General features: G+C 45.0%; 1 long non-coding RNA gene across 4 annotated transcripts; it reads right to left on the bottom strand.

Annotated features, from left to right (window-relative positions):
- Positions 1-32,225: 32,225 nt before the first annotated feature.
- Positions 32,226-36,222, bottom strand: LOC119267748. Of its 4 annotated transcripts, none has more exons than XR_005132583.1 (6): positions 35,802-36,222; positions 35,412-35,544; positions 35,113-35,187; positions 33,990-34,161; positions 32,878-32,980; positions 32,226-32,774 (listed from the first exon to the last, which is right to left on the bottom strand). It is a non-coding gene; the product is annotated as an uncharacterized LOC119267748 (long non-coding RNA). The 4 variants fall into 4 exon arrangements; XR_005132581.1 differs by having other exon boundaries at positions 35,412-35,658; XR_005132580.1 differs by having other exon boundaries at positions 35,412-36,222.
- Positions 36,223-62,307: the final 26,085 nt, after the last annotated feature.

Genomic DNA, 62,307 nt, shown 5'->3' on the forward strand with positions numbered 1-62,307 from the left:
GCACGTTAAAGGGGGGGGGGGTGCTTGAGCATCACGACTCAGGGCTCCTACTGGCCCTCCAGCGCTCACCCTCTGGCCTTGTCCACGGCATCGCGACCTGGCATACCAGCGATGCTGAGACTCGCTCGAGGGCCGGGACCCGAGGATGTAGAGCAGAAAGGGGAGCAAAGGCGAGAGGGGAGGACACGCGAGGACCTCGCCGAGCAACCTCACGCCTGCCGATGCACGGACCCGGCGACACACCAGGGAGCGGTCCTTGATTCTCGAGATAAGTCACCACCCGAAAGCACCAGCTATCGTGGCACCATCCCCACACTTGATGCAATCCCGTGTTAGTGACGCCGCTCTCCTTTCTCACCGAACGACGGCTGCTTGGGTGCCAAAGGGGACCTCCTGAGCATCGCGACTCAGGGGCTCTTACCGGACCCCGGGTCGCTCACCTCCTGGCCTTGACCACGGCATCGCGACCTGGCATACCAGCGACGGCCGAAGCCGCCTTGGGACTGGGACCTGTCGGCTCAGAGCACCAAGCCCTCGTGAGGTTCGAAAGGGAGAACTGAGCTAAGACGGAATGAGCAGCTCACACAATTCTACGACAAGAGTTATAATAACAAACAGGATCACAGGCACCTTACAAGCCCCCATGGGACGCGCCTTTGAATCCTCGCAGGGAACAGATCCTAAAGGGACGCTAACTACACGCGCCCCTGCAAAAGACGCCATCATCAACAGTGGGTCGTCAAGCACCGGCGCCAACCCCATCTAGATCAGAGTCGGCGACGGCCTGACGAGCCCGCCCTGCTCCAGGAGCGGCGCCGGCTTGGGGGCTCGTAGCTGTCGTCGCTCGTCTCCGGAGTCACGAAGAGCTCGCCGGAGTCGCTGGATCCTCCGCCGCCTCCGCCGCCTGTGGAGCCGCCAAGGGAGCGGTCGGCGGGCCCAGTCCTCGCCGTGGCAGGGTCCCGACCACCTCTCCTGGGGCAGCACTCCAGCCGGCACCCGTTCGCGTCGAAGACCTTGAAGAACATCACCAAAGCACCGTCGTACTCTAAGTGGACCATGAAGGCGCCTCTTGTCCTGCAAACCCGAGCTATTTCGTCCCAGCCTCGAGTCATGAAGACCTCGCCCGGGGCAACGACCGCGACCTCTGCCTCGCGAGGGTGCTGCAGCCGGCGTGCTGCAGCCAAAGCTCCAGGAGTTCTCCCTGTGGGATGATGGAGGCGAAGAAGGAAGGAAGGCGAATCCAAGACTGAGGAAGCATGGTGGCGTGAAGCACGAACTCTCGGGAGGAGCCCTCGGTGTGGACCCCAGGGGGACGACCCACACCTTCGTGACCCGTCGGCGCCGACTGCGGCGCCGCCCGTGGCGATCGGCATCGACTCCTTCAGAGCCCTCGATGTGGGCGTACAAGGGAAGCAGGAACCCCGGCGGTGGCCGCTTGCACCAGGGCCTCGACACCACCTGATGGGCCCCCTCGTCCCGGCGGCAGAGGGCGAGCCGTTTCTTCGGCGGGAGCGGGTCTGGTTCCTCTTGGGGAGCCTTTCCCTTCTCTGCCACCGAGAACCGGCGGATCGGAGCCATCGCAGCAAGACGGAGCAAGGACCGGGAAGAAGGAGAAGCAAGAAGAGATGGATTGGAAGGGCGTGTGCCATTCCGTACTTATGGCCGGCGAAGGCCAACCGCCGACCTCCACGATCGCAGGTAATCATGACCCACTTTGCATGCAGGGACTTGTCCAATCCGCAGAGTTGCTGAGGCGTCGTGGGAAGTGAAGACGCCCACATCCAATCAACCGCCACACGGCGCCCAAGGCCGCAGGCTGTTAGGGCCCGCGGCGCTTCGCCCTTTCCCTTTCGCCTACCTGCACGGCCAAGTCCGGGCGCGCCTTGGGCCCGGGGGCTACTATCGGCGTTCTGGGAACGGGGGTCCCCAGACTTGCCTGCGTGCGGCCTGCGGCGTGGCTCAAAGGGGGGCCCAGCACGGCCCATCTTCATCAACTCAGACCCAAGACCCTCGCGAGGGGCCAAGCCTCGCGGGGCAGACGACACGGAGCTTCCTCAGGCACGGCCTCAACAGGCTGGCTCGCGAGGAGGCGGAGAGATCAAGGCGGGGCACCTCACGAGGTGCCCGTGACGCAAGCCATGACGACCAAGGGTGCCAGGCGGGCGCCAGCCCGCGCAGTGTCCTCCTTTCCTCTTTGGTGCAAAGGGAGCAAGCGCAGGCAAGAGCATCAAGCAAAGGCACCCGTTTCGGTGCAACGAGACCAAGACCAGCCCAACGGCAGGGAGGAAGTCATTGTGGAGCCCAAGCCAGCGTCACCACCAGAGCCTTTGGCAGGCGAGGACCAACTTTAGTCAGGATAAGTGTACCAGATGTTCCCCTTCAAAATGGCCGATTGTTGGCGCCCTTCCCGCTCAATATTTGGGAAGAGGCCCAGGGCCTTTTGCCTATAAATAGGACTAGCCACCCCCAGAGGGAGGAGAGACAGAGAGACCGAGTGAGAGTGAGACGAAGGGACTGAGCAGCCAGAGAGAGAGAGAGGGGTAACTGAACTCCTCCTAGCAGTTCATCGTCCCAGCCAAGAACAGACCCTCGCGAGGCTGTTCTTCCTTGTATTGCTCATCATCATCAGCCCAAGAGGCAATCCACCACACCACACACTGGAGTAGGGTATTACACCACAACGGTGGCCCAAACCAGTATAAACCCTGTGTCTCTTGTGCTGTTCTTTCCGTAGCTTAGATCTTAGCGTGGCGGTGGGGTGCAGGTAGGTAGAAGGCGAAATCTCCACACGCACCCCAGTGTTCGAACCTCAAGGGTCTACCAGAACCCGAAATCCGACATTTGGCGCGCCAGGTAGGGGTGCGCTAGAATTTGTCTTCCACCGCCCCGTTCTCCTCCGACCATCGCGTTCATGTCTCACGCTCGTCAGGCCCGCGCCGAGCGCCGGGCCGCTCTTGCTTCCCGCGTCGCCCAGACGGCTCCTGTCGACGGGCGTCCTCGCCGTTCCCCGTCACCTGCCGTCAATGCCGCCACCGGTCCGGCGGGGAACGAGCAGCAGGCGTCGTCTCAGCACCCGTCCGTGCGGCAAGACGGCCGCACCGCTACTCCCTCGCTCACCCCAGCTGGTTCTTCGTCCCGCGCGCTCCGCGCACCCATGGAGGCTCGAGCTGCGCTCATCGTGGCAAATGAGCTCCTGCGCTACCGTTCCGTCGACGACGTCTACGAAGAGTGGCTCGACTGCGTCGCCGAGCTCGTCCGTGCCGCAGGGGGCTCTCCTGCGCCGTCCGTTCCGCTACACCGCACCCCGCGTGCGCGGGCGACAAAGCTCCGGGGGCGCCCCAGCCGCCTCCTCCTCAAGAAGCTGCCCTGGCTCCAAGGCGCGTGGCCCCTTGGTGGAACCCGCTCCGTCAGGTGCCAGCGTGGCAAGAGCAGAGCTGCCAAGAAGTCCCTCGCCCGCAAGAAGCTGCCCGGGCGCTCCCTGCTCTAGCATGTCGCGACCATGCTCCTGCTCCCGCACGTCAAGACCTCGCGCTGCTCCCAGCTGCAGCGCATGGGGACCTGCAAGACCAAGCTCTCCGTCATCCAAGGCCTCCCGTGGCCACAGCGGGCTGCCGTGCCTTCACCACCGAGCTACGCAGCGTCGCGTGGCCCGGCAAGTTCAAGCCAGACCTGCCTCCTCGTTACGATGGCACGGCCGACCCTGCGGAGTTCCTCCAGCTCTATGAGCTGGGCATCGAAGCTGCCAACGGAGATGAGAAGGTCATGGCGAACTGGTTTCCCATGGCGCTCAAGGACGGGGCCCGCACCTCGCTCCTGAACCTGGCTCCAGGCACGATCTCCTCCTGGGACGAGATGCGCACCCGCTTCATCGCCAACTTCCAAGGTACTCGCGACCGGCCACCCGCCGTGAGCGACATGCGCCGCATCAAGCAACAACCCGGAGAGACCCTGCAAAAGTACATCCAGCGCTTCAACAACGCACGCCTCAAGATTCCCAAGGTGTCCGAGGAGGCCATCATCTCAGCCTTCTCCGACGGTGTGCGCGACGTCAAGATGAAGGAGGAGCTAGCGATGCATAAATAGGACTAGCCACCCCCAGAGGGAGGAGAGACAGAGAGACCGAGTGAGAGTGAAACGAAGGGACTGAGCAGCCAGAGAGAGAGAGAGAGGTAACTGAACTCCTCCTAGCAGTTCATCGCCCCAGCCAAGAAGAGACCCTCGCGAGGCTGTTCTTCCTTGTATTGCTCATCATCATCAGCCCAAGAGGCAATCCACCACACCACACACTGGAGTAGGGTATTACACCACAACGGTGGCCCGAACCAGTATAAACCCTGTGTCTCTTGTGTTGTTCTTTCCGTAGCTTAGATCTTAGCGTGGCGGTGGGGTGCAGGTAGGTAGAAGGCGAAATCTCCGCGCGCACCCCAATGTTCGAACCTCAAGGGTCTGCCGGAACCCGAAATCCGACATTGGGTTTATTTGTTTATGGTGCCTTTATGTAACTCTCATGTGTGCGAGACAACGAGAGACCGACTGCGTGCGTGCGCCTCTTCTCTCATATATGTACTCCACCGTTTGTCTGGCGTCCAAAAAATTATACAGTAGTAATAACTAGCAATGTGCCAACGTGTTGCCACACGATCAAAGTAGATTAATACATATTCACCGATTTGATAGAAAAAAGAGTCCAGTTTTGAAATACGTATATCACTAAAAATATGTTATATTTCACTCAAAATATATTCCTTTGGCGGTTTTGATGAGATAAGGGAGGAATGTGGTTGGTTTCAAGATTTGAGAAGTGGTATATCTCTAATCTCTACTCTTATAAAAAACAGAGTTGGTGATGATGGTGCGCCTGCCATCCTGCAATATAGGCCGTCCGATTTATATCTGACGGATAGGAAGGAAACTATGGCAGTTTTGCAAAAAGATACCCACACCCCTCTCCACGTTTGCAAATAAGGCCTTCCCTCTTTCATCCTTTTCTCCCACAAGATAAACTACTCATACAAATACATCTTGATGTTCCGTGCAACGCATGGGCATCTTGCTAGTTGTTGCAAAAAGCCCATGTGTGTGTGTGGTGTATGTGAGAGAGAGGGAGAGAGAGGAGGAGGACGGAGTGTGTGTGTGACAAAGACACAAATAGTGTGTCTGCAAGAGGTATCACCATAAAATGAGGCGATAGTGTGTGTGTGTGTGCACGATCGAGAGGGCGTGTCTCAAGAAGGGACGAAAAATGTACATAGATACAAGGAGCGCGAGAGAGACATGTACAATATAGTGGAAGCACGAGTGTGCAGGTGTATGAACCTATCTGGAGGCTAGTCGATCAATGTTTGTGAGAGAAATACGAGCCGGGGGTGCGAAAGCAAGAGTTTTGTGTGTGTATGAGAGAGACGGTAGTCGGGAAGGGGCGTGGAAGCAGGAGTTGTGTGTGAGAGAGATAGAGAGCGGGGGAGTTTGTCTGATCGGTAAACAAATGAATAATGCCAGTTTTTTAACTGGGATGGAGACGAAAAGGAGACTGCAACAAATGTTGTGTCTGCGGGAGAGAGTAATTATAGTGGTATGAGTCATATCTAGAGAGATATAGGGTGTGAGAGAGAACCCTATAGAGAGAAAGACAAAGTGAAAGACGAGTGAGATTGTGTGTGTGGCGGTGAAAAAAAAAAGCTTAGGTACCTAGTGATACCAGTGAATGGTAGAGACGTGAGAGATAATGAAAACCATGTAATGTATAATGATACGGAGAGTGTGACACTTCTCAAGGGAGACGTCGAGAGACCATGTTTGTGAAAATAGGAGAAACATGAAGTGAGCGTGTGGGTGAGCTGGAGAAAAGAGAGTGATAGCTACATGAAGGAGCATGCGAGAGAGATGGGTGTGAAATGATATTCAAATATTTAGTTGTGTGTATAGAAAATTTGAACATAAAAGAGATTCAAATATTTGCATTCGAGATGATGATACATGTAATTCATACTCGAACCAAAATTGATCCATCAAACATGCATACTCATATGAATTCATGTGCATCTATGTTAGTTAATATGCAGATATTACTGATCCATACATTTTAGTAGAACATAATTTGGTTTAAATTTTTTGAATTCAACCTTATGATTTTGAGATCATTGTATTTGTAAATCATATTATATATATATAAGAGCGGAATTCTTTGTTGTGCTTTTGAAAGTATATATAAAAAATGATGTATATATAGAATTTTATTCCAATCAAAAATGGATCCTGCCCGAACAAAAATAGAATACAAACTGGATTTGAATTGAGTTGGCACGGTAAACGTGCACTCTTTCTCTGCAAAAATTTGAACGAAGCGGGGAAAGTCACAGTAACCGCCCGAACCAAAATTTGTGAGATGCAAATTACTGCCTATCCCTAACATTTAAAGCCTATCGACTCGATTTCTATATGTTTCGATAGGGGTAGGTTTGTAATTTCACTCAAACGTGACATAACCGCCTCTCACCCGGATTCATACACGGTGGGCGCTAAAACATAGTGTCTCCTCATCCGAAATCGCCTCCCTCCCCGATTCATACACGGTGGGCACCAAAACAAGTTCTCGTCGGCCGAAATCTCTGTCGGCAAATATTCGGTGTATGCGAGATTACCGTCCTATCCCCAACCGACTAATATTGCTGTGATGTAGAAAATTTTAAACGGGGGCTAAGTTTGTAATTTCCTCGCATTTGAGACAAGCGCGCCCTGAAGACAAGGTTCCCCCCTTCCTCTCTCCCTCCATTTCCCCAATCGTACTCCGTTGTGCCAAAACACCCTCTCCACCCCAGCCTCCTCCATCCGCCACCCCATCCACCGACGTCCTCCTCCACCATGCCAGAGCTGATACCCCGACTGTTGGGTAACATGGTAATTTCAAAAAAAAATCTACGCACACGCAAAATCATGGTGATGCATAGCAACAAGAGGGGAGGGTGTCGTCTATGTATGATGTAGACTGAACCTCGTGGTGAGATCCGATCTTTTGTTGCGGCCCGATCTTTCATGACACTCCACCACCAGCAGTAGCAACCTCTCGCCCGCGCACACGATGTACACAAAGTAGAGGGTTTGAACTTTGCGGCCCAGCACGAGAAAACCAATCTCGACGAAGGTACTCACGCACAAAACAATTTCCACGAAGAGAAATCGCAACAAAGAGGTTTTATAAAGATTCCTCCAAAACTTGATACAGGTGTCTACCCTAAAAAATACATCGTGTCTATTTCATATAAAAATAACCTGTCCTTTTACATGGCCGTTCAAGGACTATATATACTAGTATAGCTAACTTGCCTAAGAATTTGACCGTGCAAAATCTTCTAACTGTCGACCTAACAACTAAGGAAGGAAATCTAATCACGTGCTTTATTTTAGCAGGTAACCAGTATAGATTAAATACGAAAATAACTAAACACAATTTATTTGGTGGCCCCCATCCGATATCTCTCAGGCACAGTAATTTCCACCATTGAAACCTGTTGGCGTACGCATCTTGCTCCGGCGGTCTTGATCGTGAGAAATAGTAGCTTATTAGGATTCTTTGCTTATTCTCATTAAAAAATATCTCTTGTACATGCATAGTGGGGCCAAGTTCTGGACGTGACAACCAAAAGAAATAGCCAAATTTCTGTTCACCTTGATCAAACGTACATGCCTGGGACTTCTTCTCTTCCTTTGCTAATACTGTAGCATCTACTAGTATTTCATATTTTGGCAGAACACCAACTATTGACTCTGCTTTAATCTTAATATTCTCCTCACTAGGATGCATCATATTATCAAGCGGGGCTGCCATAACTTGACCCAGAACAGCGTCTAGTACATCGTGGTGGTCGTCGATACAAACTATTTTAGCGTTGTTCATATCAACGTACCCCCGTAGACCGTAAGCGGAAGCGTTATGACAGCAGGGTTGATCTAGTCGTACATCTTCACGATCGACCGATCCTCAGTACCGAACGTACGGCACCTCCGCGTTCAGCACACGTTCAGCTTGGTGACGTCTCGCGAACTCATGATCCAGTAGAGATTCGGAGAGGAGCTTCGTCAGCACGACAGCGTGGTGATGGTGTTGATGAAGTTACCGACGCAGGGCTTCGCCTAAGCACCGCTATGATATGACCGAGGTGGATTATGGTGGAGGGGGCACTGCACACGGCTAAGAGGGATCAATGATCAACTTGTGTGTTTTAGGGTGCCCCCCACCCCCGTATATAAAAGGAGCAAGAGGGGAGGCCGGCCGGCCCTTGCAGGGCGCGCCAGGAGGAGGAGTCCTCCTAGTGGGAGTAGGACTCCCCTTTCCTAGTCCCACTAGGAGGGGGAAGGAAGGAGTGGGAGAGGGGAAAGACAAGGGGGCGCCGCCCCCCCCCTTCCTTGTCCTATTCGGACTCAAGGGGAGGGGGCGCACGGCTTGCCCTGGCCGGCCCCTCTCTCTCTCCACTAGGGCCCAACAAGGCCCATTAACCCCCGGGGGGTTCCGGTAACCCCCCAGGCACTCCGGCAAAATCCCGATTTCACCCGAAACCATTCTGATGTCCAAATATAGGCTTCCAATATGTCAATCTTTATGTCTTGACCAGTTCGAGACGCCTCGTCATGTCTGTGATCATATCTGGGACTCTGAACTACCTTCGGTACATCAAAACACATAAACTCGTAATACCAATCGTCACAGAACTTTAAGCGTGCGGACCCTACGGGTTCGAGAACTATGTACACATGACCGAGACACGTCTCCGGTCAATAACCAATAGCGGAACCTGGATACTCATATTGGTTCCTACATATTCTACGAAGATCTTTATCGGTCAAACCGCATAACAACATACGTTGTTCCCTTTGTCATCGGTGTAACGCTCCGGACACACCCGCCGGTGGTCGTTACTCCTGGCGGGATCTAGACTGGCCCCACATATCAATACTAGTCTTTTCTGCGCACTTTGTCCTCACTCATGCGCACCAGGGAGCAACTTCCCGGTCGGTCACCCATCCTGACACTACTCCAAGCTGAGCACGCTTAACTTTGGAGTTCTGTCCAAATGGGCTACCGGAAAAGAAGGAATTCCTTATTGATATGAGTAGTCTATCATCCCTAGTAAGCCAGGCCATCACATACACCCCCACTCAGAGGAACCGACGTCCTCGTCGGGCCACAGGAACGTTCCCTCTTGGCACATACGTCTGTGCTTCCAGTCCGGTACATGTACCATGCCGTGTGCCACGACGGGTCACAAACGTCATGAACAACATGACCGCGCACCTGTCCGCAAACATCCATGTAACCGCGAGGGTCGGCTCTGATACCAACTTGTAACGCTCCGGACACACCCGCCGGTGGTCGTTACTCCTGGCGGGATCTAGACTGGCCCCACATATCAATACTAGTCTTTTCTGCGCACTTTGTCCTCACTCATGCGCACCAGGGAGCAACTTCCCGGTCGGTCACCCATCCTGACACTACTCCAAGCTGAGCACGCTTAACTTTGGAGTTCTGTCCAAATGGGCTACCGGAAAAGAAGGAATTCCTTATTGATATGAGTAGTCTATCATCCCTAGTAAGCCAGGCCATCACATACACCCCCACTCAGAGGAACCGATGTCCTCGTCGGGCCACAGGAACGTTCCCTCTTGGCACATACGTCTGTGCTTCCAGTCCGGTACATGTACCATGCCGTGTGCCACGACGGGTCACAAACGTCATGAACAACATGACCGCACGCTGTCAGGACCCCGACTCAATGCCACATCGATCTAGCATGTAACACCTCATATCACTTTGCGGCCTCACGCACGGTATTCCCACGGGTGTCGCATTACCTTTGCCCGGGACCGTTTGCGCCTTTTGGCACACGTATATGACAGTGTCGCTAGCATCCATATGATAAGGAGCCCGGGCTGACATGGCTAGTCGTAAACCCAAAGTGGCACAAACTTACAGGGACAGGCATCCATGACCCAACATCGAACGTGTCGGTCATCAGCGAGTGAATCCAGGCTGTAGCACTGGGCTAGCAGGACTCCGGTGAACCGGGCTGTAGCGGGCTAACAGGACTCCGGTATTCATCGCGTGACATTTCCCCGAAGGGACAGACACAGGAACGAAGAAGGACACATGTCGGCCAGCCTAAGTGTTCCGGAGCAGTAGCAAGCTACCATGGCTCAGTGGAAACACTAGGAGACATTTCCCGGTAAGAGAGGCTACTAAGGATAAACAACTAGATAGTCAGATCCCACACATACCAAGCATTTCAATAACATACACACAATATGCTCGATATGTGCAAACACAACATGGCATCACAACATGACTCTACGACTCAAGTATTTATTCAATAGGCTCCGAGGAGCGAGATATTACAAACAGGGGTCTCATGACCCAACATTCAGAGCATACAAATCAAAGCACAAGCGGAAGCTATCATGTCTGGGTACAGACATCTATAACTGAAAAAGGCTGAGAAGCCTGACTATCTACCAGATCCTGCCGGGGCACAAGATCGTAGCTGAGGTAACAAGCTAAACGTCGAAGTCCACGCGAAACTACTAGTGAGACCGAAGTCTCTCTGCAAAAACATAAAATAGGCAAACGTGAGTACAAATGTACCCAGCAAGACTTACATCAGAACTAACTACATATGCATCATTATCAACAAAGGGGATGGTGGGGTTTAACTGCAGCAAGCCAGCTTTGACTCGGTGGCTAACGTGAACTACGACTGCAATGTAACTCTTTTGAGGTGGCGCACACGAGTCCACATATTCACCATATCAATACACCACTATGGATCCGCTCCCGTCTCCCTACGAGAACGCCATCCATAGCACTCACGCTTATCTTGCGTATTTTAGAGTATCCACTTTCACTTGTCTATGAACTGATATAAGCAACCCAGAAGTCCTTTTCCGCGGACACGGCTATTCGAATAGATCATATTAACCCTCCAGGGGTGTACTTCTTCACACACGCTCTCACCACTTACCGCCGTTTACACGACATGTACTCGGCAACCTTCAAGCGGAAGCCCAACGTGGGTGTCGGCCACGGCCTACCTAAACACTCAAGTCTCTAGTCCAGGTTTATCGCCTATTCGGGTTCCATCCATGAGGAGATCCGGCCGGAGTTTCGCTCACAGCCCCAAACGATGTGAACAGGGTTCCCGAGACACCAAACGGGCGCCCGGTACACCGTGCCACGTGCCTACCACATCACAGCCCACCCCTACGGTCAGCGCTGCGCACGGCCTCCAGCAAACTACAAACACCAGAAACTACTTGCAACTCCTGGACAGAGGACAAGGGTGATTAAGAAGCCGAGAGGGTCCATTGGTTTCGGGCCCAATGCGTGGTAGTAGCTGAATCATGGATCACAAACACAGAACTCAGTTCCTGAGGACGGCTGCAATGAGACAACCCACCATGTACTCCTACATGGCCTCTCACCGCTACCTTTACCAAATCGTATTCACACACTTGGCTCACACACAGTGGGACAGGTTCACACGCCTCTGATTCATCCCCGATGAATCAGACCCAACTCAACTCTAAGCAGTAGCAGGCATGACAAACAAACATAAATGAGTAGGCACATCAGGGCTCAAACAACTCCTACTCATGCTAGTGGGTTTCATCTATTTACTGTGGCAATGACAGGTCATGCAAAGGATAAAGGGGTTCAGCTACCGCAGTAGGTAATAGATGAATCGTTGTTGTCCTAATGCAGTAAAAGAGAGCAGGAGCGAGAGAGTGGGATTGTATCGGAATGAACAAGGGGGTTTTGCTTGCCTGGCACTTCTGAAGATAACATTGAGTCTTCATCAGTGTCAACGATCACATCGTCGGTACAACGTCTATCGAGGGGGAACAACACCGGCAAACACAGAAGAAACACGATCAATGCAATGCACAATATGATGTATGCTATGACATGGCAATATGAATGTGTTTTGGGCTAATGCACTTAGCAACAGATTAAATGAAGTTGGTTTGAATACAAGATTCAAATTCAAACTCCATATGTGATTATTTAAATGCCCTTTAACCGTTTTGTCCAAAACAGAGGACAAACATTGTTCAAACATGCATGAAAATGGTACAGATGGATTCCTTGAATTTTTCTGATAATTTTTCATATATAAATTATTTAATTTGGAGTTACGGTTAATTTTCTATGATTTATTGAAGTTTTAGCTATTTTCTGAAATTCCTGAAATAATAATAAATCCAGAAATGATTTATGGCGTCAGCCCCACGTCACTGTGACGTCAGCAGGGTCAACTGGGCGCCCCAGGTCAAACCTGACGTGTGGGGGCCACACGTCAGTGACACAGGAGCTAATCCCGGTCAAACCCAGCGCTGACTGGGGTTTGACCAGGGGTGGGGCCCACTGTCAGTGGTTGTGGGTTTAATTAGTGGGGCCATTAACATTGATTAAGCGTGCCCCGTCGGCAGTCGCCGGAGTATCGCCGGCGGCGACCATTCCGCACGGCGGCGCGGCTCGGATTTGAGCTAGGGGCGATGGTTTGGCGCGCGGTTTGGCTCATTAGAACGTCCGCGACGCGGCGCGTCCAGCGGTGGCTGTGGCCGCGGCTGGGGTGACCGGTAGCGGCAACTACGGCGAGAGAGGCGGCGACCGGAGCTCGGGCATCGCCTAAGACGATGCTATGGTGCGGCTACGGACGAACCGATGGGAGTTTTCGGCTCCTGGGAACATCTCGAGCCCGAGGGCGTGCTCAGACGCGAGCTAGGACACCTGTGGCCACGGCGGTGCCATGGCCGGCGGCGAGGAGCGCTCGGCAAGGTGGTTAGGGCGGCTAGAGTACGGGAACGAGCGCGAGGAGGAGGGGGAATGGAAGAGTAGCTCACAGCGGATCTGGTGGAGGCAACGGCGAGGCCGGGGAGGGGCTGGAGCTCGCGAATCCTCGAAAGTTCGCCGGCGGCCGAAGGTTGGGGGCGAGCTTGAGGGCGACGCTGCAGGGCTTCCGGAGGGCCGTGGATCGGTGGGGAGGAAGAGGGGGTCGGGGCGGAGCTTCCTGGGGCGTCGGTGAGGCGTGGGGTGGCCGGTAGCCACTATGGCTCTCGTCGGTGGCGGCGGCTCCGTTCGGGTGAGGAGAACAGAGGAGGGGGAGAGTGTTCCGGGGAGAGGATGAGGACGCGGGAGAGTGAGGAAGAGAGGCAGGGAGGTGCGTGGCGTCTCCGGGCGTCGAGGAGGAAGCAGGAGGTGGCCGAGGCCTCTCGGGCGCGCGCCACGCCTCGCCTCTGTCCTTCTGGCGAGGGAGGAAGACGACAGGGGAGGGGGTGGAGATGGGCTGGGCCGGCTGGGCCGGTTGGTGGCGCCAGGTAGGCTGCGGGTAAGTGGCCCAGGTAGGTTTCCTCTCTCTCCTGTTTTATTGTTCTGTTTGTTTTATTTTTATTTAATCTTTTGTCACTGTTTTGAATTTAAAATAATTCAAAGAATGCCAAAAGCTCCTCTGAATATTTTTATTTTGCTATATGGACTTTTCCAAAAGCTCATAAAATATTTCAGGGGTATTTGAAATTATATTCTAGTTATATGAATATAATTCAAATTCAAATAGCTAATGATTTAAATTCAAAGTCCCAAAAATAAATCCTTAAAAATGTTCAATATTTTGGTTGGGACCAGAACCCTTACCAAAATTATCAAACATTTAAGAAGAGCATTTTGGAGCAATGAATGAGATTTTTAGGGGTTTTGCCCTTCTTTTATTTAAGTTTTTGAGGCTTCCAAAATTCCTCAGTTCAGGTTTCAAAAATTTAAACATGATGCTCAGATGGAAGCAGGCATAGGACAGGCCAGAACTAGGGATGTGACAATCGGTATGTTACTTGCCCGAGATTCGATCATGGGTATCTCAATACCTAGCTCAATCTCGTTACCGGCAAGTCTCTTTACTCGTTCCGTAATGTATCATCCCGCAACTAACTCCTTAGTCACATTGCTTGCAAGGCTTAAAGTGATGTGCATTACCGACACGGCCCAGAGATACCTCTCCGACAATCGGAGTGACAAATCCTAATCTCGATCTATGCCAACTCAACAAGTACCATCGGAAACACCTGTAGAGCACCTTTATAATCACCCAGTTACGTTGTGATGTTTGGTAGCACACAAAGTGTTCCTCCGGTAATCGGGAGTTGCATAATCTCATAGTCATAGAAACATGTATAAGTTATGAAGAAAGCAATAGCAGTAAACTAAAATGATCAAGTGCTAAGCTAACGGAATGGGTCAAGTCAATCACATCATTCTCCAAATGATGTGATCCCATTTATCAAATGACAACTCAAGTCTATGGTTAGGAAACATAACCATCTTTGATCAACGAGCTAGTCAAGTAGAGGCATACTAGTGACACTCTGTTTGTCTATGTATTCACACATGTATTATGTTTCCGGTTAATACAATTCTAGCATGAATAATAAACATTTATCATGAAATAAGGAAATAAATAATAACTTTATTATTGCCTCTAGGGCATATTTCCTTCAGTCTCCCGCTTGCACTAGAGTCAATAATCTAGATTACACAGTAATGATTCTAACACCCATGGAGCCTTGGTGCTGATCATGTTTTGCTCGTGAGAGGCTTAGTCAACGGGTCTGCAACATTCAGATCTGTATGTATCTTGCAAATCTCTATGTCTCCCACCTGGACTTGATCGCGGATGGAATTGAAGCGTCTCTTGATGTGTCTGGTTCTCTTGTGAAATATGGGTTCCTTCGCTAAGGCAATTGCTCCAGTATTGTCCCAAAAGATTTTTCATTGGACCCGATGCACTAGGTATGACACCTAGATCGGATATGAACTCCTTCATCCAGACTCCTTCATTTGCTGCTTCCGAAGCAGCTATGTGCTCCGCTTCACACGTAGATCCCGCCACGACGCTTGTTTAGAACTGCACCAACTGACAGCTCCACCGTTCAATGTAAACACGTATCTGGTTTGCGATTTAGAATCGTCCGGATCAGTGTCAAAGCTTGCATTAACGTAACCATTTACGATGAGCTCTGTGTCACCTCCATATACGAGAAACATATCCTTAGTCCTTTTCAGGTACTTCAGGATGTTCTTGACCGCTATCCAGTGATCCGCTCCTGGATTACTTTGGTACCTCACTGCTAGACTTATAGCAAGGCACACATCAGGTCTGGTACACAACATTGCATACATGATAGAGCCTATGGCTGAAGCATAGGGAACATCTTTCATCTTCTATCTATCTTCTGTAGTGGTCGGACATTGTGTCTTACTCAACTTCACACCTTGTAACACAGGCAAGAACCCTTTCTTTGCTTGATCCATTTTGAACTTCTTCAAAACTTTGTCAAGGTATGTGCTTTGTGAAAGTCCAATTAAGCGTCTTGATTTATCTCTATAGATCTTGATGCCCAATATATAAGCAGCTTCGCCGAGGTCTTTCATTAAAAAACTCTTATTCAAGTATCCCTTTGTGTTATCCAGAAATTCTATATCATTTCCAATCAGCAATATGTCATCCACATATAATATTAGAAATGCTACAGAGCTCCCACTCACTTTCTTGTAAATACAGGCTTCTCCAAAAGTCTGTATAAAACCATATGCTTTGATCACACTATCAAAACGTTTATTCCAACTCCGAGAGGCTTGCACCAGTCCATAAATGGATCGCTGGAGCTTGCACACTTTGTTAGCACCCTTTGGATCGACAAAACCTTCTGGTTGCATCATATACAACTATTCTTCCAGAAATCCATTCAGGAATGCAGTTTTGACATCCATTTGCCAAATTTCATAATCATAAAATGCGGCAATTGCTAACATGATTCGGACAGACTTAAGCATTGCTATGGGTGAGAAAGTCTCATCGTAGTCAACCCCTTGAACTTGTCGAAAACCTTTCGCAACAAGTCGAGCTTTGTAGATAGTAACATTACCGTCAGCGTCAGTCTTCTTCTTGAAGATCCATTTATTCTCTATGGCTTGCCGATCATCGGGAAAGTCAACCAAAGTCCACACTTTGTTCTCATACATGGATCCCATCTCAGATTTCATGGCCTCAAGCCATTTTGCGGAATCTGGGCTCACCATCGCTTCTTCATAGTTCGAAGGTTCGCCATGGTCAAGTAACATGACTTCCAGAATACGATTACCGTACCACTCTGGTGCGGATCTTACTCTGATTGACCTACGAGGTTCGGTAGTAACTTGATCTAAAGATTGATGATCAACATCATTAGCTTCCTCATTAATTGGTGTAGGTGTCACATGAACCGGTTTCTGTGATGAACTACTTTCCAATAAGGGAGGAGGTACAGTTACCTCATCAAGTTCTACTTTCCTCCCACTCACTTCTTTCGAGAGAAACTCCTTCTCTAGAAAGGATCCATTCTTAGCAACGAATGTCTTGCCTTTGGATCTGTGATAGAAGGTGTACCCAACAGTCTCCTTTGGGTATCCTATGAAGACACAATTTTTCGATTTGGGTTCGAGCTTATCAGGTTAAAGCTTTTTCACACAAGCATCGCAGCCCCAAACTTTAAGAAACGACAACTTGGTTTCTTGCCAAACCATAGTTCATAAGGCGTCGTCTCAATGGATTTTGATGGTGCCCTATTTAATGTGAATGCAGCCGTCTCTAAAGCATAACCCCAAAACGATAGCGGTAAATCAGTAAGAGACATCATAGATTGCACCATATCTAGTAAAGTACGATTACGATGTTCGGACACACCATTACACTATGGTGTTCCGGGTGGCGTGAGTTGTGAAACTATTCCGCATTGTTTCAAATGTAGACCAAACTCGTAACTCAAATATTCTCCTCCACGATCAGATCGTAGAAACTTTATTTTCTTGTTATGATGATTTTCCACTTCACTCTGAAATTCTTTGAACTTTTCAAATGTTTCAGACTTATGTTTCATTAAGTAGATATACCCATATCTGCTCAAATCATGTGTGAAGGTGAGAAAATAACGATACCCGCCGCGACCCTCAATATTCATTGGACCACATACATCAGTATGTATGATTTCCAACAAATCTGTCGCTCGCTCCATTGTTCCGGAGAACTGTGTTTTAGTCATCTTGCCCATGAGGCATGGTTCGCAAGTACCAAGTGATTTATAATCAAGTGATTCCAGAAGTCCATCAGTATGGAGTTTCTTCATGCGCTTTACACCAATATGACCCAAACGGCAGTGCCACAAATAAGTTGCACTATCATTATCAACTCTGCATCTTTTGGCTTCAACATTATGAATATGTGTATTACTATTATCGAGATTCAACACAAATAGACCACTCTTCAAGGGTGCACGACCATAAAAGATATTACTCATATAAATAGAACAAACATCATTCTCAGATTTAAATAAATAACCGTCTCGCATCAAACAAGATCCAGATATAATGTTCATGCTTAACGCTAGCACCAAATAACAATTATTCAGGTCTAAAATTAATCCTGAAGGTAGATGTAGAGGTAGCGTGCCGACGGCGATCACATCGACTTTGGAACCATTTCCCATGCGCATCGTCACCTTGTCCTTAGCCAATCTTCGCTCAATCCGTAGTCCCTGTTTCGAGTTGCAAATATTAGCAACAGAACCAGTATCAAATGCTGATATGTCTCCAATGTATCTATAATTTTTTTTATTGTTCCATGCTATTATATTATCTGTTTTGGATGTTTATGGGCTTTATTATGCACTTTTATATTATTTTTGGGACTAACCTATTAACCCAGAGCCCAGTGCCAGTTCCTGTTTTTTCCCTTGTTTCAGTGTTTCGAAGAAAAGGAATATCAAACGGAGTCGAAACGGAATGAAACCTTCTGGAGAAGTTATTTTTGGAAAGAAAGCAATCTGGGGGACTTAGAGTGCACGTCAGGAAAGCAACGAGGGAGGCATGAGGCAGGGGGCGCACCCACCCCCTGGGCGCGCCCTCCACCCTCGTGGGCCCCTCATGGCTCCCCTAACGTATTTCTACTGCCTATATATATCCATATACCCTAAAACAATCGGGGACCAGAATAGATCGGGAGTTCCGCCGCCGCAAGCCTCTATAGCCACCAAAAACCAATCGGGACCCTATTCCGGCACCCTGCCGGAGGGGGGATCCCTCACCGGTGGCCATCTTCATCATCTCGGCGATCTCCATGACGAGGAGGGAGTAGTTCACCCTCGGGGCTGAGGGTATGTACCAGTAGCTATGTGTTTGATCTCTCTCTCTCTCTCTCTCTCGTGTTCTTGAGGTGATACGATCTTGATGTATCGCGAGCTTTGCTATTATAGTTGGATCTTATGATGTTTCTCCCCCCTCTACTCTCTTGTAATGGATTGAGTTTTCCCTTTGAAGTTATCTTATCGGATTGAGTCTTTAAGGATTTGAGAACACTTGATGTATGTCTTGTCGTGCATATCTGTGGTGACAATGGGATATCACGTGATTCACTTGATGTATGTTTTGGTGATCAACTTGCGGGTTCCGCCCATGAACCTATGCATAGGGGTTGGCACACATTTTCATCTTGATTCTCCGGTAGAAACTTTGGGGCAGTCTTTGAGGTTCTATGTATTGGTTTGAATAGATGAATCTGAGATTGTGTGATGCATATCGTATAATCATACCCACGGATACTTGAGGTGACATTGGAGTATTTAGGTGACATTAGGGTTTTGGTTGATTTGTTTCTTAAGGTGTTATTCTAGTACGAACTCTAGGGCTGTTTGTGACACTTATAGGAATAGCTCAATGGATTGATTGGAAAGAATAACTTTGACGTGGTTTCGTACCCTACCATAATCTCTTCGTTTGTTCTCCGCTATTAGTGGCGTTGGAGTGACTCTTTGTTGCATGTTGAGGGATAGTTATATGATCCAATTATGTTATTATTGTTGAGAGAACTTGCACTAGTGAAAGTATGAACCCTAGGCCTTGTTTCAATGCATTGCAATACCGTTTACGCTCACTTTTATCATTAGTTACCTTGCTGTTTTTTTATATTTTCAGATTACAAAACCTATATCTACCATCCATATTGCACTTGTATCACCATCTCTTTGCCGAACTAGTGCACCTATACAATTTACCATTGTATTGGGTGTGTTGGGGACACAAGAGACTCTTTGCTATTTGGTTGCAGGGTTGCTTGAGAGAGACCATCTTCATCCTACGCCTCCCACGGATTGATAAACCTTAGGTCATCCACTTGAGGGAAATTTGCTACTGTCCTACAAACCTCTGCACTTGGAGGCCCAACAACGTCTACAAGAAGAAGGTTGTGTAGTAGACATCAAGCTCTTTTCTGGCGCCGTTGCCGGGGAGGTGAGTGCTTGAAGGTATATCTTTAGATCTTGCAATCGAATCTTTTTGTTTCTTGTTCTATCACTAGTTTAGTCTATAAAAGAGAACTATAAAAAATGGAATTGAGTTTGTCTCATATGCTTCATCTTTTTAATATCTTTCGTGAAAATGATGGAAAGGAAAATTGTGCTCAAGTGCTAGAAGAAGAATGCATTAGAATGTTTGGCACTAAATATTTATATGATGAGCATGATTGCAATGTTGTTAGTATGAATTCCTTGAATATCCATGATGCTAATGATATGCTAAGCCACAAGCTTGGGGAAGCTATGTTTGATGAAGATGATATTTTTTGCCCCCCAAGCTTTGATAAGCAAATTTACTATGATGAAAGCATGCCTCCTATCTATGATGATTATTGCAATGACACGTATTCTTCAAAGAATAATGAGAACCATGAAACTTGTCATCTCGATCTTAATTTTCAATCACATGATAGTTATTTTGTTGAGTTTGCTCCCACTATTATTCATGAGAGGAATTTTGCTTATGTGGAGAGTAGTAAATTTTCTATGCTTGTAGATAATGAAAAAAATGATTTAGGTGCTGGTTATATCGTTGAATTCATTCATGATGCTACTAAAAATTATTATGAGAGAGTATCATATGCTTCTACATATTGCAATAATATCAAGTTTCCTCTCTATGTGCTTAAAATTTTGAAGTTATGCTTGTTTTGCCTTCCTATGCTAGTTGATTATTGTTCCCATAAGTTGTTTGCTCACAAAATCCCTATGCATAGGAAGTGGGTTAGACTTAAATGTGCTAGTCATATTCTTCATGATGCTCTCTTTATGTTTCAGTTCTTATCTTTTATGCGAGCATCATTGAAATCATCATGCCTAGCTAGGGGCGTTAAACATTAGCGCTTGTTGGGAGGCAACCCAATTTTATTTTGGTTTCTTGCTTTTTGGTTCTTTTTAGGAATAAATAATCCTTCCATCTTCTATTTAGATGTGGTTTTGTGCTTTAATTAGTGTTTTTGCCAAGTAGAACCTTTGGGAAGACTTGGGTGAAGTCTTTATGATCATGCTGTAAAAAACAGAAACTTTAGCGCTCACGAGATTAGCCAAAACTTTTTACTGGAGAGTGGTATTTAGTTGATTCTTTCTGAAGATTATTACTAGACAAATTCCTCAGGTCCACCAATTTATTTTAGAATTTTTGGAGTTCCAGAAGTTTGCGTTAGTTACAGATTACTACAGATTGTTCTGTTTTTGACAGATTCTGTTTTTCATGTGTTGTTTGCTTATTTTGATGAATCTATGGCTAGTAAAATAGTTTATAAACCATAGAGAAGTTGGAATACAGTAAGTTTAACACCAATACAAATAAAGAATGAGTTCATTACAGTAACTTGAAGTGGTGTTTTTTTTCTTTCGCTAACGGAGCTTACGAGTTTTCTGTTAAGTTTTGTGTTGTGAAGTTTTCAAGTTTTGGGTAAAGATTCGATGGACTATGGAATAAGGAGTGGCAAGAGCCTAAGCTTGGGGATGCCCAAGGCACCCCAAGGTAATATTCAAGGATAACCAAGAGCCTAAGCTTGGGGATGCCCCGGAAGGCATCCCCTCTTTCGTCTTCGTTCATCGGTAACTTTACTTGGAGCTATATTTTTATTCACCACATGATATGTGTTTTGCTTGGAGCGTCGTTTTATTTTCTTTTGTTTTGCTTGCTGTTTGAATAAAATACCAAGATCTGAAATTCTTAAATGAGAGAGAGTCTTCACATAATTGCATAATTATTCAACTACTCATTCATCTTCACTTATATCTTTTTGGAGTAGTTTGTCATTTGCTCTAGTGCTTTACTTATATCCTTTTAAAGCACGACGGTGGTTTTATTTTGAAGAAATAGATAAAATCTCATGATTCACTTATATTATTTTGAGAGTCTTTAGAACAACATGGTAGTTTGCTTTGGCTATGAAACTAGTCCTAATATGATGGGCATCCAAGATGGGTATAATAAAAACTTTCATATAAGTGCATTGAATACTAAGAGAAGTTTGATACTTGATGATTGTTTTGAGATATGGAGATAGTGATATTAAAGTTGTGCTAGTTGAGTAGTTGTGAAATTGAGAAATGCTTGTGTTGAAGTTTGCAAGTCCCGTAGCATGCACGTATGGTAAACGTTATGTAACAAATTTGAAACATGAGGTGTTATTTGATTGTCTTCCTTATGAGTGGCGGTCGGGGACGAGCGATGGTCTTTTCCTACCAATCTATCCCCCTAGGAGCATGCGCGTAGTGCTTGGTTTTTGATGACTTGTAGATTATTGCAATAAGTATGTGAGTTCTTTATGACTAATGTTGAGTCCATGGATTATACGCACTTTCACCTTTCCATCATTGCTAGACTCTTCGGTACCGTGCACTGCCCTTTCTCACGTTGAGAGTTGGTGCAAACTTCACCGGTGCATCCAAACCCCGTGATATGATATGCTCTTTCACACATAAACCTCCTTATATCTTCCTCAAAACAGCCACCATACCTACCTATTATGGCATTTCCATAGCCATTCCGAGATATATTGCCATGCAATTTTCCACCATTCCGTTATCATGACACGTTCATCATTGTCATATTGCTTAGCATGATCATGTAGTTGACATAGTATTTGTGGCAAAGCCACTGTTCATAATTCTTTCATACATGTCACTCTTGGTTCATTGCATATCCCGGTACACCACCAGAGGCATTCATATAGAGTCATACTTTGTTCTAGTATCGAGTTGTAATCATTGATTTGTAAATAAATAGAAGTGTGATGATCATAATTTTCTAGAGCATTGTCCCAAGTGAGGAATAAAAAAAGAGAGAGAAAGGCCATAAAAAAGAGAAAGCCCAAAAAAATGAGAGAAAAAAGAGAAGGGACAATGTTACTATCCTTTTACCACACTTGTGCTTCAAAGTAGCACCATAATCTTCATGATAGAGAGTCTCTTGTTTTGTCATTTTCATATACTAGTGGGAATTCTTCGTTATAGAACTTAGCTTGTATATTCCAACAATGGGCTTCCTCAAGTGCCCTAGGTCTTCGTGAGCAAGCAAGTTGGATGTACACCCACTTAGTTTCTTTTGTTGAGCTTTCATATATTTATAGCTCTAGTGCATCCGTTGCATGGCAATCCCTACTCCTTGCATTAACATCAATCGATGGGCATCTCTATAGCCCATTGATTAGCCTCGTTGATGTGAGACTTTCTCCTTTTTCGTCTTCTCCACATAACCCCCATCATTATATTCTATTCCACCCATAGTGCTATATCCATGGCTCGCGCTCATGTATTGCGTGAAAGTTGAAAAAGTTTGAGATTACTAAAGTATGAAACAATTGCTTGGCTTGTCATCGGGGTTGTGCACGATGAGAGCATTTTTGTGTGACGAAAATGGAGCATGACTAAACTATATAATTTTGAAGGGATGGACTTTCTTTGGCCATGTTATTTTGAGAGGACATAATTGCTTAGTTAGTATGCTTGAAGTATTATTATTTTTATGTCAATATTGAACTTTTATCTTGAATCTTATGGGTCTGAATATTATTGCCACAATAAAGAAGATTATATTGATAAATATGTTAGGTAGCATTCCACATCAAAAATTCTGTTTTATCATTTACCTACTCGAGGACGAGTAGGAGTTAAGCTTGGAGATGCTGATACGTCTCCAACGTATTTATAATTTTTGATTGTTCCATGCTATTATATTATCTATTTTGGATGTTTATGGGCTTTATTACGCACTTTTATATTATTTTTGGGACTAACCTATTAACCCAGAGCCCAGTGGCAGTTCCTATTTTTTCCCTTGTTTCAGTGTTTCGAAGAAAATGAATATCAAACGCAGTCGAAACGGAATGAAACCTTCTGGAGAAGTTATTTTTGGAAATAAAGCAATCTGGGGGACTTGAAGTGCACGTCAGGAAAACAATGAGGGAGGCACGAGGCAGGGGGCGCGCCCTCCACCCTCATGGGCCCCTCGTGGCTCCCCTAACGTATTTCTTCCGCCTATATATATATATCCATATACCCTAAAACAATCGGGGACCAGAATAGATCGGGACTTCCGCCGCCGCAAGCCTCTATAGCCACCAAAAACCAATCGGGACCCTGTTCCGGCACCCTGCCGGAGGGGGGATCCCTCACCGGTGGCCATCTTCATCATCCCGGCGATCTCCATGACGAGGAGGGAGTAGTTCACCCTCGGGGCTGAGGGTATGTACCAGTAGCTATGTGTTTGATCTCTCTCTCTCGTGTTCTTGAGGTGATACGATCTTGATGTATCGCGAGCTTTGCTATTATAGTTGGATCTTATGATGTTTCTCCCCCCTCTACTCTCTTGTAATGGATTGAGTTTTCCCTTTGAAGTTATCTTATCGGATTGAGTCTTTAAGGATTTGAGAACACTTGATGTATGTCTTGCCGTGCATATCTGTGGTGACAATGGGATATCACGTGATTCACTTGATGTATGTTTTGGTGATCAACTTGCGGGTTCCGCCCATGAACCTATGCATAGGGGTTGGCACACATTTTCATCTTGATTCTCCGGTAGAAACTTTGGGGCAGTCTTTGAGGTTCTATGTGTTGGTTTGAATAGATGAATCTGAGATTGTGTGATGCATATCGTATAATCATACCCATGGATACTTGAGGTGACATTGGAGTATTTAGGTGACATTAGGGTTTTGGTTGATTTGTGTCTTAAGGTGTATTCTAGTACGAACTCTAGGGCTGTTTGTGACACTTATAGGAATAGCTCAATGGATTGATTGGAAAGAATAACTTTGAGGTGGTTTCGTACCCTACCATAATCTCTTCGTTTGTTCTCCTCTATTAGTGGCGTTGGAGTGACTCTTTGTTGCATGTTGAGGGATAGTTATATGATCCAATTATGTTATTATTGTTGAGAGAACTTGCACTAGTGAAAGTATGAACCCTAGGCCTTGTTTCAATGCATTGCAATACCGTTTACGCTCACTTTTATCATTAGTTACCTTGCTTTTTTTTATATTTTCAGATTACAAAACCTATATCTACCATCCATATTGCACTTGTATCACCATCTCTTCGCCGAACAAGTGCACCTATACAATTTACCATTGTATTGGGTTTGTTGGGGACACAATAGACTCTTTGCTATTTGGTTGCAGGGTTGCTTGAGAGAGACCATCTTCATCCTACGCCTCCCACGGATTGATAAACCTTAGGTCATCCACTTGAGGGAAATTTGCTACTGTCCTACAAACCTCTACACTTGGAGGCCCAACAACATCTACAAGAAGAAGGTTGTGTAGTAGACATCAAGTACCCAGGTGCTACTGCGAGCTTTAGTAAGGTACACATCAATAACATGTATATCACATATACCTTTGTTCACCTTGCCATCCTTCTTATCCGCCAAATACTTGGGGCAGTTCCGCTTCCAGTGACCAGTCTGTTTGAAGTAGAAGCACTCAGTCTCAGGCTTAGGTCTAGACTTGGGTTTCTTCTCCTGAGAAGCAACTTGTTTGTTGTTCTTCTTGAGGTTCCCTTTCTTCTTCCCTTTACCCTTTTTCTTGAAACTGGTGGTCTTGTTGACCATCAACACTTGATGCTCCTTCTTGATTTCTACCTCCGCAGCCTTTAGCATCGCGAAGAGATCGGGAATTGTTTTATCCATCCCTTCAATGTTATAGTTCATCACGAAGCTCTTTTAGCTTGGTGGCGGTGATTGAAGAATTCTGTCAATGACACTATCATCCGAAAGATTAACTCCCAGTTGAATCAAGTGATTATTATACCCAGACATTTTGAGTATATGTTCACTAACGGAACTATTCTCCTCCATTCTGCAACTGTAGAACTTATTGGAGACTTCATATCTCTCAATCTGGACATTTGCTTGAAATATTAACTTCAACTCCTGGAACATCTCATATGCTCCATGACGTTCAAAACATCGTTGAAGTCCCGGTTCTAATCTGTAAAGCATGGCACACTGAACTATCGAGTAGTCATCAGCTTTGCTCTGCCAGATATTCTTAACGTCATTAGTAGCATCTGCAGCAGGCCTGGCACCCAGTGGTGCTTCCAGGACGTAATTCTTCTGTGCAGCAATGAGGATAATGCTCAAGTTACGGACCCAGTCGTGTAATTGCTACCATCATCTTTCAACTTTGCTTTCTCAAGGAACGCATTAAAATTCAATGGAACAACAGCATGGGCCATCTATCTACAACAACATAGACAAGCAAAATACTATCAGGTACTAAGTTCATGATAAATTTAAGTTCAATTAATCATATTACTTAAGAACTCCCACTTAGATAGACATCTCTCTTATCATATAAGTGATCATGTGATCCAAATCAACTAAACCATAACCGATCATCACGTGAAATGGAGTAGTTTTCAATGGTGAACATCACTATGTTGATCATATCTACTATATGATTCACGTTCGACCTTTTGGTCTTAGTGTTCCGAGGCCATATCTACATATGCTAGGCTCGTCAAGTTTAACCTGAGTATTCTGCGTGTGCAAAACTGGCTTGCACCCGTTGTATAAGAACGTTGAGCTTATCACACCCGATCATCACGTGGTGTCTCGGCACGGCGAACTTTGGCAACGGTGCATACTCAGGGAGAACACTTGTACCTTGAATTTTTTTTAGTGAGAGATCATCTTATAATGCATAAGGAAATATGCCCTAGAGGCAATAATAAAGTTATTATTTATTTCCTTATATCATGATAAATGTTTATTATTCATGCTAGAATTGTATTGACCAGAAACATAATACTTGTGTGAATACATAGACAAACAGAGTGTCACTAGTATGCCTCTACTTGACTAGCTCGTTGATCAAAGATGGTTATGTTTCCTAGCCATTGACATGGGTTGTCATTTGATTAACGGGATCACATCATTAGGAGAATGATGTGATTGACTTGACCCATTCCGTTAGCTTAGCACACAATCGTTTAGTATTCTTATATTGATTTCTTCATGACTTATACATGTTCCTATGACTATGAGATTATGCAACTCCCATTTACCGGAGGGACACTTTGTGTGCTACCAAACGTCATAACGTAACTGGGTGATTATAAATGTGCTCTACAGGTGTCTCCGAAGGTACTTGTTGGGTTGGCGTATTTCGAGATTAGGATTTGTCACTCCGATTGTCGGAGAGGTATCTCTGGGCCCACTCGGTAATGCACATCACTTAAGCCTTGTAAGCATTGCAACTAATGAGTTAGTTGCGGAATGATGTATTACAGAACGAGTAAAGAGACTTGCCGGTAATGAGATTTAACTAGGTATTGAGATACCGACGACCGAATCTTGGGCAAGTAACATGCCTATGACAAAGGGAACAACGTATGTTGTTATGCGGTCTGACCGATAAAGATCTTCGTAGAATATGTGGGAGCCAATATGAGCATCCAGGTTCCGCTATTGGTTATTGACCGGAGACGTGTCTCGGTCATGTCTACATAGTTCTCGAACCCGTAGGGTCCACACGCTTAAAGTTTCGATGACATTTATATTATGAGTTTATATGTTTTGATGTACCGAAGGTTGTTTGGAGTCCCGGATGTGATCACGGACATAACGAGGAGTCTCTAAATGGTCGAGACATGAAGATTGATATATTGGACGACTATATTCGGACACCGGAATGGTTCCGGGGGTTATCGGATATATACCGGAGTACCGGGGGGTTACCGGAACCCCTCGGAGGTTATTGGGCCTCATGGGCCCAATTGGTGGAAGAGAAGAAGCGGCCAAGGGGCAGCCACGCGCCCCTCCCCCCCCCCTCAAGTCTGAATTGGACAAGGAGGGGGGCGCCCCCCCCCCTTTCCTTTCCCCCTCTCTCTCCTTCCCTCTCCTCTCCTAATCCAACAAGGAAAAGGGAGGGAGTCCTACTCCCGGAGGGAGTAGGACTCCTCCTGGCGCGCCCCTCCTAGCCGGCCGCCTCTCCCCCCCTTGCTCCTTTATATACGAGGGCAGGGGGCACCCTAGAGACACAACAATTGATCTGTTGATCTTTTAGCCGTGTGCGGTGCCCCCCTCCACCATAGTCCACCTCGATAATACTGTAGCGGTGCTTAGGCGAAGCCCTGCGTCGGTAGAACATCATCATCGTCACCACGCCGTCGTGCTAACGAAACTCTCCCTCAACACTCGGCTAGATCAGAGTTCGAAGGACGTCATCGGGCTGAACGTGTGCTGAACTCGGAGGTGCCGTGCGTTTGGTACTTGATCGGTCGGATCGTGAAGACGTACGACTACATCAACCGCGTTGTGCTAACGCTTCCGCTTTTGGTCTACGAGGGTACATGGACAACACTCTCCCCTCTCGTTGCTATGCATCACCATGATCTTGCGTGTGCGTAGGAATTTTTTTGAAATTACTATGTTCCCCAACAGTGGCATCTGAGCCAGGTTTTATGCGTAGATGTCATATGCACGAATAGAACACAAGTGAGTTGTGGGCGATATAAGTCATACTGCTTACCAGCGTGTCATACTTTGGTTCGGCGGTATTGTTGGATGAAGTGGCCCGGACCGACATTACGCGTACGCTTACGCGAGACTGGTTCTACCGACGTGCTTTACACACAGGTGGCTGGCGGGTGTCAGTTTCTCCACCTTTAGTTGAACCGAGTGTGGCTACGCCCGGTCCTTGCGAAGGTTAAAACAGCACCAACTTGACAAACTATCGTTGTGGTTTTGATGCGTAGGTAAGAACGGTTCTTGCTAAGCCCGTAGCAGCCACGTAAAATTTGCAGCAACAAAGTAGAGGATGTCTAACTTGTTTTTTGCAGGGCATGTTGTGATGTGATATGGTCAAGACATGATGCTAAATTTTATTGTATGAGATGATCATGTTTTGTAACCAAGTTATCGGCAACTGGCAGGAGCCATATGGTTGTCGCTTTATTGTATGCAATGCAATCGCCCTGTAATGCTTTACTTTATCACTAAGCGGTAACGATAGTCGTAGAAGCATAAGATTGGCGAGACGACAACGATGCTACGATGGAGATCAAGGTGTCGCGTCGGTGACGATGGTGATCATGACGGTGCTTCGGAGATGGAGATCACAAGCACAAGATGATGATGGCCATATCATATCACTTATATTGATTGCATGTGATGTTTATCTTTTTATGCATCTTATCTTGCTTTGATTGACGGTAGCATTATAATATGATCTCTCACTAAATTATCAAAGTATAAGTGTTCTCCCTGAGTATACACTGTTGCAAAAGTTCTTCATGCTGAGAAACCACGTGATGATCAGGTGTGATAGGCTCTACGTTTAAATACAACGGGTGCAAAACAGTTGCACACGTGGAATACTCAGGTTAAACTTGACGAGCCTAGCATATAACAGATATGGCCTCAGGAACACGGAGACCGAAAGGTCGAGCGTGAATCATATAGTAGATATGATCAACATAGTGATGTTCGCCATTGAAACTACTCCAACTCACGTGATGATCGGACATGGTTTAGTTGATATGGATCACGTGATCACTTAGAGGATTAGAGGGATGTCTATCTAAGTGGGAGTTCTTAAGTAATATGATTAATTGAACTTCAATTTATCATGAACTTAGTACCTGATAGTATTTTGCTTGTCTATGTTGATTGTAGATAGATGGCCCGTGCTATTGTTCCGTTGAATTTTAATGCGTTCCTTGAGAAAGCAAAGTTGAAAGATGATGGTAGCAATTACACGGACTGGGTTCGTAACTTGAGGATTATCCTCATTGCTGCATAGAAGAATTACGTCCTGGAAGCACCGCTGGGTGCCAGACCTGCTGTAGGAGCAACACCAGATGTTATGAATGTCTGGCAGAGCAAAGCTGATGACTACTCGATAGTTCAGTGTGCCATGCTTTACGGCTTAGAACTGGGTCTTCAACGACGTTTTGAATGTCATGGAGCATATGAGATGTTCCAGGAGTTGAAGTTAATATTTCAAGAAAATGCCCGGATTGAGAGATATGAAGTCCCCAATAAGTTCTACAGCTGCAAGATGGAGGAGAATAGTTCTGTCAGTGAGCATATACTCAAAATGTCTGGGTATAACAATCACTTGATTCAACTGGGAGTTAATCTTCCGGATGATAGCGTCATTGACAGAATTCTTCAATCACTGCCACCAACCTACAAGAGCTTCGTGATGAATTATAACATGCAAGGGATGGATATGACGATTTCCGAGCTCTTCGCAATGCTAAAGGCTGCGGAGGTAGAAATCAAGAAGGAGCATCAAGTGTTGATGGTCAATAAGACCACCAGTTTCAAGAAAAAGGGCAAAGGGAAGAAGAAGGGGAACTTGAAGAAGAACAACAAGCAAATTGCTGCTCAGGAGAAGAAACCCAAGTCTGGACCTAAGCGTGAGACTAAGTGCTTCTACTGCAAGCAGACTGCTCACTGGAAGCAGAACTGCCCCAAGTATTTGGCGGATAAGAAGGATAGCAAGGTGAACAAAGGTATATGTGATATACATGTTATTGATGTGTACCTTACTAATGCTCTCAGTAGCACCTGGATATTTGATACTGGTTCTGTTGATAATATTTGCAACTCAAAACAGGGACTACGGATTAAGCGAAAATTGCCTAAGGACGAGGTGACGATGCGCGTGGGAAATGGTTCCAAAGTCGATGTGATCGCGGTCGGCGCGCTACCTCTACATCTACCTTCGGGATTAGTTTTAGACCTGAATAATTGTTATTTGGTGCCAGCGTTGAGCATGAACATTATATCTGGATCTTGTTTGATGCGAGACAGTTATTCATTTAAATCAGAGAATCATGGTTGTTCTATTTATATGAGTAATATCTTTTATGGTCATGCACCCTTGAAGAGTGGTCTATTTTTGTTGAATCTCGATAGTAGTGATACACATATTCATAATATTGAAGCCAAAAGATGCAGAGTTGATAATGATAGTGCAACTTATTTGTGGCACTGCCGTTTAGGTCATATCGGTGTAAAGCGCATGAAGAAACTCCATACTGATGGACTTTTGGAACCACTTGATTATGAATCACTTGGTACTTGCGAACCGTGCCTCATGGGCAAGATGACTAAAACACCGTTCTACGGAACTATGGAGCGAGCAACAGATTTGTTGGAAATCATACATACAGATGTACGTGGTCTGATGAATACTGAGGCTCGTGGCGGATATCGTTATTTTTTCACCTTCGCAGATGATTTGAGCAGATATGGGTATATCTACTTAATGAAATATAAGTCTGAAACATTTGAAAAGTTCAAAGAATTTTAGAGTGAAGTTGAAAATCATCGTAACAAGAAAATAAAATTTCTACGATCTAATCATGGAGGAGAATATTTGAGTTACGAGTTTGGTCTTCATTTGAAACAATGCGGAATAGTTTCGCAACTCACGCCACCCGAAACACCACAGCGAAATGGTGTGTCTGAACGTCGTAATCGTACTTTACTAGATATGGTGCGATCTATGATGTCTCTTACTGATTTACCGCTATCGTTTTGGGGATATACTTTAGAGACAGCTGCATTCACGTTAAATAGGACACCATCGAAATCCGTTGAGACGACGCCTTATGAACTGTGGTTTGGCAAGAAACCAAAGTTCTCGTTTCTTACAGTTTGGGGCTACGATGCTTATGTGAAAAAACTTCAACTTGATAAACTCGAACCCAAGTCGGAAAAATGTGTCTTCATAGGATACCCAAAAGAGACTGTTGGGTACACCTTCTATCACAGATCCGAAGGCAAGACTTTTGTTGCTAAATTTGGAATCTTTCTAGAGAAGGAGTTTCTCTCGAAAGAAGTGAGTGGGAGGAAAGTAGAACTTGATGAAGTAACTGTACCTGCTCCCTTATTGGAAAGTAGTTCATCACAGAAACCGGTTTCTGTGACACCTACACCAATTAGCGAGGAAGTTAATGATGATGATCATGAAACTTCAGATCAAGTTGTTACTGAACCTCGTAGGTCAACCAGAGTAAGATCTGCACCAGAGTGGTACGGTAATCCTGTTCTGAAAGTTATGTTGCTAGACTATGACGAACCTATGAACTATGAAGAAGCGATGGTGAGCCCAGATTCCGCAAAATGGCTTGAGACCATGAAATCTGAGATGGGATCCATGTATGAGAACAAAGTGTGGACTTTGGTTGTCTTGCCCGATGATCGGCAAGCCATTGAGAATAAATGGATCTTCAATAAGAAGTCTAACGCTGACGGTAATGTTACTGTTTATAAAGCTCGACTTGTTGCAAAAGATTTTCAACAAGTTCAAGGGGTTGACTACGATGAGACCTTCTCATCCGTAGCGATGCTTAAATCTGTCCGAATCATGTTAGCAATTGCCGCATTTTATGATTACTAGTTGACCCGTTGCGCCAAATGGCGCAGAGACCTGCTAAAACCATTTTGTCAATGAAAATAGTTTCATTTTGCAAGGACATATTCGATACTCGCAGTAGAGAGCCCATGTGTTAAACCATGCTATTTTGAGAATATGTATCACACTACGAAATCCGAGTTTGGAAAAAAATTGTATAACATGACCCATTGCGCTAAATGACACTGTGTCCCATTTGAAACCATGCACTTGTTAAAAATATTTGCATTTTTTCAGTAACTGTGTTTGAGAAAATACATGCAGGAAAACTTAGTAAAAGTTTAATTGATTGTGTGTTTAAGCTCACATAAAAGGCAAGATGGCAACAACATAATACAATTGTATCATGTGCAACAACCGTGAAAATTAGTTAGCTAATAACTTATTTGAAGGGAACCAAACATTTCAGAGTAGTTTATCCCACATCTCATTCTCCTTGAAAATGAGCCCAAGCGGCCAACAACAAAAATACAATTGTTTTGATACAACAACGGTAAGAGAAATGAGTATCCATCAAAGAAACCAAACATTTAAATTGGGTTTTTTAACCATGGAGGGGAGTTGCATGTGAACTTTATAGAAGGCCAACGTCAAGGAACAGCATGTTGACATGCACATCCTACTCTCGCTTCTGGTAATCCTGACCAATGCCTTCAGCAACAACCACGACAGCATGCCCCTTCTTATTTATCCTTTGATACAGGAACTCAAACAGGACTCCCTCCCCTTCAACGTGGAAATCAATCTCAAGCAGGAACTCAAACATGACTCCCTTCCCTTCAACATGGAAATCAATCTCAAGCAGCAGTCAACATCTCGGCTTCTCAGAGTGGCATGAAGAGTAATGTGGCCCGTGCACCTGCTCGTAAGTATGACAAGACCGATGCATTTCACAGCTCTCACAGCCTCCACATGTGCCGCATTGATTGCCTGCTGAGCAATCTAGAAAGAGCCTACACACTGCACTTGACAATGCAGTTCAACATATGAAACTAAGCAACTAATCTACAAAAAAAAGTCGGCTTGGCTACTTGGCATCCAACCATAAAAAGAGAAAACTCACCAGTGAGAAAAAGAACATAGGGCTTCATGGATCATGAAATTGCTGCTCCTCATGCATCATCTCCATTGGATAGTTTTTTTTTCTGAACCACTGTATGAGGGACCTGGAAGAAAGCAAGACAAAAATATAACTCAGTAAATGAAGACTGCATTTTCCAGTAAATTGAGGCCTAGTCTAGAAAAAGAGCCGAGGCTTGAGGCGGCAACTAATATGTACAGAATGAAAGAAGCTATCAAAAGTGACGCAAAAAAGAAGGGAAGAAGATTGATGACTGAAAACAAACACTGAGATTTGTAATTTTTGAACTCAAATTGAAATAGTAGGCTAGCTCAGTTTCAAATATTATTAGCTCCCCAATACTCCTATATGCAACAACTGGATAAATAACCCATAGGATAATAAAAAACAAGTTGGTTTGCCGTATAAGAAGCATCACCAAGGTTACTAACGCCATCATGACTCCAGCTTCAGCAACGCCCTCTGATAATCTAATAAAACATATAAGTTCCGTTGACCACTTATATTAAAAGGAAAGTAAAATACTTCTGTTACTTTGAAAATGACCTCAGGCTCAACTAACATTTGTTATTAGTTAAGCTCATCAAGACTGAATTCCCTGACTGACCATTAATACATCAATCCCCACACTTCTGGTTCTGTTCTTTGTAACATTGACTGATTACATGTGGCACACACTGTTGGTGCTTTTCAAAGAAGCCAGCATGTGAAAAGTAGCAGAACCACTACAGTAGAAAAGGCCATCTAGTTACTGAACCGGCCATGCATGTACACAGTACATAAACGCTGAATGTTCAACGCCATAGAAACCCCAAATGTTTTCTCTTCTTCAGCCTCTAATGCGCACTGATCGATCGCTTTATCAAGATAGAGACTGCACCCGAGAACTACTGCCACAACCGCATCCATACATGAGATCTATCGAGCATTTTCTGCAACAAATAAAGTAAAGTTTACCCAGAATCCCAACCCATATGTCTCTCCCCTCTCCTGCAACTCGCAGGACAACAAGTATAACAACCAGTATATATGGACACAGCTGCATGAGAGCACATCAAGGAACAACAGTCAAGGTGCTTGTTCAGTATACACACCTTCGCAAGCATTATCTTCTCCTTTTCATATTTGATTTCTAGCACATAATAAACATCGTCATCCATATTTCAAAGTCCTGGTTGTTAATTTTGCATCATGTGTGTGGCAATCTGGGTTCGGCAAAAAGCTCTGAATCCTTTCCTCATAATCTTCGTGTTTTAATAGTCTTCCCTGCCAAAGAATAATTATTGGAAACAAGAAACATAAGAGGTTTTATATGCTAATGATAATATGCTACATAAATACAAAAAAACGAAAAAAAATAACCAGAGATGAGATGAACAAAAAAATTGAGCTTGTAGTACAAATACCAACTACAAACACCTTATCGTAGCTTATAAGGAAATCATTTTGTCAAGCGTATAGTACAAAAACGAAATACTCTGTAGAAACATATAGATAGAAAGGCTCAATGGCAATGGGCATATCTGCAGCGGAGCCGCAACCTGAAGTATTGTTGCCATACTTATCTACGCTAAAAAGGATAGAGAGTGACCCATGTGCATTGAGGGATACACTAAAGTTAGTTTTGTACCTAAGCTTGGTTTGTGAAAAAGGCAAAAGCAATTATTTATGTGCTTAACACACCAGCAAATCAAATGCAGCCTCCACTACATGTCAATAGTTCCAAGAAAAACAAAAATATAATACGATATTTAATTATATGCATACAACAAATAGTACCACTCAGAAATTGGTGTCACCATTCCTCAAAATAGAAATTTTCAACCTTTCCAACCTTTTTTAAATTACAACAAAGAGTACCATTGTTTAAGTTTTAAGAAAAAGGAGAAGAAAAGTTGAGAACAGTGGGTTCAACATGAGATTAGAACCTACAGCAGCCACCATGGCAAGGAGCTGAGGATAGGGAAATGTGATAATTTCAAGGAGATAACTTTGTCTAGTTTTATATTCTATAATGTCGAATTTTGAAAACGTTTTTCTATTATTATGTTGACACTATGACAACATGTTTCACCAGGATAAAATCTTGTCAAAATTATTTGTCTAGTTCAAACAGGATATCAAGTTATTATGCTATATGACATGAAGTGTACACGTTTCACTTGGCAAAACAGAACATACACAGGATCGGCAAAACAGAACATGAAGTGTCCAGACCTTGGTTGTAGCAAAGGTATTCGATCCTGTTCCCCACGGACCACGGTGCAACCACAACAAGGCCATGAACATGAACTGGAAGAGGAAAATCAGCACCAAATCATGTAATATTGTCTGCACTCCACATTTTACAATTCATAACTGCACCCATTTTTTTTTCAAACAGAAAATAATTAAGAATTAAGTCTCAGCCTGGGACCCTCTAATTAAAAGTTCCATACAACAACTAAGCTAATATCCAAAGTACTCCAATCATGAAGTTTGAATAGAAAATCAAAGAGATAACAATCCTACTTTACCTGTAATTGGAATGCAGCTAATGAGATAGTTTCCATGGAGCAAATCATTCCATCTTTGAGACAATTAACACCATATGTCTTAGCTCGGAACTTCATCTACAGATAGAAAACTTCAAGGGGAGCATAACGCTAGCTAGATTTCCAAAAAATAAACATCAAGACAGAGGATTGCAATACAAGATAAAAAAGTATCTGAAATATTTCATCGGTAGAAGAAACAAATTTAATATCCTTGATCTTGACATGCCTACAAATCGGAAGAACATCAATGACATATGGAGAAGCATAAATATCAAGATCTGGAGGAGATTATTATGTGATGGTCAGTAGACACTGAGAGAGAGAGAGAGAGAGAGAGAGAGAGAGGAGCGGAGGGGAGGGGAATCTCACCTCAGCCATTGCTTGATGTTCGTGCCGCTCCCCAAAATATGCCAGTGGTCGCATGTCCCCGCCACCACACACATGGTCCTAGGCGGAGCCGTGCACCTTCTCCTGGAGCACCCCCTCGTCGGTGCCGATCTTGCGCACCTCCTCGTGCCGTACGCGTCACCGTTGTTGGCTGCTCTGGTCACGGGGTTCCTCCTGTACGGAGTGGCTCTGTACAAGCTGAGTTGCCCCGGGTCCTCGCGGTGCGCTTCGCCGCCGGCGTGCTCGTGGTGGAGCATGTGAGGACGGAGGAGGAGGAGCTCGGGGCAGGCCAGGGAGGGGGTAAGAGGAGAGATGCAGGAGGGGCGCGGCTAGGGTTCATGGGGCGGCGGCTGAGAGCCTGAGACGAGTGAGGAGGGAGGGAGGGGCGTGCGGCTTTGGGGGATTGGGGGGCCAATGGGGCAATGGGCTTTCCAGCAGGCACAACCAATCATACCTTCACACCGACGAACCCAGTCAACACAGGACGACCCAGCGACGAAGCGGCCCACCGGTCATGCACATGTGAAAGAAATAACAAGGTGAAACATGAAGTGAATATCCAATGGCTGAGGGAAGAAGAGGTGGGATTTTTACCGCGATGTGACAGCCACAAACCGCCCAATCGAGGCAGCATTCTGGAGGCAGGTTGGCTACGGTCCTTATAGGTTTAAATGAAATTTGGCAAATGGATCTCAAAACTGCATTCCTGAATGGATTTCTGAAAGAAGAGTTGTATATGATGTAACCGGAAGGTTTTGTCGATCCAAAAGGAGCTAACAAAGTGTGCAAGCTTCAGCGATTCATTTATGGACTCATGCGAGCCTCTCGGAGTTGGAATAAGCGCTTTGATAGTGTGATCAAAGCATTTGGTTTTATACAGACTTTTGGAGAAGTCTGTATTTACAAGAAAGTGAGTAGGAGCTCTGTAGCATTTCTAATATTATATGTGGATGACATATTGTTGATTGGAAATGATATAGAATTTCTGAATAGCATAAAGGGATACTTGAATAAGAGTTTTTCAATGAAAGACCTCGGTGAAGTTGCTTATATATTGGGCATCAAGATCTATAGAGATAGATCAAGACGCTTAATTGGACTTTCACAAAGCACATACCTTGACAAGGTTTTAAAGAAGTTCAAAATGGATCAAGCAAAGAAAGGGTTCTTGTCTGTATTACAAGGTGTGAAGTTGAGTAAGACTCAATGTCCGACCACTACAGAAGATAGAGAGAAGATGAAAGATGTCCCCTATGCTTCAGCTATAGGCTATATCATGTATGCAATGTTGCGTACCAGACCTGATGTGTGCCTTGCTATAAGTTTAGCAGGGAGGTACCAAAGTAATCCAGGAGTGGATCACTGGACAGCGGTCAAGAACATCTTGAAATACCTGAAAAGGACTAAGGATATATTTCTCATTTATGGAGGTGACAAAGAGTTCATCGTAAATGGTTACGTCGATGCAAGCTTTGACATTGATCCGGACGATTTTAAATCGCAAACCGGATACGTGTTTACATTGAACGGTGGAGCTGTCAGTTGGTGCAGTTCTAAACAAAGCGTCGTGACGGGATCTACGTGTGAAGCGAAATACATAGCTGCTTCGGAAATAGCAAATGAAGGAGTCTGGATGAAGGTGTTCATATCCGATCTAGGTGTCATACCTAGTGCATCGGGTCCAATGAAAATCTTTTGTAACAATACTGGTGCAATTGTCTTAGCAAAGGAATCCAGATTTCACAAAAAACCAAGCACATCAAGAGACGCTAATCTTCTTGTAATTAGTGGCATTGCATCCATGCATCATTTTCAATTCCTATTAATTTTGAAATGGGGATGACAGAAAACCCTAGCACCACTTAAACCAATTAGGGTTATTAAGAATATTTTTTCAATGAACCTGAAATGCCCTTCCAAAATGTTCATCATCTTTGCCTTGGTCTAGAACCTATGACAAAAATGATGCACACTTTTTCTAGGACAACAGAGGGTCACTGAATTAAATCATATAGTATTTGCATTTGGACATTTAAATTCAATAAAATATTTTAAATGCTCAAATAATAATAAACTAAAATGTTTATTGTTGGATATATTCTAAGCAGTAGCCATGATTAGTTTTATGATTTTTGGAAATGGCCTGGCATTTTTAATAAAGCCCTAAAGTTACAGAAAAAATAGAAAATAGAAAATAAAAGAGAGAGAGAGAGAGACTAACCTGGGCCAACTCACCTGTGCAGCCCACCTGGCGGCCCAAGTGGCCGGCCCAGCCCCCCAGCGCCCCTTGTCATCTTCCTCCTCTGCCAGGAGGACAACCAGGTGCGTGGCGAGCGCCGACGCTGCTCTGGCCACCTCCTGCTTCCTCCCCGGACCTTCTAGTGATGCCACGGAGACGTCCTGTGGCCCCTCCCTCCTCTCCCTGACTCTCTGCTCTCTCCTTCGCCCCCTAGCCCCTCCACGAGCGCGACCGAACGCAGTCGTCGCCGCCGACGAGCTCCCCCGTGGCCACAGCCATCTCCGAGCCTCTCCGACGCGCCCCCGAGCTCCGCTGTTATGCCCCGGTCCTCTCCGCCGAGCCACATGATGCCGGACGCCCTGGAGCGCCGTCGTCGACACCATCTTCGCCCTCTGCACCGACGGCCGTCGTCAACCGATTCGTCGTCACCAGGCCATCCCCGACCACGCTGAGATCACCGACGACCCCGCCGTGAGCTCCTCTACCGAACCCCTCTCTCCCCGCCGTCGTTCTCCTCCTCTAGCCCCGCTGTCCGCCGGACCCGAGAGCTCACCGCCGCCCAGCCATGTCACCGTCGTGGCCACCGCCACCTAGAGCCGCAACCGAGCGCACCACCGTGCTCAGCGTGTCTTCGCGCACCCGTAGCCACCACCAGCTCCTCCCCACGTGCCCCCTAGCTCCAAGCCGAGCACACCCGTAGCTCCGGCTACCGCTCGACCCGTCGCGGAGTCGATTCCGGTGACCCCGTGACCTGCTGCTGTCTCCACAAGATGCGCGGGAGCAAGGGCTATGCCCTGGTGCCCCCAGCGCGCGAAACCGCCGCCTTTAGCGCATTCCCGAGCCGCGCCGCCGCGTCTGGCCTTGCCGACGTCAAGCCGCCGGCAGGCCTGACCCTGTTGACCAGGGGTTTGACCCTGCTGACTAAGTTGACCCCGGGTGGGCCCAGTTTGACCCCCTGGGTCACTGACGTGTGGGCCCCAGGCCACTAACTAAACTAGGATTAGTATTAGTTTAACGCTAACTAAATTTAGTTAGTTAGCTAACCACTCACCAGTGGACCCCACTGGTCAGGTTTGACCCGGACCAGCCCTGTTGACTTGCTGGCATCACCCTGACGTCAGGCTGACGTAGTAATTACTTTCTGGAATTTTGAAATAAATCAAAAATGATTTATTATTTTCAGAAAATACCCAAAACTTCTAAAATTCATAGTAATTCAACCGTAACTCCAAATCAAACAAATTATATATGAAAAATGATCAGAAAAAATCAATCTTTCCATCTGTACCATTTTCATGCATGTTTGAACAACTTAAAGCTGCTGTATAAGAAAATTTGAATAGATGGTATTTGAAATGCCTCACATGGAGTTTGAATTTGAACCCTTGGTTCAAACCAACTTCATTTAATATGGTTGCTAGTTGCATTAGCTCAATCAACAACATATTGCCATGATATTATCATGCATCATAATTGTTGCATTGCATTGATGGTGTTCCTCTTTGTTTGCCGGTATTTGTCCCCTCTCGATAGATGTGATTCCAACGATGAGTTCGATGACAACGATGAAGAGCTATATTATCTTCAGAAGTGCCAGGCAAGCAAAAAACCCCTTGTTCATTCCGATACAATCCCACTCTCTCGCTCCTGCTATCTTTTACTGCATTAGGACAACAACGATTCAACTGTTACTTGCTGCGGTAGTTGAACTCCTTATCCTCTGCATGACCTGTCATTGCCACAGTAAATAGATGAAACCCACTAGCATGAGTAGGAGTTGTTTGAGCCCTGATGTGCCTACTCATTCATGCTTGTTTGTCATGCCTGGTATTGCTTAGAGTTGTGTCAGGTCTGATTCATCGGAGATGAATCGGAGGTGTGTGTTTTGGGTTTCGTAGTAATTTCAAAATTTTCCTACGCACACGCAAGATCATGGTGATGCATAGCAACGAGAGGGGAGAGTGTGATCTACGTACCCTTGTAGATCGACAACGGAAGCGTTAGCAGAACGTGGTTGATGTAGTCGTACGTCTTCACGGCCCGACCGATCAAGCACCGAAACTACGACACCTCCAAGTTCTAGCACACGTTCAGCTCGATGACGATCCCCGGACTCCGATCCAACAAAGTGTCGGGGAAGAGTTCCGTCAGCACGACGGTGTGGTGACGATCTTGATGTACTACCATCGTAGGGCTTCGCCTAAGCACCGCTACAATATTATCGAGGACTAGGATGGAAGGGGGCACCGCACACGGCTAAGAATATGATCACGTGGATCAACTTGTGTGTCTAGGGGTGCCCCCTGCCTCCGTATATAAAGGATCAAAAAGGGGGGTTGCGGCCGGCTAGGGAGGGTGCGCCAGGAGGAGTCCTACTCCCTCCGGGAGTAGGATTCCCCCCCTTTCCTAGTTGGAATAGGATTCGGGAGGGGGGAAAGAGGAGAGAGAGAAGGAAGGGGGGCGTCGGCCCCCTCTCCTTGTCCTATTCGGACTAGGGGGAGGGGCGCGCGGCCCAGCCCTGGCCACCTCTCCTCTCTTCCACTAAAGCCCACTAAGGCCCATATACCTCCCGGGGGTTCCGGTAACCTCCCAGTACTCCGGTAAAATCCCGATTTCACCCGGAACACTTCCGATATCCAAATATAGGCTTCCAATATATCAATCTTTATGTCTCGACCATTTCGAGACTCCTCGTCATGTCCGTGATCACATCCGGGCTCCGAACAAACTTCGGTACATCAAAACTCATAAACTCATAATATAACTGTCATCAAAACCTTAAGCGTGCGGACCCTACGGGTTTGAGAACAATGTAGACATGACCGAGACACGTCTCCGGTCAATAACCAATAGCGGAACCTGGATGCTCATATTGGCTCCTACATATTCTACGAAGATCTTTCATCGGTCAGACCGCATAATAACATATGTTGTTCCTTTTGTCATCGGTATGTTACTTGCCCGAGATTCGATCGTCGGTATCTTAATACCTAGTTCAATCTCGTTACCGGCAAGTCTCTTTACTCGTTCCGTAATACATCATCTCACAACTAACTCATTAGTTGCAATGCTTGCAAGGCTTATGTGATGTGCATTACCGAGAGGGCCCAGAGATACCTCTCCGACAATCGGAGTGACAAATCCTAATCTCGAAATACGCCAACCCAACATGTACCTTTGGAGACACCTGTAGAGCACCTTTATAATCACCCATTTACGTTGTGACGTTTGGTAGCACACAAAGTGTTCCTCCGGCAAACGGGAGTTGCATAACCTCATAGTCATAGGAATATGTATAAGTCATGAAGAAAGCAATAGCAACATACTAAACGATCGGGTGCTAAGCTAATGGAATGGGTCATGTCAATCAGATCATTCACCTAATGATGTGATCCCATTAATCAAATAACAACTCTTTGTCCATGGTTAGGAAACATAACCATCTTTGATTAATGAGCTAGTCTAGTAGAGGCATACTAGTGACACTCTGTTTGTCTATGTATTCACACATGTATTATGTTTCCGGTTAATACAATTCTAGCATGAATAATAAACATTTATCATGAAATAAGGAAATAAATAATAACTTTATAATTGCCTCTAGGGCATATTTCCTTCAGTCTCCCACTTGCACTAGAGTCAATAATCTAGTTCACATTGCCATGTGATTTAGCACCAATAGTTCACATCATTATGTGACCAACACTCAAAGGGTTTACTAGAGTCAATAATCTAGTTCACATCGCTTATGTGATTAACACCCAAAGAGTACTAAGGTGTGATCATGTTTTGCCTGTGAGAGAAGTTTAGTCAACGGGTCTGCTATATTCAGATCCGTATGTATTTTGCAAATTTCTATGTCAACAATGCTCTGCACGGAGCTACTATAGCTAATTGCTCCCACTTTCAATATGTATCCAGATTGAGACTTAGAGTCATCTAGATTAGTGTCAAAATTTGCATCGACGTAACCCTTTACGACGAACCTTTTTGTCATGTCCATAATCGAGAAATATATCCTTATTCCACTAAGAATAATTTTGACCGCTGTCCAGTGATCTACTCCTAGATCACTATTGTACTCCCTTGCCAAAATCAGTGTAGGGTATACAATAGATCTGGTACACAACATGGCATACTTTATAAAACCTATGGCTGAGGCATAGGGAATGATTTTCATTCTCTTTCTATCTTCTGTCGTGGTCGGGCTTTGAGTCTTACTCAATTTCACACCTTGTAACACAGCCAAGAACTCTTTTCTTTGACTGTTCCATTTTGAACTACTTCAAACTCTTGTCAAGGTATGTACTCATTGAAAATACTTATCAAGCGTCTTGATCTATCTCTATAGATCTTGATGCTCAATATGTAAGCAGCTTCACCGAGGTCTTTCATTGAAAAACTCTTATTCAAGTATCCCTTTATGCTATCCAGAAATTTTATATCATTTCCAATTAGTAATATGTCATCCACATATAATATCAGAAATGCTACAGAGCTCCCACTCACTTTCTTGTAAATACAGGCTTCACCGCAAGTCTGTATAAAACTATATGCTTTGATCAACTTATCAAAGCGTATATTCCAACTCCGAGATGCTTGCACCAGTCCATAGATGGATCGCTGGAGCTTGCATATTTTGTTTAGCACCTTTAGGATTGACAAAACCTTCTAGTTGCATCATATACAACTCTTCTTTAAATCCATTAAGGAATGTAGTTTTGTTTATCCATTTGCCAGATTTCATAAAAATGTGGCAATTGCTAACATGATTTGGACAGACTTAAGCATCGCTACGAGTGAGAAAATTTCATCGTAGTCAACACCTTGAACTTTGTCAAAAACCTTTTTCGACAAGTCTAGCTTTGTAGATAGTAACACTACTATCAGCGTCCGTCTTCCTCTTGAAGATCCATTTATTTTCTATGGCTTGCCGATCATCGGGCAAATCCATCAAAGTCCATACTTTGTTCTCATACATGGATCATATCTCAGATTTCATGGCCTCAAACCATTTTGCGGAATCTGGGCTCATCATCGCTTCCTCATAGTTCGCAAGTTCGTCATGGTCTAGTAACATGACTTCCAGAACAGGATTACCGTACCACTCTGGTGCGGATCTCACTCTGGTTTACCTATGAGATTCGGTAGTGACTTGATCTGAAGTTACATGATCATCATCATTAGCTTCCTTACTAATTGGTGTAGTAGTCACAAGAACAGATTTCTGTGATGAACTGCTTTCCAATAAGGGAGCAGGTACAGTTACCTCATCAAGTTCTACTTTCCTCCCACTCACTTCTTTCGAGAGAAATTCCTTCTCTAGAAAGGATCCATTCAAAGCAACGAATATCTTGCCTTTGGATCTGTGATAGAAGGTGTACCCAACATTTTCTTTTTGGGTATCCTATGAAGACGCACTTCTCCGATTTGGGTTTGAGCTTATCAGGTTGAAACTTTTTCACATAAGCATTGCAACCTCAAACTTTAAGAAACGACAGCTTAGGTTTCTTGCCAAACCATAGTTCATACGGTGTCGTTTCAACGGATTTAGATGGTGCCCTATTTAACGTGAATGCAGCTGTCTCTAATGCATAATCCCAAAACGATAGTGGTAGATTGGTAAGAGACATCATGGACATCATAGTTCGCACCATATCTAATAAAGTACGATTATGATGTTCGGACACACCATTATGCTGTGGTGTTCCAGGTGGCGTGAGTAGTGAAACTATTTTCACATTGTTTTTAACTGAAGGCCAAACTCGTAACTCAAATATTTTACTTCTGCGATCATATCGTAGAAACTTTTTATTTTTGTTACGATGGTTCTCCACTTCACTCTGAAATTCTTTGAACTTTTCAAATGTTTCAGACTTGTGTTTCATCAAGTAGATATACCCATATCTACTCAAATCATCTGTGAAGGTCAGAAAATAACGATACCCGCCGTGAGCCTCAACACTCATCGGATCACATACACCAGTATGTATTATTTCCAATAAGTCAGTTGCTCGCTCCATTATTCCAAAGAACGGAGTCTTAGTCATCTTGCCCATAAGGCATGGTTCGCAAGCATCAAGTGATTCATAATCAAGTGATTCCAAAATCCCATCAGCATGGAGTTTCTTCATGCGCTTTACACCAATATGACCTAAACGGCAGTGCCACAAATAAGTTGCATTATCATTATTAACTTTGCATCTTTTGTCTTCAATATTATGAATATGTGTATCACTATGATCGAGATCCAATGAACCATTTTCATTGGGTGTGTAACCATATAAGGTTTTATTCATGTAAACAGAACAACAATTATTCTCTAACTTAAATGAATAACCGTATTGCAATAAACATGATCAAATCATATTCATGCTCAACGCAAACACCAAATAACACTTATTTAGGTTCAACACTAATCCCGAAAGTATAGGGAGTGTGCGATGATGATCATATCAATCTTGGAACTACTTCCAACACACATCGTCACTTCACCCTTAACTAGTTTCTATTCATTCTGCAACTCCCGTTTCGAGTTACTACTCTTAGCAACTGAACCAGTATCAAATACCGAGGGGTTGCTACAAACACTAGTAAAATACACATTAATAATCTGTATATCAAATATACCTTTGTTCACTTTGCCATCCTTCTTATCCGCCAAATACTTGGGGCAGTTCCGCTTCCAGTGACCAGTCCCTTTGCAGTAGAAGCACTTAGTCTCAGGCTTAGGACCAGACTTGGGCTTCTTCACTTGAGCAGCAACTTGCTTGCTGTTCTTCTTGAATTTCCCCTTCTTCCCTTTGCCCTTTTATTGAAACTAGTGGTCTTGTCTACCATCAACACTTGATGCTCTTTCTTGATTTCTACCTTCATCGATTTCATCATCATGAAAAGCTCGGGAGTCGTTTTCGTCATCCCTTGCATACTATGGTTCATCACGAAGTTCTACTAACTTGGTGATGGTGACTAGAGAATTCTTTCAATCACTATCTTATCTGGAAGATTAACTCCCACTTGATTCAAGCGATTGTAGTACCTAGACAATCTGAGCACATGCTCACTAGTTGAGCGATTCTCCTCCATCTTTTGGCTATAGAACTTGTTGGAGACTTCATATCTCTCAACTCGAGTATTTGCTTGAAATATTAACTTCAACTCCTGGAACATCTCATATGGTCCATGACATTCAAAACGTCTTTTGAAGTCCCGATTCTAAGCCGTTAAGCATGGTGCACTAAACTATTAAGTAGTCATCATATTGAGCTAGCCAAACGTTCATAACGTCTGCATCTGCTCCTGCAATAGGTCTGTCACCTAGCGGTGCATCAAGGACATAATTCTTCTGTGCAGCAATGAGGATAAACCTCAGATCACGGATCCAATCCGCATCATTGCTACTAACATCTTTCAACACAATTTTCTCTAGGAACATATCAAAATAAACACAGGGAAGCAACAACGCGAGCTATTGATCTACTACATGATTTGCAAAATACTACCAGGACTAAGTTCATGATAAATTTAAGTTCAATTAATCATATTACTTAAGAACTCCCACTTAGATAGACATCCCTCTAATCCTCTAAGTGATCACGTGATCCAAATCAACTAAACCATGTCCGATCATCACGTGAGATGGAGTAGTTTCATTGGTGAACATCACTATGTTGATCATATCTACTATATGATTCACGCTCGACCTTTCGGTCTCCGTGTTCCGAGGCCATATCTGTATATGCTTGGCTCGTCAAGTATAACCTGAGTATTCCGCGTGTGCAACTGTTTTGCACCCGTTGTATTTGAACGTAGAGCATATCACACCCGATCATCACGTGGTGTCTCAGCACGAAGAACTTTCGCAACGGTGCATACTTAGGGAGAACACTTCTTGATAATTAGTGAGAGATCATCTTATAATGCTACCGTCAATCAAAGCAAGATAAGATGCATAAAAGATAAACATCACATGCAATCAATATAAGTGATATGATATGGCCATCATCATCTTGTGCTTGTGATCTCCATCTTCGAAGCACCGTCATGATCACCATCGTCACCGGCGCGACACCTTGGTCTCCATCGTAGCATCGTTGTCGTCTCGCCAATCTTATGCTTTCACGACTATCGCTACCGCTTAGTGATAAAGTAAAGCATTACAGCGCGATTGCATTGCATACAATAAAGCGACAACCATATGGCTCCTGCCAGTTGCCGATAACTCGGTTACAAAACATGATCATCTCATACAATAAAATTTAGCATCGTGTCTTGACCATATCACATCACAACATGCCCTGCAAAAAACAAGTTAGACGTCCTCTACTTTGTTGTTGCAAGTTTTACGTGGCTGCTACGGGCTTAAGCAAGAACCAATCTTACCTACGCATCAAAACCACAACGATAGTTTGTCAAGTTGGTGCTCTTTTAACCTTCGCAAGGACCGGGCGTAGCCACACTCGGTTCAACTAAAGTTGGAGAAACTGTCACCCGCTAGCCACCTTTGTGCAAAGCACGCCGGGAGAACCGGTCTCGCATAAGCGTACGCGTAATGTCGGTCCGGGCCGCTTCGTCCAACAATACCGCCGAACCAAAGTATGACATGTTGGTAAGCAGTATGACTTATATCGCCCACAACTCACTTGTGTTCTACTCGTGCATATAACATCAACACATAAAACCTAGGCTCTGATACCACTGTTGGGGAACGTAGTAATTTCAAAAAAATTCCTACGCACACGCAAGATCATGGTGATGCATAGCAACAAGAGGGGAGAGTATGATCTACGTACCTTTGTAGATCGACAACGGAAGCATTAACTTGGTTGATGTAGTCGTACGTCTTCACGGCCCGACCGATCAAGCACCGAAACTACGGCACCTCTGAGTTCTAGCACACGTTCAGCTCGATGACGATCCCCGGACTCCGATCCAGCAAAGTGTCGGGGAAGAGTTCCGTCAGCACGATGGCGTGGTGATGATCTTGATGTACTACCGTCGCAGGGCTTCGCCTAAGCACTGCTACAATATTATCGAGGACTATGGTGGAAGGGGGCACCGCACACGGCTAAGAATATGATCACGTGGATCAACTTGTGTCCTTAGGGGTGCCCCTTGCCTCCGTATATAAAGGCTCAAAGGGGGGGGGCGGCCGACCAAGAGGAGGCGCGCAAGGAGGAGTCCTACTCCCTTCGGGAGTAGGACTCCCCCCCCTTTCCTAGTTGGAATAGGATTCGCGGAGGGGGGGGGGAAGAGGAGAGAGAGGAGGAAGGGGGGCCGGCCCCCTCTCCTTGTCCTATTCGGACCAAGGGGGGGAGGGGCGCGCAGCCCATCTCTGGCCACCTCTCCTCTCTTCCACTAAGGCCCACTAATGCCCATATACCTCCCGGGGGGTACCGGTAACCTCCCGGTAATCCGGTAAAATCCCGATTTCACCCGGAACACTTCCGATATCCAAATATAGGCTTCCAATATATCAATCTTTATGTCTCGACCATTTTGAGACTCCTCGTCATGTCCGTGATCACATCCGGGACTCCGAACAAACTTCGGTATATCAAAATGCATAAACTCATAATATAACTGTCATCGAAACCTTAAGCGTGCGGACCCTACGGGTTCGAGAACAATGTAGACATGACCGAGACACGTCTCCGGTCAATAACCAATAGCGGAACCTGGATGCTCATATTGGCTCCTACATATTCTACGAAGATCTTTTATCGGTCAGACCGCATAACAACATACGTTGTTCCCTTTGTCATCGGTATGTTACTTGCCCGAGATTCGATCGTCGGTATCCAATACCTAGTTCAATCTCGTTACCGGCAAGTCTCTTTACTCGTTCCGTAATCCATCATCCCGCAACTAACTCATTAGTCACAATGCTTGCAAGGCTTATGTGATGTGCATTACCGAGAGGGCCCAGAAATACCTCTTCGACAATCGGAGTGACAAATCCTAATCTCGAAATACGCCAACCCAACATGTACCTTTGGAGACACCTGTAGAGCTCCTTTATAATCACCCAGTTACGTTGTGACGTTTGGTAGCACACAAAGTGTTCCTCCGGCAAACGGGAGTTGCATAATCTCATAGTCATAGGAACATGTATAAGTCATGAAGAAAGCAATAGCAACATACTAAACGATCGGGTGGTAAGCTAATGGAATCGGTCATGTCAATCAGATCATTCATCTAATGATGTGATCCTGTTAATCAAATGACAACTCTTTGTCCATGGTTAGGAAACATAACCATCTTTGATTAACAAGCTAGTCTAGTAGAGGCATACTAGTGACACTCTGTTTGTCTATGTATTCACACATGTATTATGTTTCCAGTTAATACAATTCTAGCATGAATAATAAACATTTATCATGATATAAGGAAATAAATAATAACTTTATTATTGCCTCTAGGGCATATTTCCTTCACCTGGTGCCCCCAGCGTGCGAAACCGCCGCCTTTAGCGCATTTCCGAGCCGCGCCGCCGCGTCTGGCCTTGCCGGCGTCAAGCCGCCGACAGGTCTGACCCTGTTGACCAGGGGTTTGACCCCGCTGACTAAGTTGACCCCGGGTGGGCCTAGTTTGACCCCCTGGGTCACTGACGGGTGGGCCCCAGGCCACTAACTAAACTATGATTAGTATTAGTTTAACGCTAACTAAATTTAGTTAGTTAGCTAACCACTGACTAGTGGACCCCACTGGTCAGGTTTGACCCGGACCAGCCCTGTTGACTTGCTGACATCACCCTAACGTCAGGCTGACGCAGTAATTACTTTCTGGAATTTTGAAATAAATCAAAATGGTTTATTATTTTCAGAAAATACCCAAAACTTCTAAAATTCATAGTAATTCAACCGTAACTCCAAATCAAACAAATTATATATGAAAAATGATCAAAAAAATCAATATTTCCATCTGTACCATTTTCATGCATGTTTGAACAACTTAAAGCTGCTGTATAAGAAAATTTGAATAGATGGTATTTGAAATGCCTCACATGGAGTTTGAATTTGAACCCTTGGTTCAAACCAACTTCATTTAATATGGTTGCTAGTTGCATTAGCTCAATCAACAGCATATTGCCATGACATTATCATGCATCATAATTGTTGCATTGCATTGATGGTGTTCCTCTTTGTTTGCCGGTATTTGTCCCCTCTCGATAGATATGATTCCGACGATGAGTTTGATGACACCGATGAAGAGCTATATTATCTTTAGAAGTGCAAGGCAAGCAAAAAAAACCTTGTTCATTCCGATACAATCCCACTCTCTCGCTCCTGCTATCTTTTACTGCATTAGGACAACAACAATTCAACTGTTACTTGCTGCGGTAGTTGAACCCCTTATCCTCTGCATGACCTGTCATTGACACAGTGAATAGATGAAACCCACTAGCATGAGTAGGAGTTGTTTGAGCCCTGATGTGCCTACTCATTTATGCTTGTTTGTCATGCCTGCTATTGCTTAGAGTTGTGTCAGGTCTGATTCATCGGAGATGAATCGGAGGTGTGTGAACATGTCCTACTATGTGTGAGCTAAGTGTGTGAACACGGTTTGGTAAAGGTAGCAGTGAGAGGCCATGTAGGAGTACATGGTGGGTTGTCTCATTGAAGCCGTCCTCAAGAACTGAGTTCTGTGTTTGTGATCCATGAAACAGTTACTACCACGCATTGGGCCCGAAACCAATGGACCCTCTCGAATTATTAACTGCCCTTGCCCTCTGTCCAGGAGTTGCAACTAGTTTCTGGTGTTTGTAGGATATGTGTTGGAGGCCGTGCGTAGCGCTGACCCTAGGGGTGGGCTATGATGCGGTAGATACACCATGGCCCGATGTACCGAGCGCCCGTTTGGTGTCTCGGGAACCCTGCACACATCGTTTGGGGCTGTGAGCGAAACTCCGGCGGATCTCCTCGCGGATGGAACCCGAATAGGCGATAAACCTGGACTAGATACTTGTGTGGTTAGTCAGGTCGTGGCCGACTCCCTCTCCAGGCTTCCGCTTGAAGGTTGCCGAGATACACGACGTGTACATGGTGGTAAGTGGCGAGAGCGTGTGTGAAGAAGTACACCCCTGCAGGGTTAATATGATATATTCGAATAGCCGTGTCAGCGGTAAAGGACTTCTGGGTTGCCTATAACAGTTCATAGACAAGTGAAACTGGATACCCTAAAACTCGCAAGATAAGTGTGAGTGCTATGGATGGCCTTCTCGTAGGGAGACGGAAGTGGATCCATAGTGGTGTATTGATATGGTGAATATGTGGACTCGTGTGCGCCACCTCAACAAGAGTTGCTTGCAGTCGTAGTTCAGGATAGCCACCGAGTCAAAGCTGGCTTGCTGCAGTTAAACTCCACTACCCCCTTTGTTGATACCGATGCATATGTAGTTAGTTCTGATGTAAGTCTTGTTGGGTACATTTATACTCACGTTTGCCTATTTTATGTTTTTGCAGAGAGATGTCAGTCTCTCTAGTAGTTCCATGTGGACTTCGACGTTTAGCTTGATACCTCAGCTACGATCTTGTGCCCTCGGCAGGATCTGGTAGATAGTCAGGCTTCTCAGCCTTTTTCTTTTCTAGATGTCTGTACTCAGACATGTTAAGCTTCCGCATGTGTTTTGACTTGTATGCTCTGAATGTTGGGTCATGAGACCCATGTTTTGTAATATCTCGCTCCTCGGAGCCTAATGAATAAATTTTGGAGTCGTAGAGTTATGTTGTGATGCCATGTTGTATTTACACATATCGAGCATATTGTGTGTATGATTGAAATGCTTGCTATGTGTGGGATCCGACAATCTAGTTGTTTATCCTTGGCAGCCTCTTTGAATGTTGCAGACCCGTTGACTAAGCCTCTTCCACGAGCAAAACATGATCAGCACCAAGGCTCCACGGGTGTTAGAATCATTATTGTGTAATCTAGATTATTGACTCTAGTGCAAGTGGGAGACTGAAGGAAATATGCCCTAGAGGCAATAATAAAGTTATTATTTATTTCCTTATATCATGATAAATGTTTATTATTCATGCTAGAATTGTATTAACCGGAAACATAATACTTGTGTGAATACATAGACAAACAAAGTGTCACTAGTATGCCTCTACTAGACTAGCTCGTTGATCAAAGATGGTTATGTTTCCTAGCCATTGACATGAGTTGTCATTTGATTAACGGGATCACATCATTAGGAGAATGATGTGATTGACTTGACCCATTCCGTTAGCTTAGCACACGATCGTTTAGTATTCTGCTATTGCTTTCTTCATGACTTATACATGTTCCTATGACTATGAGATTATGCAACTCCCGTTTACTGGAGGAACACTTTGTGTGCTACCAAACGTCACAATGTAACTGGGTGATTATAAAGGTGCTCTACAGGTGTCTCTAAAGGTACTTGTGGGGTTGGCGTATTTCGAGATTAGGATTTGTCACTCTGATTGTCGGAGAGGTATCTCTGGGCCCACTCGGTCATGCACATCACTTAAGCCTTGCAAGCATTGCAACTAATGAGTTAGTTGCGGAATGATGTATTACAGAACGAGTAAAGAGACTTGCCGGTAACGAGATTGAACTAGGTATTGAGATACCGACGATCGAATCTCGGGCAAGTAACATATCGATGAAAAAGGGAACAACGTATGTTGTTATGCGGTCTGACTGATAAAGATCTTCGTAGAACATGTGGGAGCCAATATGAGCATCCAGGTTCCGCTATTGGTTATTGACCGGAGACATGTCTCGGTCATGTCTACATAGTTCTCGAACCCATAGGGTCCGCACGCTTAAAGTTTCGATGACAGTTATATTATGAGTTTATATGTTTTGATGTACCGAAGGTTGTTCGGAGTCCCGGATGTGATCACGAACATAACAAGGAGTCTCAAAATGGTCGAGAAATGAAGATTGATATATTGGACGACTATATCCGGACACCGGAATGGTTCCGGGGGTTATCGGATATATACCGGAGTACCGGGGGGTTACCAGACCCCCCCCCCCCCCGAAGGTTATTGGGCCTCATGGGCCCAATTGGTGGAAGATAAGAGGCGGCCAAGGGGCAGCCGCGCGCCCCTCACCCCCCCACAAGTCCGGATTGGACAAGGAGGGGGTGGTGCCCCCCTTTCCTTTCTCACTCTCTCTCCTTCCCTCTCCTCTCCTAACCCAACAAGGAAAAGGGAGGGAGTCCTACTCCCAGTGGGAGTAGGACTCCTCCCGGCACGCCCCTCCTGGCCGGCCGCCTCTCCCCCTTGCTCCTTTATATACGGGGGCAGGGGGCACCCTAGAGACACAACAATTGATTTGTTGATCTTTTAGCCGTGTGCGGTGCCCCCCTCCACCATAGTCCACCTCGATAATAATGTAGTGGTGCTTAGGCGAAGCCCTGCATCGGTAGAACATCATCATCGTCACCACGCCGTCGTGCTGACGAAACTCTCCCTCAACCTTCGGTACATCAAAACAACCTTCGGTACATCAAAACATATAAACTCATAATATAACTATCATCGAAACTTTAAGCGTGCGGACCCTACGGGTTCGAGAACTATGTAGACATGACCGAGACACGTCTCCAGTCAATAACCAATAGCGGAACCTGGATGCTCATATTGGTTCCTACATATTCTACGAAGATCTTTATCGGTCAAACCACATAACAACATACGTTGTTCCCTTTGTCATCAGTATGTTACTTGCCTGAGATTCGATCGTCGGTATCTCAATACCTAGCTCAATCTCGTTACCGGCAAGTCTCTTTACTCGTTCCATAATGTATCATCCCGCAACTAACTCCTTAGTCACATTGTTTGCAAGGCTTAAAGTGATGTGCATTACCGAGAGGGCCCAAAGATACCTCTCCGACAATCGGAGTGACAAATCCTAATCTCGATCTATGACAACTCAACAAGTACCATCGGAAACACCTATAGAGCACCTTCGTAATCACCCAGTTACGTCGTGACGTTCGGTAGCACACAAATTATTCCTCCGGTAATCGGGAGTTGCATAATCTCATAGTCATAGGAACATGTATAAGTTATGAAGAAAGCAATAGAAGTAAACTAAAACGATCAAGTGCTAAGCTAACGGAATGGGTCAAGTCAATCACATCATTCTCCCAATGATGTGATCCCGTTTATCAAATGAAAACTCATGTCTATGGTTAGGAAACATAACCATCTTTGATCAACGAGCTAGTCAAGTAGAGGCATACTAGTGACACTCTGTTTGTCTATGTATTCACACATGTATTATGTTTCCGGTTAATACAATTCTAGCATGAATAATAAACATTTATTATGAAATAAGGAAATAAATAATAACTTTATTATTGCCTCTAGGGCATATTTCCTTCACCGACGCCATCGTCCATTACAAGAGATCGACCTCTCTCATCCACGGCTTTGGACCTGGATCCTCGCATCCCGCCCTCTCGCTTCATCCCCGTCATCGTCCACCTTGCCAGCGTCGCTCCTACGACCGTCTTGTCCACCGCGCCGGGATATTTCCCCCGCGCGCCACCGTCTACCCTCCTAGACCTGCTTCCACGCCACTGACAACCATCGCACCGCAGCACCGTCAAATTCTCAGCAGATGCATACACGTTGCTGCACCAGAGGCGATACTCTTTCGTATCTGCTCAACTTATTTATCGCAACAAGAAAATAGATCGTCACTGCTTTACCGTGATTTCTTCTCCCTCACTTACTTGCTAGTTGAAAGCAAACATTGGTTGCGAAGTTGCCTTTCTCCGGTTTGCACCTTCAGATCCTCCATGGCACGCTCAACACTATACTTGCAATGCTTATGGTTTTCCCCTTTTATATTCCACACTAGTTAAATGATAGTAGACTAAATTTCAAAATTGCGTCAGTCAATTTTTGAGAGCTCATCGGAGTTTGCCGGAGGGAAGGAAAGGGCTCGAGTGGGGACGGTGGTTGTGGGGGGCGGTGGCCTAGCGGTGGTGGGGCCTCGCCGAACGAAGAAAACTTGATGCGGGTGGGGGCAGGGTGGGGTGGGGGCGGCGGAGGAACACATGCGGTGGGGGCGGTTCAGGGGAGGGCGGGGGTCGGGGCCGGTGGTTCGGCCGGCGGCCCGTGCAGTGTTCTGTAGGGGAAGAATCAGAGACGAGGAAGAAGAAGGGTTAGGAGACGTAGGATCTTCATCCAACCGCCTGAAATGGTCGACTGACCTGAATGACAAAAGTCATGCGACTTGCATGCAGACATTCCTTTATATTCGGTACCATCATCGTAGCTGCTTAGCAGTGCTCCTCAATCCATCAAGCTAAACAACGTGCCACTCATAATTCCAAACTTGTTGCTCAAATACGAATCTGATATGATGTTGATATTACTAAAACAAATAACGTTTAATTGGTCAGCTAATGTTCCTACTTTACTTTTGATAAGCACGTGCACCACATATAGAGAGACAGCAGGGAGTTGCATTCTTAATGCGCTCTGGTTCATCATGTGTGGGCACTTCGCAACGAACATTTTATTATCCAAAATCTGCTTGCTCTTCTTTAGCTTGTTCCTCTTCTATTCTTCTTTAATAAGTACTCTCTCTGTTCGTAAATACAAGTCTTTGTATAGATTCCACCATGGACTACATATGGAGCAAAATGAGTGAGTCTACACTCTAAAATGTATTTGTATACATCTGTATGTGATCCATAGTGGAAATATCTACAAAGACTTATATTTTTGAACGGAGGGAGTATGATAGTAGTACAATATGTTCCTTGTAGTGAAGAGGAGCAGTGACATTTGCAGTGTAGAGGTCTATTCGGTCGGTTGTGACAGACACTTTCAACTCTTCGGGCCTCTTTGATTCGTAGGATTTTGTAAACATAGGAATAGGAATTGTAGTGGCCTGCCCACTTGAATCCTATAAGATTAGCAAGGAAATGCGGGGAGTTATGTCGTCTTTGAGTGTTACACTGATATTAATAGTACCGCATCTTCAGTTGAAGAGAGTTGGTATCCGTAGCCTTTCTAGCCGTACCGGCAATAGTAGCCCTTATTTTCTAGCAAGTTCCACTTTTCTGATTTTACTTGTGATGCTTACGGTTTTCCCGTTATATCTACACTATGATCTGTGTAGCTGCTTTGTGTCGCACTATCAGCGGTCCACTCTTGAAGCTAAACAACACACCAATCATATCCAAAGCTTACTTCTTCAAATATGAATTGTGATATGATACTGATATTAGTTAATAGACACATAATTAATTGGTCAGCTAATGCTCCCACTTGATTTTCCAAATGCATGTGGCCACATATAGAGAGACATCATGGAATTGCATTTTTTTTGGGCGTTGTGATTCATCATGAGTGGGCAACCAACATTGTATGCAAAGAAGCAGAACCTCAAGAACATGCTTCCTCTTCTGTTCTTTAACATGTTCCTCTTTAGTTATTCTATATTTAGTACGTACAATATGTTCCTTGTCAGGAAGGGGATCAGGGACATCTGAAGTCAACAACCGATAGAGCTGGCTTGTACGTGATCGATAGGCTTTCAATTAGTAGCGACAATACAACACCGTATTTTCTAGCCAGTTCCACTTTCCCGATTTATATATGCTGGTTATGGTGTGCCCCTTTTATGTACACTACGATCTGCCTAGTTGTTGTGTGCTCTTGTTATCATGGTTTGACAATAAACTCTCTATACAATATATATTATGAACCTATTATCTACCAACTATCCTTACGTTTGGAGCCTATTTTTGTGTGTACTTGTGCCAGATTATATTAATGCACGCACCATATTACAGCACACATGGGCTCTCTCATCAGCATCCAGTGGTAGCACACAAGGGTTTACAAGGAGCCCCTATATTAGAATATCCTCTGCATTACAAAGATAATCTCACTACTATTTATCTTTTCATACTTCTCAGATATTATACGTAATCACAACGAATACCAGAATCCGCGCATCACAAGAATATTGTGGAACACTACAATGACTTACAAAATTGGCACCAAGGCGTCGAGTGCCATTCTGGATGCAATGAAAGTCGTACACTCCCCACTTGCAGATTCTTATTCAGAATATGATTCTAATGACTATTCTGACCTCGAGGAGTCGAAGGCAGATGGTATGTCATGTTCACCCATCAAGGTGCCTGTTTTAATTTGGCAAAGTTTTATTGATTGCGCGTATCTTGCATAAGGTGTCTTGCATTTCTTCTACTTTGTTACACCGCCATCTACTTAGTTTACTCATCATATATGTCAAGATGCCATGCCCATCCATTATCAATACATATTCCATCTATCAGCATACCATGTTTTTTCACTCAAATGTTGTTCTTGTGCATCGGACATCAAAAAGGAAGAGGATGATTGCCGAACCTGAAGGAGCACCAGCAAAGTCCTTGAAAAACATGGTGGTGTCGAAGAAATCAAACATCACCCCACTTATATTGGCTCTACAATCAGTGACACAAAATGTAGGACCGACTCCAACACACTATACCCATACTTCACTGGCCATAACACTAGCCCCACCACACAGGACCTGCACTCCAGCAAAAGGTATGCCGATTTCAGTTGCCATAGCACCAGCCATACCACAGAAAAATCCTACTCCAACAAAAAGTACAGCAAGTCCATCGACCGAAGACCTATCCCAACTGCAGAGACAGTCAATTCCTCCAGATTGGAACCCCATTCCAGTTATTACCAGTTTAAAAGACAATGATTTCAATGTTGTCAGGGACTACGTGCATATATTCCCATCATGGGAAGATTACAGTGAAGACAAACACCATTTTCACATCTTCCTGTCCCACTTACGTGTAAGTGCCATTATTCATGGTGATTATTTTCCTGCTTTCTGTTGATTGAACACATCAATGATTTACATTACATTGTTGTAAGTAGGCGATGGTCAATCTGAATAGTCATGACAAGCAAAGCTTGCTTGCGCTTTTCAAGAAAGCATTGCAGCAATATCAGTGTTACATGAGGTAATCACACTTTGATGGCAAGTCTATGATATCACATGAAAATTTGAACTTCTACTTTTCCGCATGTGCCTTACGAATCTCTTTTGCAGGAAATCTGCTCGAAGAATAATTCTGGTTTGAAAAGGACGACAGGATATCGCAAATATGCTGCCCGCTGCTTTGCTCTTGTTAGTACCTGTTGTCCTGTATCACTGTACTTGCATTCATACCTGGTTTATTATGTGACAGCAGTATGCATGATAGCTTGCTTATCAATTGTTCCAAATTATCCGATCTATATGAATAGTTACATTAGTGTAGACTATATCCAATGCCAATGAAATTTTTTAGCTCTGCATTGTTCTTGTAAGTACCTGTTGTCCTTTATCAGTATACTTATATTGACAGCTAGTTGTTCATGTACCATCACTCTGCAGTTTATTTTCCTTTGCCCTCCATTTTCTACACATCAAATCAATATTTACTCTTACCATAAGGTTGGATAACACCGATGGTACTAAAGAAGTTTAGCTCTGCATTGCTCTTGGTTGTACCTTTTACCTGTATCGTTGTATTTACATTTATAGCAACTTGGTTATGTAGCATCACTCTTCATCTTATCTTAAATATTATCCATTTTTTCTTATATTATCACATCTATATTTACTCTTAACAAAATGTAGAATAAAGGCAATGCTTATGAAGAAGATTATGTGGTAAACTTCTTGAATTGCCCCCCATCAGCATGGACAAGGGCTTTATAGAGCCTGTCTTCACCACTAATGTAAGTTTGTCCTTCTCAAGCCTTCAAACTTTGTTGTGTATATTTGGTTAGGAATGACTGCAACAACTGTTTATTTTTGGTGTTTGCATCAAATTGCATGTTTAAAGTTTATTATGTAGTTCATAAACAAAAGTTTGTCCTCCTCAATTTAAGTTTTCAGTTGTACAATCAAGTTTTTTCTTCATACCATGTAAATTAAAGTATACAAAGCAAGTGATCTTCTTTTGCACTGCATGTATGCTTCTGTTCTTGATCCATAATCCAGTGTGTGGTGAACCTACCCACTACAGTATAATGTCATATTCTGCAATGTCTTAACTATGAACAATGTCATATCATTCTATTATTATTTAAATTGTATCTTTATTTGTCAATCTAAAATAGGATAAATTGACAGCACACTAACCATTGATACCTATGAGCTCTTGATCTGTAATCCACCGGTGTCGTGAAGCTGGCAACTTTATTCGTCAATAAGAAATGTGATGAATTGTCAACACTGATACTTATATGTGCAAAACTTGTCATCTGTCTACTTGTTTCTCTTTCGGAGTGAGGAGGATATAAGCGTCGAACAAGCGCAGTCTCATCAACTTGCTCAGCTTCTTGTGCTGCAGCTCCCGAGCAGGGCTAACCTTTCTTGAACTCTATTCAAGTGTTGTCTGTTTTTTATATTATTTTGTCGGTGTGTTTATTTGCACTGGCGGCGATTTTTGATGCCCAGTGTATGCAATCTGTTGTCTGCTTGTGCTTTATTATCATAGTGGCAAACTTTGATGCCCAGTGGATGTAATACGCCATAATTTTTTATTGTATAGCCTAGGTTTTTTCTTATTCACGATGCTGCAGTTATTTTACTGTATGTATATATCCTGTCTTCGCAGTAAACAGGCCAAGCCGTAAAATTACGGTACATAATCGGGCAGTCATGTAAATCACTATGTATGATCGCATCATGGGCCCAATTATCTTGGTCCGTTAATAGGCCTAAATGTAAACTAACCCACTAGTAATTTCGGGCCTTTAAGAGGCCGAGTAAACCGCCAGCCCTACTTTTGCAAGGAAATTCAATGGGCTTTTAGTAGGCTGAAAAGTAGGTTCGGTCTGAAACATGCCGAACAGCTCACCGGCCGACAGCAGGCCGAAATAGACCCTGGCCCATGATTGTGCCAATCACATCACGGGCCGTTAATAGGCCAAAATTGTCTTGGTCCTTATTTATTCTAATCAGATTGTCACCTGTGAGCAGGCCGGATGCAAAGCGGGCCATAGTTAGGCCCAACTATATGACAGACTTTTAACAGGCCAAAATAAATATAGGGCCAAAATGTTAAACGGGCCTTTAACAGCCTGAAACTAATATCAGGCCGTATTACTAAATGGGCCTTTAGCAAACAGAAATCCTGACCGGGCCTCAAGTGGGCCCAAAAGCACAACGTCCAGTTGACGGGCCGAATCTGATATCGACAACAATTTAGCCCAAAGGCTCTTAAAGGGCCTTATCTAATCTCGGCCGTAATATGGCTCAGAACGTGGTAGGCTATTAACTGGGCGGATCTCATATGGGCCCTTATTAGGCCAAGAACATGGCAGGTTGTTAATGGGCCGGATCAAATATGGGCTGGCATTTGGCCCAAAACATGGCAGCCTATTAACGGACCGACCCACTAATGTCTTCAAAATCTTGTGGTCCTTTAGCTAGGCCGGCCCATTATGGTCCGCAAAATCTTGTGGACCTTTAGCTGTGCCGGCCCATTATGGTCCGCAAAATCTTATGGGCCTTTAGTTGGGCCGGCCCATTTAATCTCGGCCACTTTTGGACCGTTCCACGTGTCAATGTATCATAGGCACATCTCGCCCATTGGATGAGTGACACCTGTGTCAACGCGGAGCTGACACGTGGTTCCGTCGGCCAATGAGAATTTTACACGTGGAAAATCAGCATTGGTTGTATCTGTTAGCGGGTTATCGAATCCAAAATCGGACCCGATAGCTTAACGGCGACCCGTTACGGTGGATGCCACGTGTCGGTTACCCTTGACGAAAGCACTTCCATGACGCGCCATTTATCGTCATGGAAGTGGACACTTCCGTGATGATAATTTTGGTAATCTCATGGAACACTTCTATGACAGCACATGTATGACTATCTTGATTCTGTCATAAAATCGTCATGGATGTACATGCATGATAGAAAACGTGACCTACTGTGACAAATACATATCATCACGGAAGTGTATTTTTTTGTAGTGCACCTACGCGCCGTCGCCTCCTTCTCGGCGAGACCTCCTGGCTTCCAGCCCCCGTCATCGATCCCATGCTCCATGACTCATACTCTATGGAGGTGGGGCAAAGTGGAAGAGGAAGGACCCAAGAGCGGATCAAGCTGCGATGAAGGCCAACGCCGATCCGTGGCCCTCTCCCGTCCATCTCCTCTTTCCTCTCTCTTTCTTCCTCATCTCCTTCCTTCTCTCTCTCCCTCTCATCTTATATCTCCAGGACAGATCCATGGGTCCCTTTGCCTGCCGGTCGCCATCGTCGCCGGTCGCCTGATATGGACGAGATGCGGGAGGGGAGGGTGGGGGGACCGAAGTGGCAGGATGGAGGAGGAGGAAGCGAGCGTGGAGGCGGCTTAGGAGGAGCGAGGGGTGTGGCGACTATCGACCGGGGGCTAGGGTTCATGCGGGAGGAGAGGATTGGGTGTGCGGGTGCCAGTGGAGTGGGTTGTGTGCCCATGTGCGTGGCGCGCGGGAGGGAGGGGATTGGGTGAACCAATTTACACATGGGACGCCTCACCCATCCAATACAGACTTGCGACGAGCCCACCGGTCATTGGACAAAGAACAAAACTATATGGTAAAAACGAAATTCACCAGCAATGAAGATCAGACGGCCAGGGTAGCTCAGTTGACCAGACCTGGCCCGAACGGACGGCCAACGAAGCCTAATTCGGGGGAGCTCCCTAGAGGCAAGTTGGCTAGGATAGAATGAAGGTGCCCTACCTTTCCTTAAGGAGAGCTCCGCCAATGGCCAATGTGTAGGGAGAAAACAAGTCTAACGACAAAATTAGGCATTAGCCGACCTGGCCGCCGTGAAGTAATCAGCCGACCTCCTCTATGGAGACAACGAGCCAACGGGGTTGGAAAGAAGGCTAGCAGCGAGACGACCGTCGCTGGCTTGGAATTTGATGGAGATGTGAAACACATGTCGTATTTCGCATAGGTTCTAACATTATAGGCAAAAAGACGCAGTCTTACAGGATTTTCTCCGTCCCGCGACAATGCCGCCATGGGCGACAACCTCCCTTGGCGGCAACCTTTTTTAGCATTCAACTTACCCTGTGAATGCACCCTTGATGCATGGCAAATACACTCCAGAGAGTTCTACATTAGCGGCCGAGATAAAATTGTCTTTTGTGAATAAAAAAATCCTTTAGATATTTAAATTAATCAATTCGTTATAAACCAACAAAGAATATTTCATTTATAAACTGTGCTTTATGAATAAAGCTCTTCTTCTTTTCCTTATGTTGATCTGTGTTTGAAAGGATGAACGTCTCAAAAGAAAAAGACACTATAATCGACACCAACACAAATTCACTCCTGTGAGGTCAGTTGTTCCATACTTTTGTGAATATAATAAATCCTTTAGATATTTAGATTAGTCAATTCTTTATAAACCGACAAAGAATATTTCATTTGTAAACAAATGCTTTATGAATAAAGCTCTTCTTCTTTTTCTTATGTTGGTCCGTGTCTCGAAAGAAGAAGATACTATGATCGACACCAACACAAATTCACTGTTGTGAGGTTAGTTGTTCCATTGTTTTTTATAATTAGAGTGTACCAATTCATACTTCAATTTTATATGTTTAAGATTGTCGAGAAATACATTACATGGAGAGAGAGAAAGAGGGAGAAGGAGAGTGTGTGTATTTTAGTGATGCAGCAAAATATAGTCTTGAACCATTAAGTTAGGGAAGTATTTTGTTTTATTTTCCGGGTTGCAACGCACGAGTTTTTTTAGTCTATATATATACCTACTATTAAAGGGAATAGATATTCTTGGTTTGGTTTAGTCCTTTTTGTTTGTCTCATACACAGGCTAAGAGCATCTCCAGCCACCTCCCCAAGAAGCCCCCCCAAGCCATTTTTTGGGTGCCGGCGGGCAAAAAACGGCCCACTCGGGCACCCAGAGACCCGATTTTCGCCGGTTTTAACGATATTTACGGCCGGCGCTATCACCCCAGACCCAGCCCCCCGGGGGGCAGCTGGGGACGCCGGTAGTTGCTTTTTCAACGCATAGGCCCACTGCCAGTCCCTATCTCTCCCCTCTCTCTCCTTTCTCCTCTCCTCTCTCTCTTTTCTCTCTCCTTTCACCGCAACGCGCATGGCCGGGGCGGGGCTCCGCTCGCGCCGCCTCCCCCGTAGCTCCGGCGGCCCGAAGCCTGCGAGGTCCGGCCGCCTCGCCCATGACTCGCGCCGGCCCC

Source organism: Triticum dicoccoides, chromosome 3A (genome assembly GCF_002162155.2).
Source record: "Triticum dicoccoides isolate Atlit2015 ecotype Zavitan chromosome 3A, WEW_v2.0, whole genome shotgun sequence".
In the NCBI taxonomy this organism is placed as follows: domain Eukaryota; kingdom Viridiplantae; phylum Streptophyta; class Magnoliopsida; order Poales; family Poaceae; genus Triticum; species Triticum dicoccoides.